The 72,089-nt window shown below is 34.1% G+C and overlaps 1 protein-coding gene across 1 annotated transcript; it reads right to left on the bottom strand.

Moving 5' to 3' along the window:
- Nucleotides 1–63,091: 63,091 nt before the first annotated feature.
- LOC127138070 (uncharacterized) lies at nucleotides 63,092–64,195 on the bottom strand. The gene has a single exon (XM_051064475.1). The coding sequence runs from the start codon at nucleotides 64,193–64,195 to the stop codon at nucleotides 63,092–63,094; it is 1,104 nt and encodes a 367-aa protein (XP_050920432.1).
- Nucleotides 64,196–72,089: the final 7,894 nt, after the last annotated feature.

Here is a 72,089-nt window from a genome sequence, read left to right as displayed (position 1 = left end):
TACTGCTCCTATTCTGATATTACCGAGTTTGTCGGAATCATTTGAGGTTTACTGTGACGCTTCATTGTTGGGTTTGGGTGGTGTGTTGATGCAGAATAAGCAGGTTATAGCTTATGCTTCGAGACAGCTGAGGGTTCATGAGAGGAACTATCCGACACACGATTTAGAGTTGGCAGCTGTGGTATTTGTTCTGAAGTTGTGGAGGCATTATTTGTATGGGTCAAGATTTGAGGTTTTCAGTGACCATAAAAGTTTAAAGTATTTGTTTGATCAGAAAGAGCTGAATATGAGACAGAGGAGATGGTTAGAATTTCTGAAGGATTATGACTTTGGTTTGAATTACCATCCGGGTAAAGCAAACGTAGTGGCTGATGCATTGAGTCGGAAATCATTGCATATGTCTATGTTAATGGTTAAGGAATTGGATTTAATTGAGCAGTTTAGAGACTTGAGTTTGGTGTGTGAGAGTACTCACAATAATGTTAAATTGGGAATGTTGAAGTTAACGAGTGGTATTCTGGATGAGATCAGAGAGGGTCAGAAATCCGATGTGCTTTTGGTTGATAAGTTGACTTTAGTGAATCAAGGTCAAGGTGGTGAATTCAGAATTGATGAGAATGGTGTTTTGAAATTTGGTAATCGGGTGTGTATTCCGGACGTTACCGAACTTAAGAAGAGTATTCTTGAAGAAGGACATCGTAGTGGCCTGAGTATTCATCCTGGAGCTACGAAGATGTATCATGATTTGAAGAAGTTATTTTGGTGGCCGGGAATGAAGAAAGAAATTGCGAGTTTTGTTTATTCCTGTTTGACTTGTCAGAAGTCAAAGATTGAGCATCAGAAGCCGTCTGGGCTAATGCAACCGTTGGCTATTCCAGAGTGGAAGTGGGATAGTATCAGTATGGATTTTGTTTCTGGTTTACCGAGGACAAGTAAGAATTTTGAAGCTATTTGGGTGATTGTAGATAGATTGACGAAGTCGGCTCATTTCATTCCGATCAGAATGGATTATCCGTTAGAGAGATTAGCCGAGTTGTATATTGAGAAGATTGTAAGTTTGCATGGTATTCCGTCTAGTATTGTTTCGGACAGAGATCCTAGATTTACATCGAAGTTTTGGGAAGGTTTGCAGAGGGCTTTGGGAACTAAGCTGAGATTGAGTTCTGCATATCATCTGCAGACTGATGGTCAGACTGAGAGGACGATTCAGTCATTAGAGGATCTTTTGAGAGCTTGTGTTTTGGAAAAGGGAGGTGCTTGGGATTGTTATTTACCTTTGATTGAGTTTACCTACAACAATAGTTTTCATTCGAGCATTGGTATGGCACCGTTTGAAGCTTTGTATGGTAGGAGATGTCGGACACCTTTATGTTGGTATGAGTCCGGTGAGCGTGCTGTGGTTGGACCGGAGATTGTTCAACAGACTACATAAAAGATTAAGATGATTCAGGAGAAGATGAGAATTGCTCAGAGTCGTCAGAAGAGTTATCATGATAAGAGGAGGAAGTCACTTGAGTTTGAAGAGGGAGATCATGTGTTTCTTCGTGTTACTCCGATAACTGGTGTTGGTCGAGCTTTGAAGTCAAAGAAGTTGACACCTCGATTTATTGGTCCTTATCAGATTTTGGAGAGGATAGGAGAGGTAGCCTATCGTATCGCTTTACCGTCGTCGCTTGCGAATTTGCATGAGGTTTTTCATGTGTCTCAGCTGAGGAGGTACATTCATGATCCGTCGCATGTAGTCCAAATAGATGATGTACAGGTGAGAGATAACCTGATTGTTGAAACATCGCCTATGAGGATCGAGGATCGAGAATTGAAGCAGTTGCGGGGTAAAGAGATTGCCTTGGTGAAGGTAGCTTGGGGAGGACCAGCAGGTGGCAATGTGACTTGGGAACTGGAGAGTAAGATGAAGGAGTCTTACCCAGAGTTGTTCGCTTGAGGTATGTTTTCGAGGACGAAAACTCTTTTAGTGGGGGAGAGTTGTAACACCCCGATAATAATATGGTAATTATTTAAATTAAGTTAATAATATATTTATTAATTTAATTAGATAATTGGATTATTATTATTATTATTTTGGAATTATTAAATTATTATTTTATTGGAATAATAAAATAAAGTGGAAAATATATAAGTGTGAAATAAAGAAAAAGAGCCCATTTTTGGTAAAGAAAAGGTTTTCACGTGAAACAGAGAAGCGATTGAGAAAGAGGAGAAAGGGCAAAGAGGCAGAGCAAGAGGAAGAAGATTGGAGAAGAGAGGAGCTTGGAGCTTAGAGATTGCCGGATTAACTCAGGTAAGGGGGGTTTATCGTCGTTTAATGGGTATTATGGGTTAGCATGTAATGGGTAGTGATAAACCGTGAATTGACCCTAATTGGGATTGTCGAATGCTGAAAATTGTGATGGATATGTTGTGTAAAAAACTGAAATTGAACCTGTAATTGAGTGTGTTGTAATTTCCCTAACGCATAGCTTTTTACGGAATTGGAATCGGGGGTCCGGAAGTCCTCTAACGGCGGAAAATGCGGAGAATTCTGCATTCTGCTTTGTGTTAGCGCAGGAACTACTGTTTTGTCTGCGTTAACCGGTTAACCCAGGGTGTTAACCGGTTAACACTGTTACGAATTGAGAATTAGTGCTGTTTTGCCTGCGTTAACCGGTTAACCCAGGGCGTTAACCGGTTAACACTGTTAAGTTTTGGGCAGTAAGCGTGTTTTGCCTGCGTTAACCGGTTAACCCAGGGCGTTAACCGGTTAACGCTGTTGCAGAGTGGAAAATTTGTTAGTTTAAATGTTGTGTGCCTAATTGGTGGTTGCCTATATCAGTGTGTGATATAGTAGGGATTATTTCCCGCTGTTTTGAGCAGTATAGGTATTAGTAGAGTGTGCTAATACTGTGTTTAATTATTTGACATGATATGATGTGTTGATACATGTGTTGATGATGTATGAGGATATGCATAATGCTGTGAATATATATATTATGCATGTATTTGTGAATGGACTGTTGTATGGCTTAGGGTGTGAGCATATGTCCTTGTGAATTGTTGTTGATGTTGCATTGCTAGATGATTAGCATGCATATTGTGGCCTTTAGGGTGGTAGCTAATTCCCATGGTGAGGAATTAGTGAGTTAGTCATTTTGGACTGTTGTTGATGTTTGCATGCTAGGTGATTAGCGTGCATAGCATGGCCCATTTGGGGTGGTAGCTAATTCCCATGGTGAGGAATTAGTGAGTGAGTCACTAGGTCTCAAATGAGTGGGACTAGTGGGCTTGGTAGCCGTGCCTGGATTTGGACGGTGAGGTGAACTATATGTTCACAAAGAGTCGGTACCGCATGCATGGAGTCTCATTGCATAATTGATATATGGCGTATAATATGAATGGATGTATTCCAGTATTATATGTGTGTTGTGTGTTGTGTTGATGTTGAGTATGATTGAGTTGACATTGCTGTTACTGAATGTGTAATCTGATTTGGGTGATGAAATGTGTTATTTACTTAGCATTACATGATGTTTTATAATGCTTATTATATCGATTGAGGAACTCACCCTTACAACTATTTTTCAGGTAACGGGCAATGAGTTGAGTAGAAGCTAATGCTTGGAGTCTAGTGTAGTCTCCTTAGTGGGTCGTGCTCTGATAGATGTAACATCGGGATGGGATGTTTCTTTCTTGTTTCCATTGATGATGGTTGAATAAGCTTACATGTATTGTGTTACATGTTTTGTATTGATGTTGGATTTTATCCCGCTGCGAATTATGCAAATGTTTTATTTGATTAAATAAATGAGCATGACGGTTATTTTGTTTCATGGTGTGAATGATTGTGTGACACCCTTAACTGCATAATTACTCTGATATATGTTTAGTATTTTAATTGAATAATTGGGGTATTTTAGAAGGGTGTTACAACAGCAATCAATTCTCCATATGCAATAATGGTCCACCTCTTAGCATCTACTCACTTTATATGCCGCGATGGGTTGTCCACACGTGTACCTCTGACCGGGTTTTCATATAGTAGGGGGAGGGGAACCGACCTTTTGTCGGGCATGAACCTAATGATGTCCAATACACTTAGAGGGAAGCTCTATTAAGTTTGCAACAAATTCAGAGCTACATACTCAGGATCCTTCAATTACAACCTCAATAGGTAAAAACCCATTTCATTAAAAGAAATAGTATATACTCATGTATGCTTCCATTCCCACTTGTAGTACTTAAAAAAATATTATTACATGGCTACTTCCACAGAGAAACGGTATTTCCATCTTTGACTACTTGATCCAGTCGAATTTGGTCTCGGAGATAGTCAAAGGACATTGAAAATACTTCACTTGCTGCAAAGCATTCTCAAAAAGATTGTGAAGTTGCCTCAAGAGTAACATTCATCTAGTTAGCCAATTGTTGAGTCAACGAAACATCCTGAGGGTGCAAAGACTATAATTCCCTTTGAGCAGATGTTAGGATGCCCCGAATAGAAGTAACAACTTGGTTCTTCTTTTCCACAACCTTCATTATATAAATCACCTGGTCGAAGAGAAAACCAGCGAGAAGTCTTATTCCAAGGGAGGAGTTCGACGAACTTCAGCAAAACGAGAAGTAGACCCTGGCAACAGTTGACGAGTAGTCAGACCCAAGAAACTCGGGAAAGTCGACAGGCTCTCCAAAATAGGGTTGCTCCCAGTCGACTTTACTCCTAGCCTTATAAGCCAAAAGAGCCAGGAGGTTCTAGAACTTACCAAAAATGGTCATTATCTCCTCCCAAGAACTGCCTCCTATCAGCAACAAGATGTCAACAGGGCGTTACAAGAGTTTCTTTTCAACCCCATCCATGGGGTGCCTCCTCTAAAATATCCTAAATTTTAGATAAATTTCATCAATCAACCCTTCCGGTACCGAGCCTTATCAGAAAGATCCCCTTCCATATATGCACAAAGATGGTTCCCCAACAAAAATGAGCCCTCAATCCATTACTTAGAGAAAATTTTCCTTCTACTCTGTCTCTAATGGAGAAGACTGTATCATTCATTTTGGGGCCTATGAAAGCGACCAGAAAGAATCAATCTTTGAAATACAATAGCACTAGGAGAGGCCCAAATTCCTAAATAGTCTACTCAAATAGACTAAACACCTACAACGAGTCTGAGTTGTAGAGCCACGACATAATTTAAAAAGATGGAAGAAAATGATCATAGAAGGATTTTCATTCAGATATTCACACCAATATTGGTAAAACGTCACGTATGTCAAGCTTGAAGGATGAAGTTGTGAAGGAGAAATCACCAAATGTTTCAAAACTTCTATATCAAAAGCATAGAAGGGAAGACAAAGACCCGGGAGGATAACGTTCATTCATAAAAGGGGTTAGCGCAATCACCATGTTTGGTGCATATCCTTTCACCCTTATAAGGACTCAAAATTCACCAATAAGAACATGGATCAACTTTAGTAAAGGATTCATCAAGATCGCACACCTTCACAAAAGAAAAAATAGTGGAAGAAAGTAAGACCGACTCTTCAAAACTACTATTTAACATGCAAGAGACTTCCTCAGACGTGTCAAATCACTCACACGTAACACTCAATTTTTTCAATTTCCAAGAGTTGTAATAGTGGTACTATCAAAAGGAAATTTAAAGTGTGGAGCATTAAATGCTCGAATTCTCAAGAAACTAAAACATTTCTCTTTCTCACGTTCAAATATGATCAACAAAGTGGTCAACATCCAAAATTGACATAATAAGCCATCGCCTTGCTACACATAAATAAGAGATTGCGGGGAAACTGTTATGAGTCGGTCATATCTACCCTGACACTATTTTAGATCGGTCATATCGACCCCTACCGACCACCAGGAGTGGAATACATTCTCTCAAGAATCTTTCAACACAAGATATTTACCATCCTGATGATTACAAAAGATCTCAACTGCAAGTACATCTAACGACTCTACGCAATTTACTCCTAACAAATAGTGAGTTCATTATCCACCCCCATCTCTCTCTATGTCTCTCTTTATATAAAGAAGGCTAAAAAATAAGGTAACAAGTTTTAAATTCAAATTCACTTCACTCCTAATATTTCTTAAGTTTCTTTGTATTGAACCTTTGTTTGATGAATTAGATAATTGTATTTGAGTTTAATGTTTTCCCCTCTCTTGGGAGAATTGATTTAGATGAAAATAAGACTTAAAAAAATATTTATAATTCAATTGATAAAAGTATGAGACTATAACGGTTGCTCGATCCTCGAATGAATAGTCTTGACCATTATCTTAGGTAACTATTAATTTAGCTCATCATTTTGGCATTTTATCATAACTAATCAATTGTGTTATGCGAACCCCCGTTATAATTGCAACTCTCACATAAAAATCACAAGTAGAATCACCTTGTCTTTGTACAAAGTTAAACATTATTCATGGATATGATAAATTACTTACCACCATGTGATCTTTGTTTGCCACAACTAGGGCAATACAGATTTACGTCCGACCAAAAAGCGTTGTTGGTGGAGATTGATGATCACATCAACAAGAAAATAAAAGGAGATGTTATTCCTTGATATTTAAAGCATTTAAATTCTACTCTTATTTTATTTTATGTTTTATTTCAGTTTTAAAATTTACTTACCTTGTACTAATGAAGATCTACATGTGGGAAAAGCATTACTTAACGCCTCTGTCTATGGTGGGGAAGCTAAATTATGGAGAACAAAAGTCCACAAGAATGACACTCACATTAGCCGATAGATTTCAAGTTCATACTTATGGCATCTTTTAAGATGTATTGGTAAAAATGGATAAATTCTTATCCCAATCGACTTTGTAGTTTTAGATATGGCAGAAGATTTAGAAACACGCCTTTTATTAGGGAGACTATTCCTAGCTTTGGGAAGAGCTCTCATTGATGTATAAATGGGGGGATTAATGACGAGGTTTAATGATGAACGAGTACTATTGAGTATTTTTGACGCAATGTGTTAATTAAATAAAAAATCTCAATGTGATGAAATTAAAGAAATAATTGATAACATCACTCTGAATGAAACAACATATACACCATTAGAAAGAGTTATGGTAAACTCTATCATAGAAGACGAAGGTTTAGATATTGACGAAGATTAAGAACATGTGAAACTTCTACAGGATGCTCAACTCAAATAAGTTAAAATGAAGACTGGAGAATTAAATGAATCTGACCTTATTGAGGATACTTAAAAAAGTTAGCACCAAAACTCAAGAAATGACCAAATAATCTAAAATATGTTTTATGGTGGAAAATCCACTAAATCGACCATTATAAGAAACACAATAACAAAAAGTGAAGAGAAATACTTATGAACATTTTAAAGGAGAATAAAGACTCTCTCGAGTGGAATATTTCTAATCCAAAAGGATTAAGTCTTGTTTAATGTAGGCACAAATAAGATGGAAGAAGAATAAAAATCAATCATACAACCTAAGAGATGATTGAACTTAAAATTGAAAGAGGTTGTGAAGAAAGAGGTTTTGAAACTATTAGAAGATGAAATGATTTATCTTATCTATGATAGTGTGTGGGTAAGTCCAATTCTATTAGTCACTAAAAAAGGTAGAATGTCAGCCATTAAGAATTAGAAGAACAAGCTAATTTTAACTTAAATAATTCTTGGATGGAAGATATGCATTGATTATAGAAGGTTAAAATTAGCATCGAGTAAGGACTATTTCCCAATACCATCATGAACCAAATGTTTAAAATATTATCAAGTAAGTCTTTTTAGTGTTTCTTGATGGTTATTTTGGCTATAACCAAATTGTTGTATGTCGCGGCGATCAAGAAAAAAGCCATGACATGCCCATTTAGAGTTTATACTTAACCAGAAATGTCGCTTGGCTTGTATAATCCACCAATCACTTTTCAAACGTGTATATTTTCCATATTTTCAAGCATAATTGAAAATTCTACAGAGGTGTTTAAGGTTTTTTTTTGTTTTGTTTTCCGAGAGACTTTCGACTTTTGTTTAAAAAATTTATATGTTGTTTTGAAAATAAGTATTGAAACTAATTTAACTTTAAATTGGAAAAATGTATTTTATGGTAGGCTGAAATCTATAGATGATTCATAAATGATATTTCAAAAATTTCAAATCATTGTGCAATCTTCTAGTATAATATAATGAGTTTAAATTTGATAAAGATTGCACTAAAATTTATACTTATAAAGAATAAATTAATGACAACTCCTATAATCATGGCTTCATCTTGGAAATTACCTTTTGAAATGATTTTTTTTTACGTTATTGACTATGTTGTAGGTGTAATGCTTGGTTAGAGACATTCTAAATTCTTTTATCATTTATATTATGCTATAAAAATTCTAAATAAGAATCAAATCAATTATACAATAACGGAAAAGGAGCTCCTCGAAATAATATTTGCATTAGAAGAATTTGGCTTATATCTAATTTATTATAAAATTATTGTACTTACAGATCATGCAACATTAAAACATTTATCGAGTAAAGGAGAATCAAAATTTGAATATTAAGACGGGTCTTGTTGTTACAAGATTTTGATTAATAAATCTAAAATAAGAAAGGAGTTGAAAATATAGTAGCAATCATCTATCAAATTGAAAAATTACGAAGTCACGATAAAATAAAACAACATACCAGATGAATTTCTTAATGAGAAGTTGTTTGTTATTTCTGAAAGACCATGGTTTGATGACATGATTAAATTTAAAGCTCAAAATTTAGAATCGAAAAATATAACATGGGAACAAAGAAATAAATATCTTTCATGAGACTAACCATTATGTGTGGGATGATTCATATTTATTCGGAATATATTTGGACGGACTTTTTAAGAGATGTGTGCATAAATAAGCAAAATACATTTTATGTCACTATCATAGTTCATCTTACATAGGCCGCCGCAATGGAGACAACATGCGTAATGGTCTTAAAAAGTGGTTTTTTTATCTTAAAAAAGAGAAAATTCCCTTACATGGCTTGATATAAGTTAAATCTTTTTATTATTGGGAAATCAATTTTATGAGATCTTTGTATTGATTATACTACTAAATAGTTTGAAGAAATACCTTGTGTTCTAATGCGTCCCCACTATTGTTATCTTTTTGAAAGAAAAAAATTCCTAAATTTGAGGTACCTCGCGTGTTAGTCACCGATGGCGAAAAACACTTTTGCAATAACTATTTGGAGAATGTAATAATAAAATATAGCATTATGCACAAAGTGTTCGAACCATACCATCCACAAACAAGTGGACAAGCTGAGATATCAACCAAGAAAGAGTGGATATAGAAACAGTCAACTTATCCAAGAAAGAATGGGCAAAGACTCTAAATGGTGCATTGTGGTTGCATTAGTTTGGGAGTGGATATAGAAACATTAAGATGATGTATTTAGGTATTTAACTTTATGTAATAAGGCACAAAGATTAATCAAACGGTGGAAGCGGATATTAGTTTTTTGGAAGTGAGTTTTTCAATGCTTACAACCACCACAACAAGATAATCAGAGCATCACCAACATGGTTCAAGCATTAACATTGAAAATTGTTGATGGTTTGAGAAACAATAAGAAATAAAAACATACAAGCAAGTTTTGATGGCACAAGGATCACTGAGTATTTTCTTGGATACCAAATTTTAACACAAATTCGGTTAAAAACACCAATTTCCAACGTTGGATAAGAGTTCAACGTCTTCACATTGGGATACCTCTTGCCATAGATGAAGCAACTAGTAGCAAGAAATTTGGATATTATGCCAAAATCTTAATGGATCCGAATATGTTATAATTTTCTTAATTGCTTTTGGTTGAACGAAAAAATTATCTCCTTTTGCTCGTTTTATCTATGGGACACTCAAGGGATGATTGTAGTGCACAAAATAACACAAAGCCACCAGAGAAATAAAAGGTGCAAAAAAACATCTTTCGTCCCTTCAAATCCTGCTCTGTGTGAAAAAAAATTAAAGATGATGTGATTCCAAGTGTGCACCAAGTTGTGGAGAAAGACCTCATGGTAAAAGATGTCATGCACAAGTTAGTATTTGCGCTTACTTAAGTTGAGGTTGAATCAACAAACAAATAAGCTCTCTAGTTCATTTATTAAGTAAAAAAAATGCAACAAGAGGATCAAGAGGTGGAATTCGATATGGCAGGCCACTAAATGTTTTTCCAATTACTCCTGAGTTTCATCTACATAAACATTTTAAAATTGCCACTCATGTTTAAAAAAATCAAGGGATTTACATGATTTCCACCCTAAAACTTAAAAAGACAATCAAAATGCCTTTGACATGAGATATTTTTAGTGAAAAGAGAAAGAGAAAGAATGAAAGTAAAGATTGATATTATTGAATACTATTTTGTTATAAAACTGAATTACAAAGTATTTATTTATATACAATTAAGTGACTTGATTATTAAGTAACAAATATAACAAACCCTAAACCCTAATTAACTTTGGACTTAGGCGACACAACTTCGATTATATCACAATATTCTCCATATAATCCAAGTTGTCGAACATACGCTAATCAAAATCGATTTAAACTATTCCTAATTTCTTTCTCAAATTCAGGAACCTATCGATCTTCAATCCTTTGGTGAAAATGTTAGACAACTGTGTTTCACTTAAGTAAAGTCTTACTTCAAGTTCACCTCGATTTACCTTCTCCCTTAAGAAGTAAAATCTAGCTTCGATGTGCTAACTCTTTCCATACAAAACTGGATTCTTCGCAAGATTTATGGTTGACTTGTTGTCGATATGCAGCACAAAAGGTTTCTTCACTTCGACCTCAATCTCTTCCAGCACACATCTGATCCATATTGCTTGACACGCATCATGGGAACCTGCTATATATCCAGCCTCACACGATGATAATGCCATCACGAGTTGCTTTCTCAGTCATGGGGGTAAGGATAATGGCAACGCAACCATTGTTCAAGATGATTTCGACTTATTTTATGTTCTTGTGGTTTCAAGCGGCGACTCAAGTAAAGAATGGATTATGGATTCAGGTTGAACTTGGCACATGACTCCAAACAAAGACTTGTTCGAGAAACTATGTGATCAAGATGGTGGATCTGTATTGCTTGGAAACAATAAACCTTGCAAGATTGCAAGTGTTGGATCTTTGATATTCAAGCTCGATATTGAGTCAATAAGGTTGTTGACTAAAGTCGGTATGTACCTGATTTGAAGAGAAATTTGATTTCTCTTGGTGAATTCGACAAGAAAGGATATATTTTTCAAGGAGAGAAAAGTATTCTAAAAGCCATGAAGGGGTCGAAGGAAGTCTTAAGAGGCGTGAAGAAACAAGACTTGTATACCCTTGAGGCTGAAGTTATTAGTAATTGTTCAGATGTTTCATCCATGAAACCTTTGTTGAAGACAAAATTTGGCACATGAGATTGGGCCATGTCAATGAAAGGGGTCTGGTCGAATTGGGGAAACAAAATCTACTTGGTGGAGACAAAGTCTAAAAGTTGAAGATTTGTGAACCCTGTGTACTTGGAAAATATTACAGAGTGAAGTTCAATAAAGGAAAACAAAGAACACATGTACCCCTTGATTATATCCATGCTGATCTTTGGGGGTTTGCAAAGTGCCCATCACATTCAGGAGCAAGGTATTTTTTTATCCATAGTTGATGATTATTCCAGAAAGTTATGGGTATTCATCAAGAAGACTAAGGATGAAACTTTTGAGAACTTCAAAAGTTGGAAGACTCTGGTCGAAAATCAGACTTGCAGAAAGGCCAAAAGATAGAGAACCGACAATGGCCTTGAATTTTGCAATGAGGCGTTCTATAGTTTTTGTGCAATGTTTGGTATTGCAAGGCACAAAATTACTCCAAGTACTCCCCAACAAAATGGTTTGGCTGAAAGATTCAATTGAACCATTTGGAAAAGAGTTAAATGCATGTTGACTAGTGTTGGGTTAAAGAAGGTGTTTTGGGCAGAGGTTGTTTCGACAGTAACATATCTAATAAACATATGTCATTCGACTGTGTTAGATATGAAGACACCTGAAGAAGTTTGGTCGGGACATCCACCAGATCTCGACAAACTTAGAGTATTTGACTTCATATCATATGCTCACATTAGGCAAGATAAGGTCGAACCTAGAGCTCTGAGATGCATGTTCATGGGATATCGAAGGAGTCAAAGCTTATAGCCTATGGTAGCTAGAGCTAGGTCACAGGGAGGTGTATCGCCAATTGAGATGTAGTTTTCAATGAAGCTGAGATAGCTTTCAAGAAAACTGATGACGTTAGTCGAAGTGCACAAATATCTGAAGAGAGCTGGAATAGGAAGAGATTTTTGTTGAGGTGGAGCATGTTGATGTTGAATTGTGTATCCTAGATCAAGTCAAAGAAGAAGCACAAGATGATAAAGATACTGAGGAAGTTGAGGAAACTATCGATGACTACCTGTTGGCAAAAGATAGGCTGAGAAGAGTCATCAATCCACCTCAAAGACTTGGATATGCATATCTCATAGCGTATGCCTTAATCTCTGCAAGTGAAGTTCTAGATGAAAAATGTAGAGACTATAAGGAAGTTATGAGGAGTCAAAATAAGACTGAATGGATGAAGGTCATGGATGATGAAATAAAGTCTTTTCATGATAACCACACTTGGGGACTGATTAAGAAACCTGTTGGAGCCTAGTTAGTCAGCTGTAAGTGGATTTTGAATGTTAAGGAAGGAATCAAATGAGTGACATCGAAGAGATACAAGGCAAGATTGGTCGTAAGGGGTTTCACTCAGAAAGAAGGTGTCGACTTCAATGATGTGTTATCTCCTGTTGTGAAGCACATGTACATTCGAATGTTAGTTACCATGGTGGCACAATTCGACCTAGAACTAGAACAAATGGATGTGAACACTACTTTCTTGTATGGAGATCTAGATGAAACAATCCTGATGAGGCAACCTGAAGGGTATGCAGAAAAAGGAAAAGGAAGATTATGTGTGTAAGCTGAATAGATCTTTATATGGACGGAATCAAACTCCTCAATAGTGGAATAGAAGATTCTACAAGTTCATGGCATGCATATGTTTCTTTAGAAGTTTGCTCGACCACTGTGTTTACTTCAGATTTCGACATGGAAATTCATTTGTTATATTATTGCTTTATATGGATGATATTCTCATAGCAAGCAGCAATGTCGAGGATGTAATGAAGGTGAAGGGTGAACTCAATAAGGAGTTCGATATGAAGGATTTGGGAGCTGCATCCAGGATTATTGGGATTGACATCCGAAGAGACAGAAAATAGTCGAAATTATGCTTATATCAATAGACATACCTACAGAAGATTCTCAGCAAATTTGGTATGTCAAATTAAAAACCTGTTGTGACTCCGACAAATCCTCATTTCAAGCTGAGTACAGATTAGTGTACCAGTACTGAGGTCGAAAGAGCTTATATGAATTGTATCTCATATGCTAACATAGTAGGTCCTTTGATGTATGTTATGGTATGTACTAGACACGACATAGGATATGCAGTAAGTCTTGTAAACAGGTACATGGTGAATCCTGGAAAGGCTCACTAGCAAGCATTGAAGTGGATTCTAAGGTACATAAATGGGTCTCTGAGCAGAGTCCTGATTTATGTTGGAGCATGTGGTGAAAATAGTAAAGCAGAAATAAAAGGGTATGTCGACTCTGATTATACAGGTTGTATGGATTCCATAAAATCTATTTTTAAATATGTGTTCACTATGTTTGGCACAACAATCAGTTGGAAAGCAACACTTCAAAAGGTTATTTCCTTATCAATCACTGAAGTGGAATATTTCTCCATCATTGAAGCTGTGAAAGAAGCATTGTGGCATGAAGGTTCTGTTAAGGAGCTGAAACTTCAAGGTCGAGTTATCACTATTAAATGTGATATTCAAAGTGCTATACATTTATTAAAGAATTCAGCCTATCATGAGCGAACCAATCACATCGATGTGAGGTTGCATTTCGTCAGAGGGACAATCGAGCGTGGAGAAGTCCAAGTTCTGAAGGTTTCGACACAATGTTGCTGATATGATCACCAAGACATTACCAAGTTGCAAGTTTTTCCATTGTATGCAATTGATAAAGTTGCATGAAGAAAGCTAGTTTGTTCTCTTGATGTTATAGAGTTTGTCCCAAGGTGAAGATTTGTGAAATATTGAATCGAACTCTAGTATGGTCGAATGGTAGCTTCCTGGTTCGATAATTAGACAGGACCTTAGCATGTCGTCGAAGTCTGTTCACATGTTGTAGTTGAAATATGTTATGATTGTTAGTGAGTCGAATTGAGCATATTTGTTATGTCAAATTGTTTAAGTTAAATTGTTCTTTAAGTTAGCTTGTGTAATGGGCATGTGTGTAAAAGCTCATTAGTTTAATGTGTTAGTTTCTTATAAATAACACATTAGTCTCTCATCATTATTTCACGCAAATCCTAATTAGGGTGAGAGAGATTATTTATTAACGTGTAACACTTTTAATCTTTTTCTAAAGAATAAATAAATAATAATAATTTATAACTAATTTCATTGTGTTCTTCTTATTTTTCTCTTTTTTATCTTTATATATTTTTTACGGATCAAAAAATTGATTAGTACTTTATTATTCCATCATTGTTTTTCACAATAAATATCGTGGGTCTTTGGGCCAGTTTGTTTTAGCTTTAAAAAAATGGATTTTTTCTTTGTATTTTTAAAAATGGATTCTACAAAAATGTTTTTTAAAATATTATAAGTTTTTCTAAATTTATTTTTTATAAATTAAAAGATTGAATTGTTCATTCTATAACATAAATATACAGTATTGAAGATCAAAACATAGTTAAAATCATAATTTTTTCAAAAAGTTGTATCTTAAAAATGATTTTTATGAAAAGCTATTTAAAATAGCTTCAAAATTAAATGATTTTTTGAAAATTTGATATCCAAAAAAAGTTTCGATAAAATGATGAAATACCTAAACTAACATTTTAAGAATAACTATTCAAACCAAATTTTCATTTAAAATTTTTATAAAAAATTTCTTTATAAAATTTTTTTACATTAAAATATATAAACTATAAAAATTATTTTTAAAAAAAGACAAAACAAACTGGCCTTTATCCTATCCAACATTACTATATATGTTAGTTTATATTAAAAGATATAAGTTGAGATTAAATGATAATATATGTGCTTAATTCTTTGCATTCTATTTTAAAATTCATTCTCCGTATCATAAAAATAAAGTTGGATAAGTCTTGGATTTTGTCCCAGCATAAGCAAAATATCACATATTGTGTAGCATGATTGGTCTTTGAATTCCTTAGTGGGTCCATTCCATCACTAAATCCATCGTCCAACTTAACACCAGATGAGATGAATGTGAACATCATGCAGTACATTTTAATATGTTTTTAATATAATTTTTTTAACACATATGTTTTAGTCAAACTTTTTTTAAAATAAAAATTGAGAAAAATTTAATTTAAATGCAAAAGAAAAGATTACAAGTTTTGAATTCCAATCGAATAAAAATAAAGAGTTTTGCTGTCGAATATAATTCTCTTCGACTTATAAAAAAATTAATCAATAATTCTGCCTTAAAGATGTCTAGTTTATTTTTAATAAAAAACAGGAAGAAAAAGAAAAGTAATCTTATCAATATATGATGATGATAAGGAACGTTCATGACTATAAAATATCATGATTAATAAATTATAAAATGAGGCAACGTGCTAGGCGTGAAGGGAATTTAAGAGAAATAGGATTAGCATGATGACAGACACAATGATAGAACCAAACCTTTTTTCACGAGTTTGTAATCTATCTTCATCAATCATTTATAGATTAATAATTCATCCAAATAAATTATAAATTTAATTACAACCAATTAGAAATTAAAAACGATATAATATATCACATCCTATATTTGTGTGGGTCCTTCTAAGTCGAGGGTTCTTTCTATCTTTATACATACAAACAAAAACCATGGTGGGCCATGGTAACTAATAAGCCACAAGCTAAACCCACATCACCAGCTACCAAAACAGAAGAAAACAAAACAAAACAATAATAGAATATTAATAATATTACTATAAAGTAATCAAAATGTGGGACCCACTACAGCTTATATGAAGGGATTAGATATGGTGTTGACGGGGATCTATTTTTTTTATTTTTTTTTGTCGATTACCGTCTCTAATAGCAGTGGGTTCCACATTTTGATAATTTTATAGTAACTTATTTCTGCAATATTATTAATATTCTATTATTGTTTGATAATATTATATTATAATTCTCCATAATATTAAAAAAAATTATTAGAGAATAATAAGTTTAAATATTTCATACTTTTAAAAAAAAAGGAGAATATTTGAATTAACGAAACATAAAATTGATAATAACGCATTGTACCGTCTATTATAAAAACAGTAAGAATCATGACTCTCTTATTAACTAAATCGGTGAAATTTTATTTTGTAGACAAATTTTGCTAATTTTTCTTTTCACTTGTACAAAGAAGAAAAAGTGTGACATTGGAAAGTCCTTTTGAGATGAAATAGAGTGGGAAATTGTAGGCACGAGATAAACGAGAGGGAACCAGCCAACTAAAACCATTTTTACAAAATAGTTTAATCAAAGTTTTCAGACCTCCGTAATCATTTTTAATTATATATAATTTGTGCTTCGGTTTTATTTTAGTCACTCATTAAAAAAATTATCAGATATAATTATTTTAATTAAAGTTAAATTTTAGTTATCCAAATAATTATATAATAAAACAATATGTTTATGATGTAATATATAATATATTAAATACTAAATGATAATAATGGATTATGTTTAAAATATATGAAATGGTAAAAAAAATCAATTAAATTAATAAGATAAAAATTATATATATATATATATATATATATATATATATATATATATATATATATATATATATATATATATATATATATATATATATATATATATATATAGAGAGAGAGAGAGAGAGAGAGAGAGAGAGAGAGAGAGAGAGAGAGAGAGAGAGAGAGAGAGAGAGAGAGAGAGAGAGAGAGAGAGAGAGAGAGAGAGAGAGAGAGAGAGAGAGAGAGAGAGAGAGAGAATCAATTTATTTTAAAAGTAAATTTTTTATATTAATATAATAATTGATTCTAATAAGATAAATTATATATATATATATATATATATATATATATATATATATATATATATATATATTTTACTCTAAATCATAGCTTTTAAATTCCTAAAAAATATTACTATTAAGTTGATTCTCACTTTTTATATATATATATATATATATATAATATATATATATATATATATATATAAAAGTTACTCTTCGTTTGATGTTATCATTTAATTTTTGTAGATTCTTACCTCAATGATGTCAATGGATTATCTAAGTGGTCATACATGTAGTTTATTCTCCTAACATCGCTGAGATGTTCTTTTTTAGTGTTATATGGTTCATACAAATTCTCTTATTCTACAAAAATATTGGGACAAACACTACTACAAAAAACTCATTTCATCTTGGTTGAAAAATAAATTTTATCTTATTTTTGCATGTGAAGTAATGAAGAGCGTCATGAAAATTTTGTTGAGGGAATTTATCACTATGGAGTATTAAACATTGTAGGACTTCTTCTTTTGGAGCAACATCTTTGTGAGGGACACATCACATATTTATCCAAAATCTTAAGGTGATAGGTGTGTGGGTTCTCTCACTTATAAATGCTCAAGTCTCCATATTTTCAACCAATGTGAAATCTCTTATTACTTCCATAAACTCTTGTACCGCACGAAACGTTTTTTATTCACCACACTAGCACCGTTGACACTTTTTAACGGAGTGTTTCTTATTCACCACACAGGTGCTGTTTGACTTTCGATACAAGTAAATCGGTTTCTTTCTCGAACTAGGCTCTGATACCATTTGTTGGGGGAGTTTATCACTAGGGAGCATTTAATATTATGAGACTTCTTCTTTTGGAGCAACACCTTTGCGAGAGACACACCACATATTCACCCAAAATCTTAAGGTGATGGGTGGATGGATTCTCTCACTTATAAATGCTCAAGTCTCCATATTTCCAACCAATATGAGACTATTACTCACACTTGATACATTCTCAACAAATTTTTTACTTTACCTCTCGGTTGTTGCTTTTCCGAGGAGTAAAATGTAATGGTCATTGCTTCGATCCCTAACAACGACATTCTTTTTATTTTCAAAACTATAAAATGTGTGCCACATATCTCTGGACTTCTATTAATATCTGAGGGAAAAGAAAGTATTTATGTTAGTTTGAAATTAAAAATGAGGAGTAAAACCCAATCTTTTTTCATTTATATTTTTTTTAAAATCTCAATTTGACTACCCTGTAATTTTTTTACAAAAAATTAGAATCAGAATATAACATTTTGTGATAGAATCAGAAAATTTATTTTATAACCGAATATAACTGAATATACACACATTGTTTACAAAACCAAATATACACATCCAAAATGGCACACCAAGAGAACCTATACATATTTAAAAATAAAATATAAAACCAAATACATGTCTAACAAAAAACTTATACACAATATTTACAACAACCAAGAAAAAATAGTGTTATTGAGATTCATAAACAGATAGGAAACACCAACTTAATATGATCGAATGTCATCTATGTCTTCTTTTAGGAATGGTTTTCGATCGCTAAACACCAATAATTTATACAAAATTTCAAATAATGATAAGCTAAAACAACAACATTAAATTAACAAATATAAATAACTTTTGTGTTTCATACCTTAACCCATGAATTACTAATTCTCCGGGAGACAATATCAAACATATATTTCATAACATAGTATTCACACAAATGGTTGTCGGGTTGTTTTTACGACTACAAATAATTTTCATATAGTTACAAATACATACAAAACACAAGTAATACATTAGAAAAAATAAAAGAATACTAAATAGCACAAGTAATACTTACTTTTTGGGGGAAAAACCTTGACTCTTTACCTTTTATATTATGTTTCATAAAGTTGTATCCCTTCATAACTCTACATGTCGGTAAAAATTAAACACGTATAAAAACTATTCAAAACTAAAGATAAAAGTTGAGTATAGAAATTAATGTCACTTACCTACTCAAAACATCATGCATGGATTCATTAAGATAATAATGTAACGAGGATAACATAATTACAATATTTTACTTCAGACATATAATAACTAATGGCAAATATGAACTGCATAAACATTCATAATAATTAATAATGTATATAAAATTTACTTATAAAAGAAAACACAAATTAATATATACTTACGCATGGTAAAACGGTCTCATGTAACCTTTTTTTTTCTCATCAATCAACTTATTTTGTATGTACGTCTGAATAGCATCTAGTCCTTGTTGTTGAAATTGAATAGTGTATGGGTCTAAGAAACAATAATGTTTTAATTCCCTTTTAACATACATCTGATATGCATGGACCTAAAAGTTAATGCAAAAGTCAAATTTTGATGTTAAAGTAGGAGAACAATGAATATAAATTGAAATCACCATAAAAATTGTACTTACGTGTCCCAAAATTGTAGTACTGTTATGTCCAACCAATCATCTCTTTTCAAAATTTTCATAACACAACTCTTATAAAGTATATAAGTTTATTAGGTTTCATGCTTTAGTGTAAACTCGTAGATGTCTGGAATCTCCTCTATCATCCTTGATAGTCTTTGCATGTTATCTGGTTGAGGTAGTGTGGTGTCAATATTATGATGTGGGAAAAAAACAACCATCTTGTGCTTGCACCATCCATTACAACTTTCTCATCTCCTTTCTCAAGTATGTCTAACTGATGTGAATTTGGATGGATGAGTACAATCATTGATTTCAATTGATGCATTATAAAAACACACAATACATAAATTTAAACACAAACACTAACAAAAACATACAACATAATTTTTTTAACTTATACTTATCTCAATCACATTGCGGGTAGACTTCTTTCGTATTTCCTCGGTCAACTTCTCTCGCTCCTCCTCAGTCAACATCTCTCACTTCCCCTGGAACCTCTCTTACACTTCCTGCAACAACGATATCACTCTGCTAGATGCACTCTCTCACATTCCTTTTGAGTGACTTTCTCATGTGCCTCCTAAGTCCACTTCTCTAGCGCCTCCTGAGTCCACTTATCTCGCTCTAGTTCTAATATTTCTTGTAATTTCTCTCATATCATTTTATCAACCATGTCTTCAATTTATTTCTTATAGTTTACTTCATTAATGGTTTGCGATGGTCCAAAATATAACATCAAGCTGAAGCCTCTTCCAATACCACAGGCACACCCATTATGATCCTCTGTTCCAATCGCTTCTACCAATATGTCATGACGTTCATGTGGAACAAAGATATCATCTATGGATTTTTCAAGCAGTAAATCCAACAACACATATAAAAGTTCATCTTTACCAAATTTAATTAAATTATCACTTACAATCTTTTCATACACTTTGAGTGTAGCTTCTTATGTGAACTCGCATTCTGGTCTTTGACGTGTCGTCTTCCATTTATCATGCCATAATGGTGGAGATGAGTTGCGATAAGGTTCTAGATGGATCTCCCAGCTCTAGTTCTTTTTGTTCTCTTTTTTCATTAATCATTTTCAATTTTAGTTTATCATACCCTCCACGAGACAATCTATGTGGATAGATATTTTTGGCTCTATTATTCATTCTTTTTTGGCTCTTAGCCAAGAAACCAGAAGTGGTGCGAGACTTGATAAACTCCATCCAAGCGTTCTTATCAATATATGAATACTTCACGTATGAAGGCTCTAAGTTGTCATTTGGATTTGTAATATAATCATGTGTGAGTTGTGTCTTAAATCCCATCCAATGTTCACCAGAATATCCAATCCATTTATTTTTCAACATATTATCCTCTAGAACAATAAACACTTCTTATGTATATATAATAGAGTTGATATTAGTATTAAACTAAAAAAGTAAATGTTCATCTATACTTGTAAAATAAATCATAAAATTTATAATAAATATTATAATATTAGTCCATAATTTATCTTTCAATTCAATGTCAACTTCATGTCAATTATCTATCAAAATAATGACTTTGCTTCTACTTGTACTGACACACACTACTACAAATAATATATTTCATGACAACGATTTCACCTCACGTATTGAAAAATCAAGGTATAATTCATGGGCGCACCCTTTATATATATATATATATATATATATATATATATATATATATATATATATATATATATATATATATATATATATATATATATATATATAATATATATATATATATATATATATATATATATATATATATATATATATATATATATATATATATACACACACACACACACACACAATTAATTTCGTCGGTTAAGTTAAAAATTGAGGGTTAAACTTATTCAGTGTACATGTTTCGAATCCCATCAGCCTCATTTTATGTGTTTATCTCAATAAAGTGGCGTCTTCTTGAATATTTTATTTTTAATCTAAAAGTACGTCACATTTCATATATATATATATATATATATATATATATATATATATATATATATATATATATATATATATATATATATATATAGAGAGAGAGAGAGAGAGAGAGAGAGAGAGAGCTTGTACCATTTAGTTTCACTTGTATAAACAACACAAACAGAACCCTAACGAAGAGCCCTTTACAAAAGAGCCCTAAACAACGAGAGTCATAAACACATATCATCTTTGATTTCATGTGTTTGGTGCTCTTCTTTCTTATTCAGAGATTCAAATCATTTTATTTTACTTCTTTTTAATAGATCTGATCTGTCAAACATCACTACTAATATTGTTGTCATATTGTTGTTGTTGTGGTGGTGGTACTGGTGTTGTTGGGATCCAAAATCCTAGAGGTTTTCTTGTTGTTTTTGTTGTTAATGATGTTGTTTTTGACAGTGTTGTTATTTTTGTTGAGACCTTAAATCCTAGAGGTTGTTTATTGACATTGTTGTTCTTGGTATTGTTGTTGATGTTGTTAATTGTTTTTTTGAGTTGTTGTTTAATGTAAGTTGTTGTTTTTTAGTTGAGTTTATTAAATTTATATGTTATATTTTAGTTGTTGTTATTGTGTTTGGGTAGAGATTGATATTAATATTGAGATTATGTTTTTTATGACTCTTTGTGCAACTCTCATCTTGTTCAGTCGAGTTGAGTTTATTATATCTAATATCGATTATTTGTTTCACTAATCTCTCTTTGAAAATATAACCTAGTAAATTGATTTTGGAAATAATCATATGAAAAGTTATGTTCTATCTGAAACTTATCTTACACTGATTAATATTTTCTAGCATTTTGCAACTCATCGTTCATCTTATGTTGTTTTATCGTTAAAATTTATCCAATACTTTTAATTTTCATTCAACTTTCATATTTGTTCATTTTTCAAAGCATCAAATTTTATGCTTTCAATACTGAATTAGTAGAAAAGAAAATGTTGAATAAAGAACTTGAAATATTTGAGAGATTTTAACCATAAAACATCGTGAGATGAATGATGAGTTGTAGCGTGCTTTAAAATCATTAAACAATGTAAGGTGTTCTTCAAATATAACATAATTGTTCATATAATTATTTTCCTAACCACTTTTGAAAAGTTATATGTTTAATATGGGATTTAGTGAAATAAGCAATCCACATTAGATTTAATTAACTCAAAATTGTTTTACCCCTCAGTTTTATAAGATAACTGAGGTGAAATGTGGTATATCCATCGGTGAAATGACAACACCGAGACGACATTTGTTTTCGCCATTTTAGAATTTCAAAAAGGTCTCCATGGGGATCGAACCCATGACCTTTACACATACTCGTTGGTTTTTAAGAACCGAGAGGCAAAATGTGAACTTTTTATGACCCCTTCGTTACCTCACTTATTTAACCGATGTTAAACAAATTTTGCGTCTGAGGTCAAATGAATTTTTTGTAGTAGTGACGTAACCCCTAAAACTATCAACATGTTCGCCATAAGCCTTATTAGTTCTTGGACAAAATTAACCGAGAAGCGAATACCATTTTTGTGGGCTTTTGTCACCTTAGTCAACATCGTGACACCTCTAGTTTCTCTTTTACTTTTAGTATTAAAAGAGTTTGTAGCATAGGTTGTATGAGAGGTGTTGGTCGAATCACCCATCTTTGTGTAAACTAAGAATTATATTACTCAAATCAACAAATCTATGCTAAGACGCCTAATGCATATAACTATATTATACTCATTACTCATTTCCTAAGAACATACATTAAACATAGTCTCAAACTAACACTATTCAAGAAAAATAACATTTCTCTTAGTATGTAACATCATTTATTCAAATTATCATTATTTAAGAAAAATAACATTTTTATCAATATTTCAGTGGCCAGTGACACAGTGTTCACAAACTAAACTATTCAAGAAAAATAACATTTATATCCACATCTTAATGGTCAATGATATTAACTCAAACTAACACTAGATAAAGTGAGTTACGTACCAAAAACGTGATGAAGGAGCTTCAACGACTTAGGTTGGAAGAGTTGATGTTCGAGTTAAATTTGGAAAAGATGATGGAATCTGAGCTTTGGTGAAGATGAAAATATCCTAGTTTTTTTAAGAGAATGACGATGAAATGATGAGTGTTAATAGGTAAATGAAAAGTTAGAGTATAGTACTGTGAAATATTCATGCAAAAGAACTTGCATGTCGGGTTTTGGGGAAAACCGAGGGAATGGTGCCAATGGAGAAATGGTAAGTTTGGTCCCTAAGCCAATTTAAAAATAAAAATAAAAACATAAAATGAAATAACTTGGATTCAAAGCGAGGTCCCTAGTAGATATATTCCATTGATTTTGGTAAAAACCGAAGGAATAGGTTGTATATATTTTTTAAAAAAAGTTAATCATGGCACTCCCAAGACATATACCTAGGTTATTGGTTTATCGAGGTAAAAGCTTTATTATTTAATGTATTATTTATAGTTGTCATACCCCAAAATTTGACCATCAATAGTTCAAGACATTTTTCAGGGGCATTCCGACTCATTTTATGGCACTGATCTTAAAGGGACAAAGGCCCAACTCACGAATGGCCCAATCCAGAAAATGGCCCAAACTGGCATGTTCGCTACACGCTCGCCTAGCGAACGTTCGCTACACGCTCGCCTAGCGAAGCAAACGTTCGCTACCAGCTCGCCTAGCGAAGCTGACAGACAACAAAAAATTTCGGGCTTCGTTCTGAGCCCATTAGGTCATGAAAAAGGGCATTATAAATACCAGCACTTCAGTAATGAGACGGGGGAAGACGGACGGAAAAGGACGAAAAAACAGAGGGAGACAGACGAAAACCCTGGCACAAAAACCCTGGAGGCTACTTTAGAAACCCTGAAGGCCGCTCCTCCGCTCCGAAGCTACCACCGCCCAACTCAATCCGGCTCGCCAATTCAAGGTTGCAATTCGATTGCAAACAGGTTTGCATTACTATTATCGCTTTATTTTCTTAATTTGCATGTGATACCGCTTTATGTTCTTAACTTGCATGTGATATTATAATTGAATTCATAAACATATTTGAGGTTTTGCATGTGAATTTAAGTGTGCCTGAATATTGCGAATGCTGAACCGTATAATTATGTGTTGGATGCCATAAGCCATGCCGCAGGTTGAAGTCATACTGTTCTGAAATTCATAACCCACAGCCGCTCGCTAGCACATCGCTAAGCGAGCATGTAGCGAGTATTCGCTAGGCCCTCGCTAGGCGAGGCAGAGGCGAACGGGACAGTCGCTAATATTTTGTTTGTTATGTCCTATGCGTATCTGATCTATTCTATGTTAATTATGCACTGTTTTGCCTGACATCCTATTACTGTTGTGATTTCTTTTGCGGTGTAATCCTCGATTGCACCCTGATTTGGTATGCTAACCCGTTTGTTGAATTTTGCAAAGGTTCATATGTCCCAGAAAAAAAGACCGTCGTTAGGTCTTCCACTTTATTTGTGGGATACCCTTATGAAGATCCACCCTAAATTGCTTAATTAATTTTAATGTGTTAATTTTAATAATTAATTTTAATAATTAATTTTAATGTATTAATTTTGATGTATTATTTTTAATGTATTGATTTTAATGTGGAGATTCATCATAATCACCTAATTGACTTTAAAATATTGCCTTTAAATAAGTGATCTTGGACCTCTCTTTGCTGCCCTACGGTATTACGGTATAACGGTCATGTCCCGCGAATGTAGGGATACACTTAGCAAAGACCCTTCGATTAAATCATCATAAAATAAATCATAGTCCCTCGGATGTTGCCTTCGAATATATGATTTCGTCCCTCGATGACCCTTCGGTGTAGCCTACGGTTAAATGATGATCGTCCCTTCGAATGCTAAGGTATCCTTACAACTGTTGCCTTCAATGACCGATCGATGACCCTACGATGACCCTTAAACATCCAAAGGATAAAATTACTTACTTCTCAATAGTAAGGACAGTTTTACCCTCATAAGGATAGGAAATGCCCATAACGACCTCAGGAAGGTATAACTCTCAATTACTGGATCATAACCTAAAACATTTTCCACCCCTCACACTTTACACTTTACAAATCCTAGAAAATCACCACTTGGTATACATTCATACTAGAATCATTACCGAGTTACATTTTTCTAAACCATTTTCAAAATCAAATGAGATAAATACTTTGTATACATTCATACGAGAATCATTACAAAGTTAAACTCTCTTTCAAACATTTTTTAAGCAATTCACCGACACTTTTCAGACAAAAATATAAGTGATCCAGTAATTAAGAGCCCATGGATAACCATGGATACAAAGGGTGCTAACACCTTCCCTTTGTATAATGTACCTCCCGAACCCAAAATCTATTGAGGTCTTTCCTGTTCTTTTCCACCTTTCCTTATTGGATAAAAGAAAAGTCGGTGGCGACTCTTGCTATCCGCGACATTGCGATAAAAAGCAAAACACCCCAAGTCAGTTCACCGTATGACGGAACTGGCGACTCTGCTGGGGAAACTTAAAAAGAGAGGTTACCTTAAAAAACAAGATCACTTATTTGAATTGTTTGATTTACTTTTAAGGGATTGCTTGGGTATCCTATGCTTGAGTGAAAGATCCTACACCCGGATCTAGTGTACCTTAGGTAAGTAGCAATAGATCATCGCGACTATCCGGCGTATACTGGAATGGTTAAAATGATGGCTACGGTTAATGTGACACTTTGGTTGTCCTGATGTTCCTCATGTTACTTGAGGAAAAATTTGGCTTCCGCGTGGTGTCATCAAAGCATTAACCAGACCTTTAGAACCCTAATTGACTCATCCTAGCCATTAGAAAGTAGTGAGATAACTGACTTCGGTTCCGACTGGGGTTGGTTGAGACTCGATACTACACTCTTTGAGATTGGACTTTAGGGAAGCTTCGGTCAACCACTTGGTGTTGCACTGAAGTGGACTTGAAGGAAGGTCAATGATTGGAGATCCTTTTAGAACCCGGTTACTATTCTAGGACAGGTTGAACCAACTAAACTTCAGTGGGGAGGGTACTTACCTATGGAACTCATGCAAGCCTTAAAACCTAGGAATGATGGTTGTGTGACTTGCTTGTGCTTGTTATTTATTTAACCTCATAACATCATAACATCATGACATCATAACATTGTACTAACCATTTCAAGGACTTAGGGATTTAACTTTGCTCTGTTTTGTATGAAAAAAAAACAAAAAAAACAAAAAAAAAAACAAAAAAAAAAACAAAAAAAAAAAAGTTTCCCTTTTCGGTAGTTTATGCAAAGTTAAATTCCAAAAGGCCTTGAAAACATTTCATGCATTGCATAGCATAACATAGCATAACAGGTACTCTAAAGGGATCAGTGTTCTCACGGTTTTCCTCCACACAGAAAAATGGACCTCGAACAAACTGTCAAGGATCTCCATGCTCAGAATGCTCAACTCCAGGAGATGATCTTGAACTTATCCAGGGGGCAAGAGGAACTGAAAGCTCTCTTGCTCGAGAAAAAGAAAGACAAGAAAGCTGTGAGTTACATTAACCCGGGAAGAAGGCTTAAAGGACAGGCTGCGGGAATCAAAATCAGAATTCCGAAGGATCAAGAAGAGGAAACAGAGACAGATTCAGAAGATGAGAATGCTGATCCTTTCAACCCTGAGGATGACGATGAAGATTACGAGAATGAACAGTACTCTCCAAAAGATGGCAAGTACAAGTTGCTGGAAGAACGCATGCTAGCTATGGAAGGTCAGAAGGCGCCCGGTCTGGATTTTGAAAGTTTGGGTCTAGTCTCCGATGTGATCATTCCTCGCAAACTCAAGGTCCCCGCTTTCACTCAGTATGATGGGGCATCTTGTCCTCAGATGCATCTGAGAGCTTACGTGAGAAAGATTCAGCCGTATACCACTAATAAGAAGCTCTGGATCCATTTCTTCCAAGAGAGTCTGTCTGGCACACAATTGGAGTGGTATTATCAGCTCGAGAGCTCTGACATCCACACATGGACTGATTTAGCAACTGCTTTCTATAAACAGTACCAGTATAATTCTGAACTAGCGCCTACTCGGCTACAGTTGCAGAATATGACTATGGGATCTAAAGAAAGTTTCAAAGAATATGCTCAAAAGTGGAGAGATTTGGCTGGCAGAGTCAAACCCCCTATGACTGATCGAGAATTAGTGGACATGTTCATGAGCACACTGACTGGCCCATTCTATAGCCATCTATTGAGGAGTTCCTCATTGGGTTTCACTGAACTTATATTAATAGGTGAACATGTTGAAAGTGGCATTCGAAGTGGGAAGATACAGGCGACTATCTTTGATCCTCCGGAGACTCCTAATGGCATCACTGCCCCTCTGCCTAATCATGACGAGACTGTCAATGCTGTGGAAGATACTGATAACGATTATGACTTGGATAGCTGGATTTTCCCAACAATTGGTGACGGACCCAATAATTGGAAGGCTGAAGACACTATCCCGATTTCCTTTAGTCAGGAGTAATTGTTATTGCTATTTTAGTGTTTCAAAGCATTGTGTCTAGGCCCGGGGCATAATAGCTAATTTTTCAAGGGTTTTGTCATTTTCATAAGCATATTCATATTCAATAAATCAATGGACTTTTTGCATTCAAATATTGCGCTCTTTATCTTTCCTGTCATTTTTCAAACAAGCTATGTTTTCTTGCACACACTCACGTAACAAATCGCAGATCCATATCCACTCTGGATCCTGTTGATAGTAATTCCGCTACTGTTCATTATGACTTTGAAAATCCGATCTACCAAGCCGAGGATGGAAGTGAGGAAGATTGTGAAGTCCCTGGAGAACTTGCCCGACTACTGCAAGAAGAAAAGACTATACAGCCGCATGAGGAATCAATTGAAATTGTAAATTTGGGTACTGAAATAAACAAGAAAGAAGTCAGAGGTTTCTGGGGGCACTCGAATTACATTGCCTGATCCATTCCACACTTGACTGCTACCTGCAAACCCATCTTCAAATTACTAAAAAAAGAAAAAATCAAGAGATGGTATGGAATGATGAATGATAAAATCAAGAAGTATCTCCAAGAACCTCCAATTCTGATGCTGCCAGTTGAAGGAAGACCTCTAATCATGTATTTGGCCGTGTTAGAAAATTCAATAAGGTGTGCTGGGGCAACATTACGAGTCTGGTCGAAAAGAGCATGTCATACACTGCCTTAGCAAAAGGTACCGACTGTGAAACAAGATACTCACAGCTCGAGAAAGCTTGCTGCGCTTTGGCCTAGGCTGCTCGCCGACTAAGACAGTATATGTTGAATCATACCACTTTATTGATTTCTAAGATGGATTCTATCAAATATCTACTTGAGAAACCTGCTGTCTCCTGAGAGAGTTATCACTGATAATGGTGCTAAACTGAACTCTACACGCAGTTCAAAATAAAGCACCATAACTCTTCTTCGTACCGGCCAAAGACGAACGGCGCCGTGGAGGCTGCTAACAATATCAAGAATATAACAGTAACATACAAAGACCGGCAGGAGATGTTACCTTTTGCTCTTCATGGTTACCGCACTTCGACAGGGGCAACCCCTTTCTCTTTAGTCTATGGAATGGAAGCCGTTTTACCAGTGGAAGTTCAGATTCCCTCTCTAAGAATTGTGAAAGATGCAGGCTTAGATGAGGATGAGTGGATTCAAACTCGACTCGATCAGATAAATCTGATTGATGAAAAGAGACTTGCGGCTGTTTGTCATGGGCAGATATGTCAGAAGCGCATGACCCAGGCATTTAACAAAAAGGTCAAGAGACGAGTGTACCAAATCGACAACTTAGTTATCAAGCGTATCATTCTACCACAAGGTGATCCCAGGGGAAAATGGACTCCCACATACGAAGGGCCATTTGTAGGTATTCTCTGGTGGAGCCATGATACTTGCTACAATGGATGGCGAAGAGTTCCCGCATCCTGTGAACGCTGACATAGTTAAAAAATACTACGCGTAAAAGAGACCCGTTAGGTCGACGTACCTAGGCAAAAGTAAGGGCATCCCGGCGAACCAAAAGGGTTCGGGCAAAAACTAGGGATAAACATATAAAGACGTACACCCGGCAAGTCGAAAACCTGAAAAGGCGGCTTGAGCAAAAAAGGGTATCCCGGTGGACTGAAAACCTGAAAAGGCGGTCCAGGCAAAAATTAGGGATTAAAGCGTATGACTATGCCTCATTCTCTGTCTGCTTCAACCAAGTTCAAGGGACTGAACAAGCCAATCACTTCTATCCGACAGCAGGAGATGAGATGCTTGAAGACATAATGACGGTAGTGGATTTAAAATCAACAGGACTTTTCCTGCATAGCTTTTTCTTTGTTTTCTCGGCAATTTCCTCTTACTAGGATTTCTGTCTCCTTGTACACGATTTGCCTGCTCATGGGCCCTCTTTCAAAATCAATACAATTTCATTCCCAAAAAGTTGCTTTTGTCTTACTTTCTCTATTTTGTTTGCGTAAACGTCCATTGATTTAATGTGAATTGATATATGCATTTGAATATGATCTATGTTTATCAAAAATACATGCCTAAAATGGAAATAGCAATTACTACGAGACTTCAGGACCAAGGAGAAGGTCTAACCATGCTTCCCAATGAATCTGTTGCTAATTCGATTCCCCGGGCAAAGCCAGCTATTCCCCAGAAGAAGTCGATATCATCAGACAGATTGATCATCTCTTCCATCCCCAGCCAGGCTCTGTTGAGTGGTTCCATCGTCAGACCGAAATCAAGTATCCCCCAGCTAAGAAAGGGTCATCAATACAAATATCACCGACCAGAAGACCGAGATTTATTCCCCCAGTAGAGTCCCCTGGAAGAACGTTTCAGACGCATAGTGCATTCATTACATCATTTCACATCACATACCTACATACAATTTTCATTCCGCATCATATACATTACATCATTTCATAACATATACAGGCATACAAAGCTCGCATTCATTCCAGACGCATAATTCACTCATTACATCACTTCACAGCACATGCATGCATACAACATTTGCATCTCATGCATCATGACATGGCATGAAGCTAACTTTATTTTTCAGGTTAATTATCCTCTTGATACAACCAACACAAAGGTCCATTCAGACGGACATCTTTATCAATTACATTCAAGATTCAACTATATCCCTCAGATACTGCCTAGCATATGGTACATTCCGAGGTGTAGTCTAGCGTACGACTACTTTCTTCTTCAGATACATCTTCCAGATCTGCTCCATGTCAACATCCATTCTGACATCCTCCTAACGATGGCATCTATAAGCCCATCCCAAATATTCATTGCAAATACAACATATACAAATACTAGCAGATATAGCCTAGCGTACGGTTCGTTCTGATTCGGCTCATCATATAACTCCTTCCACTCAGATACGATCTAACGGACGATCCATTCTGATCTTCAACTACTCCCAACACGGTCTAATGTATGACCCAGTTGGACCTTCAACAACTCAGATACGATCTAGCGTACGATCCATTCTGACCTTCTTCAACTCGAATACAGTCTAATGTACGACCAAGTTAGACCAGATGCTGCTCAAATACAGTCTAATGTACGACCAAGTTAGACCCTCATCCCTTGCTCAGGTGCTACCTTCGGACAGGTACATTCCTGAATAGTAGTCTGGTATACGGCTACTCCCCTTGCTCAGGTGCTACCTTTGGACAGGTACATTCCTGAATGGTAGTCTGGTATACGGTTACTCCCCTTGCTCAGGTGCTACCTTCGGACAGGTACATTCCTGAATGGTAGTCTGGTATACGGCTACTCCCCTTGCTCAGGTGCTACCTTCGGACAGGTACATTCCTGAATGGTAGTCTGGTATACGGCTACTCCCCTTGCTCAGGTGCTACCTTCGGACAGGTACATTCCTGAATGGTAGTCTGGTATACGGCTACTCCCCTTGCTCAGGTGCTACCTTCGGACAGGTACATTCCTGAATGGTAGTCTGGTATACGGCTACTCCCCTTGCTCAGGTGCTACCTTCGGACAGGTACATTCCTGAATGGTAGTCTGGTATACGGCTACTCCCCTTGCTCAGGTGCTACCTTCGGACAGGTACATTTCTGAATGGTAGTCTAGTATACGGCTACTCCCTTACTCAGATGCTACCTTCGGACAGGTACATTTCTGAATGGTAGTCTAGTATACGGCTACTCCCATACTCAGATGCTACCTTCGGACAGGTACATTTCTGAATGGTAGTCTAGTATACGACTACTCCCTTTTCAGCAGATTCAGCCTAATGGACGACTCATTCTGCTCAGATATGGTTTAATGTACGACCAAGTTAAACCTTCATCTTCTCAGATGCTACCTTCGGACAGGTACATTTCTGAATGGTAGTCTAGTGTACGACTACTCCCTTTTCAGCAGATTCAGCCTAATGGACGGCTCATTCTGCTCAGATATGGTTTAATGTACGACCAAGTTAAACCTTCATCTTCTCAGATGCTACCTTCGGACAGGTACATTTCTGAATGGTAGTCTAGTGTACGACTACTCCCTTTTCAGCAGATTCAGCCTAATGGACGACTCATTCTGCAACTCAGAGACGATCTAGCGTACGATCCATTCTGATCTTTCATCCCCATCAAAGTCATCCGCCTAACGAACAGCTCACTCTGGTACTCAGATATGATCTAGCGTGTGATCCATTCTGATCCCTTATCCCCAGCAGTATATAGCATACTCTGACTCCCCAGCGAAGTCAACAGCATGATGGATGATTCACTATACGGTCTAGCGTATGACCCGGTATGACATCCATGTCTTCAGACATCGTCTAACGTACGACGCAATCGGAAGCTCGTCATCAAACTTCCTGGATGGCATCTCTAAGCCCATCTCCATCAAGACTAGCTCCTAATTGACAAGTGCAAATTTTCGGGGCATTCTAGTGTTCAATAATCTTTCACCTCCAGACCACGAACGGCACATACCATTCTACTCTCTCGGTTCAAGAATATTGAACAGGGGCAGCTGTCATACCCCAAAATTTGCCCATCAATAGTTCAAGACATTTTTCAGGGGCATTCCGACTCATTTTATGGCACTGATCTTAAAGGGACAAAGGCCCAGCTCACGAATGGCCCAATCCAGAAAATGGCCCAAACTGGCCTGTTCGCTACACGCTCGCCTAGCGAACGTTACGTTCGCTACACGCTCGCCTAGCGAAGCAAACGTTCGCTACCAGCTCGCCTAGCGAAGCTGACAGACAACAAAAAATTTCGGGCTTCGTTCTGAGCCCATTAGGTCATGAAAAAGGGCATTATAAATACCAGCACTTCAGTAATGAGACGGGGGAAGACGGACGGAAAAGGACGAAAAAACAGAGGGAGACAGACGAAAACCCTGGCACAAAAACCCTGGAGGCTACTTTAGAAACCCTGAAGGCCGCTCCTCCGCTCCGAAGCTACCACCGCCCAACTCAATCCGGCTCGCCAATTCAAGGTTGCAATTCGATTGCAAACAGGTTTGCATTACTATTATCGCTTTATTTTCTTAATTTGCATGTGATACCGCTTTATGTTCTTAACTTGCATGTGATATTATAATTGAATTCATAAACATATTTGAGGTTTTGCATGTGAATTTAAGTGTGTCTGAATATTGCGAATGCTGAACCGTATAATTATGTGTTGGATGCCATAAGCCATGCCGCAGGTTGAAGTCATACTGTTCTGAAATTCATAACCCACAGCCGCTCGCTAGCACATCGCTAAGCGAGCATGTAGCGAGTATTCGCTAGGCCCTCGCTAGGCGAGGCAGAGGCGAACGGGACAGTCGCTAATATTTTGTTTGTTATGTCCTATGCGTATCTGATCTATTCTATGTTAATTATGCACTGTTTTGCCTGACATCCTATTACTGTTGTGATTTCTTTTGCGGTGTAATCCTCGATTGCACCCTGATTTGGTATGCTAACCCGTTTGTTGAATTTTGCAAAGGTTCATATGTCCCAGAAAAAAAGACCGCCGTTAGGTCTTCCACTTTATTTGTGGGATACCCTTATGAAGATCCACCCTAAATTGCTTAATTAATTTTAATGTGTTAATTTTAATAATTAATTTTAATAATTAATTTTAATGTATTAATTTTAATGTATTATTTTTAATGTATTGATTTTAATGTGGAGATTCATCATAATCACCTAATTGACTTTAAAATATTGCCTTTAAATAAGTGATCTTGGACCTCTCTTTGCTGCCCTACGGTATTACGGTATAACGGTCATGTCCCGCGAATGTAGGGATACACTTAGCAAAGACCCTTCGATTAAATCATCATAAAATAAATCATAGTCCCTCGAATGTTGCCTTCGAATATATGATTTCGTCCCTCGATGACCCTTCGGTGTAGCCTACGGTTAAATGATGATCGTCCCTTCGAATGCTAAGGTATCCTTACAACTGTTGCCTTCAATGACCGATCGATGACCCTACGATGACCCTTAAACATCCAAAGGATAAAATTACTTACTTCTCAATAGTAAGGACAGTTTTACCCTCATAAGGATAGGAAATGCCCATAACGACCTCAGGAAGGTATAACTCTCAATTACTGGATCATAACCTAAAACATTTTCCACCCCTCACACTTTACACTTTACAAATCCTAGAAAATCACCACTTGGTATACATTCATACTAGAATCATTACCGAGTTACATTTTTCTAAACCATTTTCAAAATCAAATGAGATAAATACTTTGTATACATTCATACGAGAATCATTACAAAGTTAAACTCTCTTTCAAACATTTTTTAAGCAATTCACCGACACTTTTCAGACAAAAATATAAGTGATCCAGTAATTAAGAGCCCATGGATAACCATGGATACAAAGGGTGCTAACACCTTTCCTTTGTATAATGTACCTCCCGAACCCAAAATCTATTGAGGTCTTTCCTGTTCTTTTCCACCTTTCCTTATTGGATAAAAGAAAAGTCGGTGGCGACTCTTGCTATCCGCGACATTGCGATAAAAAGCAAAACACCCCAAGTCAGTTCACCGTATGACAATAGTAATAAGAATCAGTTAAGAGATTCAAAATGTTAAAAAAAAGGTGCAAATTCAATGCACTTCTTTGTTTACTACCATTCTAAGTAATGAACATTAAAGTGTTATTGTATTTTCTTCAAGGTTAAATAAAAATATAAGGAATGTGATTAATCATCAAAAAATGAAGTGCTTACAAGCTCTCTAATTCGTACACCGTCTTTTTGTGTTGTTTGTCTGTATAAACTTTATGTATTTGTAAATTGAAATTCGGGTTTCAAGCTAATGCTTATGTTGCTATTGAGTTACTCCATATGTATGTTTTATGTAAAGAAATATAAATATATATCTAATTTGTAAATTAAAACATCAAATGTGAAATGACCTAGTGGTACACAATCTTGTCTAGTAGCTAAGATGACCTAGGTTTGAATCTAGGTTGAAGGAAAATTTTGGAATATTTCTTGAAATTTTGATGACCTGATGATGAACATATGCCACGTCGGATGTCACACAAGAAAAAATAGACGTTGTTTGTGAGAATTGGATGGAAAAGACTTAAATGACGTTGTTTGAAGATATAAAAAGACTACATTTATCTTTTTAAAAGTTAAGGGGGGATAATGGACCCCGAGGTAAAGATAAGGGACCAAAAAGGGTATTTAGCCTTTTATATAATAGCACATGAGTGTAGTTATAAAAGAACACAAAGAGGATAGTAACCCTGTAAAGTAGATTGGACCCATAACATAGGGGAACCCACTGAGATTAGTATCTCATCCTATTTATATTGTTGAATTTTCAAGTATCTTAAGACAAAAGATGGGTAAGGGAAAAACTGCTTGATGAATTTGAAGATGTTGATTTTTCTTTTGGTATTTGTTGTATTGCTCTTAGTATTTTGTTAGGCATTCATGTATATCATGTGTCATTTGTTTTATTTTTATGTGTATTTAGACATGATTGTACGATACCGTTTATGCACTTTTGTGTGTATAAGTATTGTTTATACATTTTCCATATGGTTGGAATTCTCAACCATGGGGAAATGTGACTTAAAAATTAATAAAATAAACTAAACTATTGGTGTTGAGATTCGAAGTGTGTCCTTGAGGAATTTTCCCCCACAGTTGGAAACTTTGACTGTGGGGAAAAGTGACTTAAAGTTTAAAATAAAAGGAATGAGTCTAATGAAATAGGTTTTACCTCTATGAATTAGTTGGTCGATGTAATAATTTGTTATGAAATGTATATTTTTTTAGTCGTGATCTTAATGTCACTACTTCTCCATATCCAACTCTTCCTTCTCTCCATATTTATATTTAAGATAGTCGAATTTAAAATGAGATACAAAGTAAATTTGGAATTGTAAAAGGTAAAAAATGTTTTCATATGAAAACAAAGGAGACGGAAACCCCAGTAGTAGTAATTCGTAGATTGGGTCGTAACAAAATGCTAAAATTTTGGCATCAATTATGGGATGCGCCACCATATTCATTGAGAGTTTGTCTTAGAAATGTAACAATCGATTGCTTAGATTTCACCGTTTGGGGTTCAATTGATTTTGTATCTATCTATCCCTACTCATCGATGATGAGCATTATGGAAACGGAAGCGGCGAAGATCTGATTCTGATCAAGAGTTCCAATCAGAGTTGCACGTATAACATCTCTAGTTGGGCTAGCGCTGGGTCAATATCGACTAAACATTATGGTGTTCTGCAAGACCTCAACGCACAAACTCACAAATTCAAGCCATATACACAATTGCGGTTACCATAACAAAATTTAACACATTTGAGTTCACAACGAAGTCTTCATTCGTCTTGTGGTACCTAAAGAAAGTCGGCAAAATCAAATTGGGCATTACCCTCCCTGCGTATGTGACCTCAATCACTTTGTTTCTTCTGGACGTGCACGGGATTGTTAATTTCAATATTTTATAGTAAACAAAAACAAAGCTCTATAGAAAAGTTTCAACTATGCTTCGTCTTAAATTATAAGACGTTTTGGACATTTCACACAAATTAAGAAAAATAATTAATGTTGTATAGGAGAGAGAAACTATGTATGATTTTACAATATTGTCCTTCATTTATTACATATGAAAGAGAAATTTAAAGAATTGGAAGAAGAAATAATAAATTATAAAGGGTATATTGGAAAAATGTAATTAATGCTGCATTGAAATTGTAAAATGTCTTATGATTTAGGACCATTTTTTTTTACAAAATGACTTATAATTTAATACAGAAGGAGTAATAATTAGTAATTAGAAAATAAAATATAGAAACGTTAAAATATAAAGCATGAACTTTATTTTTAAATTGATAATTTCTCTCTGGAGTTATACGATTTTGAGTGCTCTCCTTCAGGGGTCCTCATTATCATCCTTGTTGTCATGTTCTTCATCTTTGTCACTTTCGATAAAAGTCTCACATGGATTGATCCTTAGGATAAATCAGTTTTATCGAGCCCACGGTGGGAGTCAATTGTATTCATTAAAAAGTATAATAGTTTAGAAAGAGATAGAGAGTGTGTGTGTTTTCACATAGGTAGGGAGTAACATTATGTGGTTCTCAATAGAATTTGTGAATTCCCTCTCAATTCTGAGGTAGGGGTATTTATAAAAATACCCTTTGGGTCTAAGATAGAAAGTCAACAAGTAGTTTCTCTCATATCATGATAAGAATCATTGGAATAATTGAAGACTGATTCTCCCTCAAATTGTGGACACCTCACAATTCACGTTTGACAAATAAAATGAATCATGAATATCAGATTGGGAGTCCAAATCCAACTTCAGACAGTTTAGTCCAATCGAATAGATAAACCCAATTAAACAATCAGGCCCAATCGAATCGTTTAATCCAAGTACTTGACTCATTTTTACCATAAATTGTCTTTAATGGTTCAATAAAATTATCTCAATATAATAAAAACAAATTATATATATATATATATATATATATATATATATATATATATATATATATATATATATATATATATATATATATATATATATATATATATATATATATATATATATATATATATTCTTTTAATTTTAACACAACTACTTTAAAAATAAAGAAACGGAAAAAGTGTGATTCAAACATAAAAAGAAAAGAAATGTATCATAGTTACTCTTGAAAATACATCAATGTTTAACATCTTAAATAAATTTGTTATTATTTATTATTTATTTTTTTACGGTAACATCCTACTTGTTCATTTTTAAAAGATAAATTTTAATTATTAGATCACTTAATAAAAAATTAATTTTTATATAACTACACATAAATAACACACACTTTAATAAAAATAAAAATAAAAAGAAGTGTTATTATGTCAATATGTGATGATGAGAAGGATAATTCATGATTAAAAAATATAATGATTATTAATAAATAATACTAAGACGAAGCAACATACAAGTACTGCGTTTGGGGAAATTTTATATTTTATTATTTCTTCAAGAGATATAATTAGTACTAGTATGATGACATAGTGATAGCAATTATTAGCACGAAACTTCTTTTTCCGATTGCTATTGTTAAATGAATGATACTTCCTCCAGCATGTGTAAACATTAAATGCTTCAATCTCTTAAAATAATACAGTTGCATGCAATAAAATATACTTTCTTTAGTTTTTTTTAAGTATTATTTTTTTACTTTTAAACGTATCAATAAAGTTAACATTATTTTATTCTTAAATAATCATTATTTTTTTTATTCTTAATTTTTTATTAATTTATTTGATTTTTTTATCTTTATAATAATTTATTAGAGATATTTTTGACAAAAGAACAATCAATAATATTTTAAATTTTAAAATGACACTTATAAAGGAACAATTTTTTTTCTAATATATGACACTTAGAAAAAATTGAGAGAGTAACGGACTATAATGGTGTAGATCAAAATAATCTACGATGATAGAATAAAATAATTTATTAATCTCATAATATTATTAATCTAATCATAATCAATTAGAAAAAATAATTTTTTTAATATAATCATCATTTATTTAATTAAAATCTTTTATTACTATTGACGTCAAGTTCACCCAAATTATAGTAACAAAGTAAATTTTAATCATTTAAGTAATTTAGATGATTGTGTTATTTTGTTAAGTAATTTTATTATACAAATACATCTTTTATTAATCATTTAATGTAATAAATACAAACAAAAGGCACCTTCGAAACATCATTGTGGAGCATGGTGGCGACTTATTAAGGCACGTGCCAAGTCGACCAAAACAGAAGAAAACAAAACAATAATAAAATTCTAGAAATAGCCCATCCATATGTGTCCCGTTCGAATGTCCTTTTCATATGGATCATAGTGAGAAACTCTAGCCACGAGGGGGCATTAAGTTGAATTAATAAATTTCATATATATATTTTAAATATTTTAAATAATAAATAAAAATAAAAATATTTAAATATTAATTATATATTTAATATTCTAAATTATAAAAACTAAATAATAAAACATACCGCAGATTCAGAAATGAATTCGAGATAGATATTAGTATTCTTATTTTATAATAAAAAATTCAAATTCAAATTCAAACTTAATTAAAAAAGAATTTCTCCATCAAATTTAAAGTAAATTCAAATGGATATCTATGAGTATGTATTACATGCGCGTTTCTCATTCATAGACTTCTTCATTCACTTATTTAAGTTATATTCTTTAAAAAAATTGTGACTATTTAATCTTTTTTCTTTAATTATTTTATATATTGAATTAATCTAACTTCTAAAATAGTACACTGTAAATAAATTTCTTAACAATTTCAATTAAGAAGACTTAGAGATGCAACACATGACACTGAAATAGAATAGGTTATATTAAAATATGCATTTATTTAAAAATTATGTCTTGAAACAATATAATATCATATATTAAGGTTTAAATATATAAATCATCTTGACAGAGTTCTTTTTTTTTTAATCTTTGTACCATTTTCTTAATGAGTACTTACAATTTTAAAAATCTTTATTTTAGTTCTGCCTATGAAACATGTTAAACAAAATATAGGTTAATGGTCGGCCACATGGCCCAATAAATGCTTGTCACGTGGCTCTGAACTGCCTAGTCATTTTACAAGCTTGTTATGTCCTTATTTATTTATGTAATTAATTAGATATTATTAATATAATAATAATAATAATAATATAACTAATAATATTAAATACACTATTTTTTAACAAGTTTAAATTGTTTAATGTTTCTCTGATTAAAGTTAATGTATTAAAGATTCTCTATTTAAGACTTATGATTTGTGAATATATTAAAACTTTAAATTGTTTAATGTTTCACTGATTAAGGTTATTAGTTAAGGCAAAGTTTAATCAAGTTTATATATTGAAAAAACAGGACATCAATTTGGTTTTGTTTTAAGTTTAACTAATGTATTTTTCTATTTATTTGTAGGTTAAAAAAGTTTGTAAATTATTTGTTTGGCACGAGGATCTTCATCCTTATAAAATGATTAATGTGACATCTAATTGTGGATACAATATAGACGGAGAATTCTCTATGAGAGAGTTTGAATAGACTTTTTTTATCAATTTTTTTTAAATTAGAGATTTTAAAAAGTTTGACCGTAAACTTTATAAAAAATGTGCTTTGATTGATTTCACAGTTTACATTATATTAGAAAATATAATGAAGATGAGAGATGAAGAAAATTAATTGAATTCAATTTAAATGAGATGTTAAAATTGAATTTTATTAGTTGATACGAATATCTAATATTACATATTTTTACATGAATAATTAGTAGAAAGATCATTTGACAGATTTAATCTATCATCTATCTACACTTATTACATAAAATTATTATAAATGATAACCTAGCCGCATGAAAAACTAGAAAGTAATTAAACTTTAAGATCACACAAATCTACATAAGGATTTAAATAGATGGATAGAGATAAGTGCATTATATTTTATACTAGTTCAATGCATTCGTCTTTATTAGCACTTGATACAATCTCCAATGATAGTTAATTGGATTTGTTATTCTTCAACTATTTGACAATTTTACAACTTGTCTTTCAATAAAATCATATAGTCTCATATAATGCTAAAAACTAAAATCAATTGATAAACAACTTCAATCAGGATCTTCTTCTTCTGACGTGTACAACTCACAAGGCTGGATTTCATAAGATCTTCACTCGACTTTGAATTATTTAACTTTCCCATATCCAAAGTTTACTCCAAGATTTTATCTTCAACAATCTTCACTCAACCCTATCGAAAGTCTCTTGTCTAAGCCTTTGATATAACAGAAGGGACTAAAAATTCCAAACTTCGTCTGTAGCGACCTTCACTTTGTCCTACTAAAGTCTTCCATGGAAAAGATAACCATTATTTTCCTTTGTTGGATTGTCAATCCCGAGTACATTGTCACAATTTGATTATGTGATCTGAAACTCAAAATTCACAAAGCTTTAGCGCCTAGTAACACTCCTCTCACTAGATCTCACACTCCTTGATTCTGGTCACACAACTAGAGAAGAACTCCAACTTATGAAGCTTGACCATGTTTCGAATCATACTGTTATGAAATTCGAATCAAGCTCTTACCTAATTCGAATCAGGGGATCTTGTGATTTAAGTCATTATTCTAGAAGAAAAATTCTAATTTACCCATTCATGCCACGACTCGAGTCACACATTATCCTTATTTGAATCATATTTCTAAAATTGAAATTTTTAGGAAAAATAAAATGTTCATGATTGAATCGAGAATTTTCTGACCTAAACTAGGCTTTCATGACTTTTTTTATTCAAGTTTTTGACTTATTGACTTGAAACATTTTGCATGGACTTTAGGTAAAGAGTTTAATTTATGCATGAAAAATGTGATTAAATAAAAAACACTTAATTCTAATATATGCGTAATGATTTAACTGAGATGAGACTCAATTACTCAAATGATAAAGTAAACGATAACTAATATGAAAAATAGTAAAACCCTAGGAGAGTATGGCAATTCCAGGCTTCCTCACTTTAATGCTTGACAACATGCAAACTTTTGCATTGGAATTGAGTCGAAAAGAGAACTAAGTAATGCGTGATCAATGCTTTCCTCTGTGATCCCCCTAAAATAGTGCACCACCAAATTATAATTGCATAAAACTATAAAAAAAATCAATATATTAGACTCATTACCACTTCTCCTATTTGACACGATCAAAAAGACATGGATAGTAAGGAGTCTAAAATTAAATAACCAACAATTACGTATCAAAATTCAGAGAACTAAATCTAAAATAGCTGAAGAAAGATATACACAAAAGTAAAAGAGCATATCACAAATAAAACAAGCTACTAGATATGTCAAAGGCAACAAATATGCACAACAACGACATGGATATATAGCAGCAAAACATAATGATTAAGACACAAAACTATGAAATAGTATACATAAATAAATGCATATAGTATAAACAAATATGCAACATAGAGAATAATATATAAACTACAAGATGAAGAAATAAACAGTATCACATATACATAACTAGATCATATACATAATTAAAATAACTAAGAGATAAAGTTTGAAGAGCTCATACCATTAGAGTTGATATTTAAAGTAACTTGCTATATAAAAAAATTGTGCACGATAAAATATATCAAAGGAAATAAGAATAGAAATTGGGCTTATTCATAGCAAGATAGATCAGTGATCTCCAATTTCCCACGGATTTTGTGAAAGGACTATGCGGATAATGATTTTATAAAACATTAGCAAGTTGATTTTTAATGTCCACATATTTAAAAATTATATTACACTTTTAAACATGATCCCTAAGGAAGTGGTGCCTAATCTATATATCATCAGTGTGTGAATGTAGATTTAGATTCTTAGTTAGGCTTATAACGCTAGTGTTATCGCACTTGATTGAAATACAACTGAGTTTTAAATCATAATCTAGTAGCTATTGTTTTAGCCATAAGACTTGTACACAATATTTTCCACTGGCAACATATTCGGCTTCGACGATAGAAAGAGCAATGCTATGTTGTTTCTTTTTGTGCCAAGAAACCAAATAGTTTCCAAATATGTGACAAGTACCACTAGTATTCTTCCTATCTTATTTTCACCCCACAAAATCAGAATAAGAGAAGCCTAATAAGTTACATTCTCTACCTTTGGGAAACCAAAAACTATGATGAGAGGTTTTGTTTAGATACCTCAAAATTATTTTAACGATCTTAAAGTGAGACTCTCAAGGTAATGCTTGAAATGTTGCACATATACACACATTAAATATAATATTAGGACTATTTGTTGTTAAATAAAGTAGAGATCCTGTTATACCTCTATATTTGGTGATCTTTATCTCTAATCCTTGTTCATCTTTATCAATTATCAATTTGGAAGCTATTGATATGTATATGGTTTTGGAATTCTTCATGTCATACTTTTTTAGTAACTCCAAGCAATATTTTGTTTGACTAATGAAAGTTCCACTTTCCATTTGCTTTATTTGTAACCCTAAGAAGTAGTTAATCTCCCTCGTTAGGGATATCTCAAATTCTCCCTGCATGACACTATATAACTCTCTACAGAAAGCTTAATTAGTAGAACCAAATATGATATCATCCATATATATCTAAACTATAAGGATATGTAATCCCTTACATTTTATAAACATAGTAGTGTCCACAGTACCACGATTAAATCCTTTCTTAGGTAAAACCCATTAAGGTGCTCGTAAAAAGCTCTAGAAGCTTGTTTGAGACCATAGAGAGCTTGTTTCAGGTTAAAAACATAGTTAAGATTTTCATGATCCTAAAAATCGGGTGGCTGAGAGATGTAGATTCTTCATTTATAAAGTAATTAAGAAAAGAAAATTTAACGTCCATTTGATACAACTTGAAAATCCAGGAAGTATGAAAATGCCAAAAGGATTCTAATCGCTTCAAGTATGGCTACGAGAGTTATGCCTCTTCATAGTCAATCCCTTAAGCTTGACTGTGTCATTTTTCCACCAGCCTTGCTTTATTTCTTTTAAGTATTCTATTTTCATCAGGTTTGTTTCAAAAATCCACTAGGTGCCTATGACAGTTTTATTATAAGAATGCAGGACAAGATCTCATGTGTCATTTCTTTTTAACTGATTGAGCTCTTCTTGTATAGCAAGGAACCAAACCTCATCAGTCAAAGCAAAAGTGGCATCTTTTGGTTCAATCTCTGATATGAATTCAGAATAGTTAAAAAAACTATTAACTTGGGAATGCGTACTTACATCATTTTTAATGTCTCCTAGAATGTTATCCAACATATGGTCTTTCACAATATCCAATCTTGAGGAAACTTTGTTGAAGTCTCTTATTTATCATCATCTTGTTAGGTTCCTCTTTATCATTTTTAATGTCTTCACTTTTAATAGGATCAACTTTTGGATCATTGTCTTTGACTAAATCTTCCATCAACACACCTGAAACATAAACTTAGAAGAATACCTTTCCTCATATCTTGGGATCCAATTTCATCAAATTCTACATGCACAAACTCTTCAACAATAAATGCTCTATTATTGAACACCCTATAGGTTTTACTAGACAAGTAGTACCCTATAAATATTCCCTCGTCGCCTTTAATATTGAATTTTCCTAGTTTGTCTTTACCATTGTTTTAAATAAAGCATTTGCACATGAAAAAAGGAAAATAGAAAACATTCAGTTTTCTATACTTAAGTAACTCATATGGGGTGTTCTCTAGGATAGGTATAATGACTACCCTGTTTAGACGTGACATGCGATGTTAATGAAGTTGTGGGTTATACCATTTTTTTCACAACTTTTTTCAAAATGATGGTTAACAAATTCACCGCCGTGATCACTTATTCAAGAAATTATTTTCAAATCAAATTTGTTTTGGACAAGTTTGGAAAAACTAACAAAGGTAATAAAAGTTTCTTTCTCATTTAGAAAAATCGTAGTAATTACCTCATAGACTTTTAGTCTTTGAAGGGCTAAAGATATGTAGATATAAAAACTAAAGAGGTTTGCTTGTAGAAACAAAATATCCAATTTAAAATATACTCCGATTTTCTTTCTCATTTGGCAAACATCACATAACTTTTCTTTAGAAAACTTAATTTTGGGTAAACCAATCACGAGTTGCTTGGAAACTATCTTATTAATCAGCTCAAAGTGAACATGGCCTAAAAGCCTATGCCACAACCAGAAGTATTCACATTTGGTGTCCTATCTTGCCATAATCAAGATTGACAACATCTTTGAACCTTGCCTTGAAGTCGAGTTGCTCTCGTTCCTAAACTCCAAAGACTCGAAAAATGAATAAACTGTGCTACTTGTCTCAATATCTATTTTGTTCGGTCTTGCAACTAATTTTTTAGAGGGGTCCCAAAAGTAATATACTTATATGCCCTCCAATATTAGTATCTCATGTCTTTGAAGGGACTTTACGTCCGTGTCTCATTCCATATTAAACTTGGATTAGGAAGATTTCCCCTCAACTACAAATCAATAATAATATAATAAACAATAAAAGAGGACTGCATCTCTACTGAGTGCAGACCTATATGTAGATGATTGTATCAAAGTACTAAGAAAGGTGGCAATAACGAGAAATGTTTCTTGTAGTGGCTGAACCTAACGAGTTTAACCTTGTTAACTTATAAAGAGTCGAGTTTAAATTTAAAATAATGTTTATGTCGAACTCAAACCGAGATTTGAGCTGAATAAATTTTTAACGAGTCGAGTCAAACTGAGACGAATTCGATCGACTCGACTCATTTCTAACTTAGCTGTCACATTTATAAATTTTATTTTATTTTATTTTAATTTCTCATTCCATTTTAAATATTTTAAATATTATATATATATATTTATTATACGAATGTGTGTGTGTCAGAATCAAATGACATATATATATTTATTATACGAATGTATGTGTGTGTTTTCGTATAATAAATTATATATATATATATATATATATATATATATATATATATATATATATATATATATATATATATATATATATATATATATATATCAACTAAAAAATTATTTTATATGTTAACGAGATGGATAAAAATTAACGTTTTACAAAATTTTACAAAAACCATTAATTTTGGTAGTTCGCTTTAACATATTAAATAAATTTATATTGATGTTAAATTTTATAGAGATGCTCTATATGATAATACTTTTTAATTTAATTTAATGATGGATTTTGTTATATATATATATATATATATATATATATATATATATATATATATATATATATATATATATATATATATATATATATATATATATATATATATATATATATATATATATATATATATATATATGGTAAAGAGTTATCCAAAATATATAAAAAAAAAGTGTTATTATGTACAAATCTCAATATGTGATGACAAGGAACATTCATGGTCATGATTATAGACGAGGCAAACCTGCTGCGTGGAGAATTTTATATTATTTCTTCAGAGATAAGATGTTATGAAATACGGATAGCATCAAACTTTTTTTATTGATGAAAATATGACATATATGATAAAAGGAATCAATTTTACCGTTTAAGAGTGGTATGGATTGGCTCAAAATAAAAATTAAAAAAATTAAAAATTTAATAATTTTAGAGGTGTACAAGACTCAAATCTTCACCATTAAAATCCAAAAAGGTTTTCTATTAATTGAATGATTCCCTCTAGCATGTGTGAACAATAAATGCTTCAATTTTTAATGTAATTGATTATTCTGTTCTGGCCGGCACTAGGTGGGAAATAGTTACATGCAACAAAATATAACGTCTAAGATTATAATGATGTGAAATTAATTTTTTAATCAACTGCAACTTAATAAATTTTTGGATAAGACTAACGTGTGTCTTAGGGGTACATGATAAGAAATTCATCTATAAAAAATTTATATTAGAATAAATAATAAAAAAATTAATTTTATATTTTATTAAAATCAATACATAATTTTCAATTCAACATTATTTTTTTTATTCTTAACTTGTGTCTTTCAAAACACAAATTAACATTATCCTAAATTTTTATAAACCTACCAGAACATGTTGATAATTTCATTTTTATTTTGTTTCTTTTTTAGTTTTTCGTCCAATAAGCTTTACAATTTATTTTAATATAACCCTCTAGTTTTTGAGAAAATTACTTTTAGAATTTAAAAGAAACTTATTTTTCTGATTATTGAACGCGTTTAATAATGTCGTTAGAATTTTTTAAATAAATTAAAATGCTGAAAATATTTTAATATATCTTTTTATAGTTAAATTAGATGATTGTCTTATTTTGTTAGTTAGTTTAGTCTACAAATACGTCTTTTATTTATTATTTAATATAGAAAAATACAAACAAAAAGCATTTAAGCCAAATTAATATGATGACATATTTGTGATAGCACCAAATTGTTTTTGTTTCGAAATCTATTATTAAATGAATGATAGTCTCTCCAGCGTGTGTAAACATTAATTAGAAACAAACAATCAAACATCGTGGACCATAGTGATGACTTATTAGGTCACGTGCTAAGTAGACCAAAATAGAAGAAAACAAAACAAGATTCTAGAAATAGCCTATCAAAATGGATGACATTTAATCTTGGTGCATTATACGGGTTGAATTGGATTATGTTTGATGTAATCTGTTACTCAATCTATTTAAAATTCAATAAGTTGGGTTTGTCGTTTAATCCATAATTTTATTATCAAAACTGACCTCAATTGATTTGTTCATTAATGAATTGAGTTGAATTGGGTTCGTGGATTGTGTTTCAAATAAAAAATATATTTTGTATGATTTCTTTGTCGATTTTAAAAAAATGGTAACACAATTCAATACAATCGTATTCATTTATAACACTCAAATTCAATAAAATACATAATGTAATATCTAATAAAATTCATAAACTCGACATAACACTTTATAATAGTATAAAGTTCAACAAACCGCGTTATTTTTATAAAATACATAAGTTAGAAATTATACAAAAGAAAATAAGAAAAATATTTAATCTTAGAATTATATAAACTCATTGATCTAGTAGTATTATTGGTGGATAATAATTTTTTTTTGAAACATTATGGTTATTAGTGAGATATTAATTTTATATTTTTATTTAAAATAATAAGAAATTACTAATGTCACATCAATGGGTTGGGTCAACCGGTTTGCGGATTGCGAAACTCAAACCCGATACCCGAACCAAAACTATACGGGTTGTTATGGATTGAGTTGGATAGACCCGTAAATGAATAGATTCAGGTAATTTATGGGTTGGGTTGGTTTGAGTCACAGGTTCGTGGGTCAACCTGCACCCGTGAACACCCATATGCATTTCACACGTGGAACTTAGTTATTGATTTAATAATATTTATATTTAACCTTTCAAGTTTATTATCAAAAACTAGTAGGTAATATGTGCGTTCGCATGAACATGTTTGTTTGAGCGGATTAGTTTATGGACGCATAATTGTTAATCAAATAGAAAAAAGATAGAGTTAAATTGTAAATACAAAATTGATAAAATTAAATTTTGGTATAGATAAGTATAAGAAATGGTTGTGGATTGAAAAAAAAATAGATATATTAACAAATAATGTGACGATAATGAAAAATCGTAAACAAAAAGTACTAAAGAAAAGTTAAATAAAAATCAATTAGAAGGTTATATTTGATGAAATTGAAATAATAAAGAAATTATTTGAGTTAAAATAAAATTGAAATAGTTAGAAACCATGTTATAGACTATATAATAGAAGTGGTGATATTAATTTAAAAATGAACAAGAGAATTATAATATATGCTGAAAATTAATAAATCAAATTAAACATAAATATAAAATAAAAGGCAAAATTGAAATAATTGGAAATTAAAAATCTCAATAAGAACAGTTGGTATTTAGTATAGATTGGGTATTGACGGCGTGAAAACTTCATATAATCCAAAAAAATTGGACGTGCACAAAATATGTTTGATTTATTGTAGTACCACATCGGGCCCAATAAAGGATTTTATAAAAACCATTAGGGTTACTGAGAGACTAAAATGACCAAAGTAGAAGTCTGTAAATGAAACCAGATAGGTGTGCAGCATACCAAACATGGTTTTTCCAAATCCCATCTATGTCTCAAGCTGGTAAAATTATAGAAGAAGACACATAGTGTAATGTTTATGGATTGGTCTCTTATAAAACTGATATAACAATTATAATCGATTTGTTCATATTGGTACAGATCATCATTTGAATCTGAAAGAGGCGAAAAATATATTTCAGAGACGCTTAAAGCACTTTACGACGAAAATAATGATGGGAATAAGGAGAAAAGGGTGGGCGGAAGAAAGAAGAAGACCCAAACAGAGAAACGTGCACCAGCAAAGTATGTGAATGATGCAAGAAGTTAGAGATCAAATGGAGTCTGAGAATTTTCGAGAGTTGGAGAAGGTCAAGTAAAACCGATATGGAGGTAATTCATTTGGTATGACCATTGCATGCGAAAGGTTATTTTGTTTTTTTATCCCGTTTGTTGTTTTTGTTTTAATCAATTGGCGTAAATTGATATCTATCTCAAGGAAGCATAGATTTGATACATAAAATGGAATAAGAATTGTTAAAAAGTGATATATGGTTTTGCATGTATCTATTGTGATTTCGATGTTAAGTCTTGGTTTGATATCTGATTATATATACAAAGAATCCAAAATATATAATGTAAAATCTAACTGTAGCCATGTGTTGTGTTGTTTGAAACTAAGTGGAAGAAACGAAATTGGGAAGGTTGAAATGTAAATGTTTGGAATGACAAAGATATGTAGTACCATTATGTGTTGTCCGTAAGGGTAAATTTTGTTGTATTGAAGAAGGTGATAATGGATTTATGTATTTCATTGTAATGAATACAGGAGAAGTTTGGAGCTTCAGAAAAACAGTCAGGGAACCCAACTGTACCTGAGATAGCCATACCATCAAAATACAATTGATCCATATATCTTTTGCTCCAAACAAATGACGAAGGAAGCACAACTCTTTTTCCACTTTTGGCATTTGTGTTTTGACTGGGGTTGATCTCATTTTCTTTAAGTTTGTGATATTTCCCAACCCTCAATTTAGGTTGATTTTTCCTTAGCCAATTAAGTTTCTCGGTTTCCATCATTGTGTATCCATCAACCAAAAATTGGTTAAATAGTCTTCGTGATGAAAGAATTGTTTTAGCTTCACTTTTTCTTTGTTGCAATCTAAATGAAAGTTGTAACACCCTTCTAAAATACCCCAAATATTTAATTAAAATAATAAAAATATCAATCAGAGTAATTATGCCCTGAAGGGTGTCACACAATCATTTCACACCAATCATCAATATATCCTGTCATGCTCATTTATTCAATCAAAATAGGACACTTTTGCATAATTCGCAGCGGATACAAAATAACAACATTCAAATCATGTACTACATTACATGTAAAGTTATTCAACAACCAAAAGAAAACATAGTAAAACATCCCATCCCGATGTTACATCTACCAGAGCATGACCCACTAAGGACTACACTAGACTCCCAGGACTAGCTTCTATTCAATCACTGCTCGTTACCTGAAAACATAGTTGTAAGGGTGAGTCCTTCAATCGATATGATAAGCATTATAAAATATCATGTAATGCTAAGTAATATAACACATACCATTACCCTAATCAGATTACACATATTAAGCAACGGCAATATCAACTCATAATCATCACCATCATCATACTCAAACTCAAAACAACCATAAAACACACGTATAATATTGGAATACATCCATTCATATTATACGCCATACATACATATATTATGCAATGAGACTCCATGCATGCGGTACCGACTATTCGTGAACATATAGTTCAACCTCACCGACCAAATCCAGGTACGGCTACCAAGCTCACTAGTCCCACTCATTTGAGACCTAGTGACTCACATCACTAATTCCTCACCATGGGAATTAGCTACCACCCCAAGGGCTATGCTATGCACGCTAAATCACCTAGCATGCAAACATCAACAACAATTCACAATAACTCATCACTAATTCCTCACCATGGGAATTAGCTACCACCATAAAGGCCACAACATGCATGCTAATCACCTAGCAATGCTACATCATCAACAACAATTCAAGAATAGATATATGCTCACACTCTAAGCCATAAAACAGTCTATTCACCAATGCACACATAACTGATACATTCACAGCATCACGCATACTATCACACATCAGCAGTATTTTATCACATAAGCATATCATATCATGCCAAATAACAACCACAGTATTAGCACACTCTACTAATACCTATACTACTCAAAACAACGGGAAATGATCCCTAATATATCATACATCATCTGCATTACGTTACTCAGCTGAACAGTTAAAAACTGTACAACAACAGCTCAGGAAAATCACAATCCTGCCCATACGCGTATTGCCTAACCCCATACGCGTATGGCCCATCTCCTGACAAAATCCCATACGCGTAACACCATCTCATACGCGTATGCTACGCGTACCACTTCCCCATACGTGTACCAACAGAGACCAATCTACGTTCAAAACATCATCTTCCTCATCCATACGCGTATTGCCTAGTGCCATACGCGTACCAGACCATCTCATACGCGTATTGCCTAGTGCCATACGCGTATGACCAGAAACCAGATCTCCAGATCTGCTATGGCATTCTCTGCTACGAGATCTATCCAATTCAACCTTCCACAGTCCAATTTACACATTATTCGTTCATATCCCCTAACACAATTCATAACCTATTCGATCTCACAATTTCTACCACTATTGCATCTAATTCCTACGAATTTCCTTCAATTTTAATCCAGATTCGTTCATCCCAAACATTCACAATTTTCAGCACAATTATTCCAATCAGAGGTAAATCAATGGTTTATCACTACCCATTACATATTATCCCATAATACCCATTAAACGATGATAAACCCCCCTTACCTGAGTTAATCCGACAATCTTGCAGCTTCAAGCTCTTCCTCTCTTCAACCCTTGTTCTATGGTTCTCTTTGCCCTTTTCCACTTTCTGTCTCTTTTCCCTTTTCACGTGAAAATAACTCTTTTTACCAAATGGAACCTTTTTACTGATTTCTACTTTTATTCCAATAATAACAATAAAAATAATCCAATAATAATAATCCCAATAATATTCCAATAATTATTATTCCAATAATAATAATAATTCCAATTATTTAATTAAATTAATAAATATATTATTAACTCAATTTAAATAATTATCTTATTTTATCGGGGTGTTACAACTCTCCCCCACTAAAAGAGTTTTCGTCCTCGAAAACATACCTCAAGCGAATAACTCTGGACAAGACTCCTTCATCTGACTCTCCAGTTCCCAAGTCACATTGCCACCTGCTGGTCCTCCCCAAGCTACCTTTACCAAAGCAATCTCTTTACCCCGCAACTGCTTCAACTCTCGATCCTCAATCCTCATAGGTGATGTTTCAACAGTCAGGTTATCTCTCACCTGGACATCATCTACTTGGACCACATGCGACGGATCATGAATGTACCTCCTCAACTGAGACACATGAAAAACCTCATGCAAATTCGCAAGTGACGGCGGTAAAGCGATACGATAGGCTACCTCCCCTATCCTCTCCAAAATCTGATAAGGACCAATAAATCGAGGTGTCAACTTCTTCGACTTCAAAGCTCGACCAACCCCAGTTATCGGAGTAACACGAAGAAACACATGATCTCCCTCTTGAAACTCAAGTGACTTCCTTCTCTTGTCATGATAACTCTTCTGACGACTCTGAGCAATCCTCATCTTCTCCTGAATCATCTTAATCTTTTCCGTAGTTTGTTGAACAATCTCCGGTCCAATCACAGCACTCTCACCGGACTCATACCAACATAAAGGTGTCCGACATCTCCTACCATACAAAGCTTCAAACGGTGTCATACCAATGCTCGAATGAAAACTATTGTTGTAGGTAAACTCAATCAAAGGTAAGTAACAATCCCAAGCACCTCCCTTTTCCAAAACACAAGCTCTCAAAAGATCCTCTAGTGACTGAATCGTCCTCTCAGTCTGACCATCAGTCTGCGGATGATATGCAGAACTCAATCTCAACTTGGTTCCCAAAGCCCTCTGCAAACCTTCCCAGAACTTCGATGTAAATCTAGGATCTCTGTCCGAAACAATACTCGACGGAATACCATGCAAACTTACAATCTTCTCAATATACAACTCGGCTAATCTCTCTAACGGATAATCCATTCTGATCGGAATGAAATGAGCCGATTTCGTCAATCTATCAACAATCACCCAAATGGCTTCAAAATTCTTAGTTGTCCTCGGTAAACCAGAAACAAAATCCATACTGATACTATCCCACTTCCACTCTGGAATAGCCAACGGTTGCATTAGTCCAGACGGCTTCTGATGCTCAATCTTTGACTTCTGACAAGTCAAACAGGAATGAACAAAACTCGCAATTTCTCTTTTCATTCCCGGCCACCAAAATAGCTTTTTCAAATCATGATACATCTTCATAGCTCCAGGATGAATACTCAGGCCACTACGATGTCCTTCTTCAAGAATACTCTTCTTAAGTTCGGTAACATCCGGGATACACACCCGATTACCAAATTTCAAAACACCATTCTCATCAACTCTGAATTCACCACCTTGACCTTGATTCACTAGAGTCAACTTATCAACCAAAAGCACATCGGATTTCTGACCCTCTCTAATCTCATCCAGAATACCACTCGTTAACTTCAACATTCCCAATTTAACACTATTGTGAGTACTCTCACACACCAAACTCAAGTCTCTAAACTGCTCAATTAAATCCAATTCCTTAACCATTAACATAGACATATGTAATGATTTCCGACTCAGTGCATCAGCCACTACGTTTGCTTTACCCGGATGGTAATTCAAACCAAAGTCATAATCCTTCAGAAACTCTAACCATCTCCTCTGTCTCATATTCAGCTCTTTCTGATCAAACAAATACTTTAAACTTTTATGGTCACTGAAAACCTCAAATCTTGACCCATATAAGTAATGCCTCCATAACTTCAGAACAAATACCACAGCTGCCAACTCTAAATCGTGTGTCGGGTAGCTCCTCTCATGAACCCTCAGCTGTCTCGAAGCATAGGCTATAACCTGCTTATTCTGCATCAACACACCACCTAAACCCAACAATGAAGCATCACAGAAAACCTCAAATAGTTCTGACGGACTTGGTAATATCAAAATAGGAGCAGTAGTTAACCTTCTCTTTAACTCTTGGAAACCTTCTTCACATTTCGAGTCCCAAACAAACGCTTGCCCCTTTCTAGTCAACATCGTTAACGGTAACGCCAACTTAGAAAATCCCTCGATGAATTTCCTATAATAACCAGCCAATCCAAGGAAACTTCGAATCTCAGCAACCGACTTCGGAGCTTCCCACTTAGATACCGCTTCTATCTTAGAAGGATCAACAGCAACACCACCTCTTGAAATCACATGACCAAGAAAACTAACCTCTTCTAACCAAAATTCACACTTAGACAGTTTAGCAAATAACTTCTTTTCTCGTAGAACTCCTAAAACCACTCTCAAATGCTCAGCATGCTCTTCTTCAGATTTCGAATACACCAAAATGTCATCAATAAACACCACAACAAACTTGTCTAGGTACGGATGGAAAATCCTATTCATATACTCCATAAATACTCCAGGCGCATTAGTCACACCAAAAGGCATTACAGAATACTCATAATGTCCATACCTTGTTCTGAAAGCAGTCTTCTGAATATCCTCAGTTTTCACACGTATCTGATGATACCCAGATCTCAAATCTATTTTGCTGAACACACTCGCGCCAACCAACTGATCCATCAAATCATCAATCCTCGGTAAAGGATACCGATTCTTGATCGTTACTTTATTCAGTTGCCTGTAGTCCACACACAACCTCATAGTACCTTCTTTCTTCTTAACTAATAACACTGGCGCACCCCACGGTGACACACTCGGACGAATAAATTTCTTATCCAACAGATCCTCCAACTGACTCTTCAACTCAGTTAACTCAACAGCAGACATACGGTACGGAGCCATCGATATCGGCCTAGTACCAGGTACTAAATCAATCGAGAACTCAACTTCACGCTCTGGCGGTAATTCATTCACTTCTTCAGGAAACACATCAGGAAAATCACACACCACAGCTAGATCGCAAATCACCAGTTTATCTTTAGCCTCCAAAGTCGCTAACAGCATAAATAACTCTGCCCCATCTGCTACTGCCTCATTCACCTGCCTCGCTGATAGAAACAAACTCTTTCCTTCCTCAATCTCAGGAAAGATCACAGCCTTATCAAAACAATTGATATAGACTCGGTTAAACACCAACCAGTTCATACCCAGAATAACATCAATCTGCACTAATGGAAGACACACTAGGTCCATCCCAAAGTCTCTACCAAAAATACTCAAGGGACAATTTAAACAGACTGAAGTAGTAGTCACTGAACCCTTCGCAGGCGTATCAATCACCATACTTCCAAGCATCTCAGATATCTCTAACTTAAGTTTCACAGCACAATCCAAAGATATAAAGGAATGAGTCGCACCTGTGTCAATAATAGCTACAAGAGGAAAGCCATTAATATAACACGTACCTCGGATCAACCGATCATCTGCAGCAGTCTCAGAACCCGATAAAGCAAAGACCTTGCCTCCCGACTGATTCTCTTTCTTCGGCTTAGGACACTGCGGACTGATATGACCCACCTCTCCACAGTTAAAACAAGTCATAGTCTTCAACCGACACTCTGCAGCCAAGTGACCACCCTTGCCACACTTGAAACACTTCTTCTCAGCACTGGTACACTCATGGAAACAATGTCCAGCCTGACCACATCTGTAACACTTAGCAGGGGCACTGGAGTCTCCCCCACTAGGCCTCTTCATCCCACTCTGCCTCTGAAAACCTTTGCCAACTGCATACGGTTTCCCACGATCATTCTGATTCTTGCCTTTCCTATCAACCCTTTGCTGATAGCTCTCTGCTCTAGCCTTGGAATCCTGTTCAAAAATCCTGCAACAGTCAACCAAATCGGAAAACACTCTAATCCGCTGATATCCAATAGCCTGCTTGATCTCGGGACGTAACCCGTTCTCAAACTTCACACATTTTGAAAATTCCCCAGTAGCCTCGTTATAGGGAGTGTAGTACTTCGACAGCTCTGTGAACTTAGCAGCATACTCAGTAACAGACCGATTGCCCTGCTTCAATTCCAAGAACTCTATCTCTTTCTTTCCTCTAACATCCTCTGGAAAGTACTTCCTCAGGAATCTCTCTCTGAACACCGCCCAAGTGATCTCAGTATTCCCAGCAACTTCCAACTCAGTGCGGGCAGCAACCCACCAATCATCTGCTTCCTCTGACAGCATATGCGTACCGAACCTGACCTTCTGGTTATCGGCACACTCAGTCACTCGGAAGATCCTCTCGATCTCCTTCAACCACTTCTGAGCACCATCTGGATCGTATGCTCCCTTGAACATTGGAGGATTGTTCTTCTGGAACTCACTCAGTTGACGAGCAGCTCCCATTCCCACAACATTCGGATTCCCTCCAAGTACTCCAGCTAGCATACCCAGAGCCTCAGCAATCGCAACATCGTCTCTACCTCTTCCAGCCATCTCTATTCTGAAAACCCAACAAGCTAAAACAATAAGTACTGATAGGGTTACACAACACCTATCCCGTACAGGGAAAACAGAATAATTACGACTCGACTCGACCGACTATGCTCTGATACCACTAATGTAACACCCTTCTAAAATACCCCAAATATTTAATTAAAATAATAAAAATATCAATCAGAGTAATTATGCCCTGAAGGGTGTCACACAATCATTTCACACCAATCATCAATATATCCTGTCATGCTCATTTATTCAATCAAAATAGGACACTTTTGCATAATTCGCAGCGGATACAAAATAACAACATTCAAATCATGTACTACATTACATGTAAAGTTGTTCAACAACCAAAAGAAAACATAGTAAAACATCCCATCCCGATGTTACATCTACCAGAGCATGACCCACTAAGGACTACACTAGACTCCCAGGACTAGCTTCTATTCAATCACTGCTCGTTACCTGAAAACATAGTTGTAAGGGTGAGTCCTTCAATCGATATGATAAGCATTATAAAATATCATGTAATGCTAAGTAATATAACACATACCATTACCCTAATCAGATTACACATATTAAGCAACGACAATATCAACTCATAATCATCACCATCATCATACTCAAACTCAAAACAACCATAAAACACACGTATAATATTGGAATACATCCATTCATATTATACGCCATACATACATATATTATGCAATGAGACTCCATGCATGCGGTACCGACTACTCGTGAACATATAGTTCAACCTCACCGACCAAATCCAGGTACGGCTACCAAGCTCACTAGTCCCACTCATTTGAGACCTAGTGACTCACATCACTAATTCCTCACCATGGGAATTAGCTACCACCCCAAGGGCTATGCTATGCACGCTAAATCACCTAGCATGCAAACATCAACAACAATTCACAATAACTCATCACTAATTCCTCACCATGGGAATTAGCTACCACCATAAAGGCCACAACATGCATGCTAATCACCTAGCAATGCTACATCATCAACAACAATTCAAGAATAGATATATGCTCACACTTTAAGCCATAAAACAGTCTATTCACCAATGCACACATAACTGATACATTCACAGCATCACGCATACTATCACACATCAGCAGTATTTTATCATATAAGCATATCATATCATGCCAAATAACAACCACAGTATTAGCACACTCTACTAATACCTATACTACTCAAAACAATGGGAAATTATCCCTAATATATCATACATCATCTGCATTACGTTACTCAGCTGAACAGTTAAAAACTGTACAACAACAGCTCAGGAAAATCACAATCCTGCCCATACGCGTATTGCCTAACCCCATACGCGTATGGCCCATCTCCTGACAAAATCCCATACGCGTAACACCATCTCATACGCGTATGCTACGCGTACCACTTCCCCATACGCGTACCAACAGAGACCAATCTACGTTCAAAACATCATCTTCCTCATCCATACGCGTATTGCCTAGTGCCATACGCGTACCAGACCATCTCATACGCGTATTGCCTAGTGCCATACGCGTATGACCAGAAACCAGATCTCCAGATCTGCTATGGCATTCTCTGCTACGAGATCTATCCAATTCAACCTTCCACAGTCCAATTTACACATTATTCGTTCATATCCCCTAACACAATTCATAACCTATTCGATCTCACAATTTCTACCACTATTGCATCTAATTCCTACGAATTTCCTTCAATTTTAATCCAGATTCGTTCATCCCAAACATTCACAATTTTCAGCACAATTATTCCAATCAGAGGTAAATCAATGGTTTATCACTACCCATTACATATTATCCCATAATACCCATTAAACGATGATAAACCCCCTTACCTGAGTTAATCCGGCAATCTTGCAGCTTCAAGCTCTTCCTCTCTTCAACCCTTGTCCTATGGTTCTCTTTGCCCTTTTCCACTTTCTGTCTCTTTTCCCTTTTCACGTGAAAATAACTCTTTTTACCAAATGGAACCTTTTTACTGATTTCTACTTTTATTCCAATAATAACAATAAAAATAATCCAATAATAATAATCCCAATAATATTCCAATAATTATTATTCCAATAATAATAATAATTCCAATTATTTAATTAAATTAATAAATATATTATTAACTCAATTTAAATAATTATCTTATTTTATCGGGGTGTTACAAAAGTCATTCCATTATTGTTTGACGGTTTCTTTTAGTCATGACAATTTAACCTTGGTATGCATGGAGAACATTAGCTCTGTATCCATCCTCACCATATGGAAATAGTAATGGATATTGAAAAACAAGGTAGCAAGGATGAAACTCATCAATTATTTGTAAATTACCACCAGGTTCTTGAATGATGATATCTCGTTTGGTACATGAATCTATATCACCAACAATAAAGGTTGCAACTTCAGATATTGTGGGTTTATTGTAAATGCGATCATCCATTTGACGATAAGAAATTATTCTCAATTTCAAATCCTTAACATTATGATGCTTTAGCATATCACGTGCCATCCAAAAAGCCTTTGCATGAACATTGTGTCGATCCAACATTAAACTCAAATTTGTTACAATTGCCATGTCAATATGTTTGTTGTCCCTATTTAAGAACCAAAAAATAAATTTAGTATGCTACATAATGAAAAATGTATATGCCGTTGTAGAAAGTCTGTAGTTATAGTATGTATCGGAAACATTTTATCCGAATTTGAATTTCATTGTTAGTGTCGAATATATACAATTGTGCATATTTTGGTGGTTGACCTATCTCTGGCAGGTCTGTCCATGAAGCCTTAGTGTTAGGGGACCACCACCTTTTGTAAACTTGGTGTCAAATTTCATACCAAGTGAAGCGAATGCGAACATAGCATTATAAGTCCTTGTGTTGGCTTAATAATTCTTGGCATGAGCTGATGCATGGTCGAAAAGTAGGTTTTGAAGAATGACAGGTGGGTCATCAATCAATGGTAGTTTAACCTTTCCTCCATGACAACAACTTTTAAATTTAGGCGACGTCGTATTCCTTGATTTACTCATACGTTCACTGTACCACATGCAAGCAAGACAATATTGGCATTCTCAAACAGGATCTCCAATTTCAAAGAATTCTATGTTACCATGAAATGTTAAAAAAATATTGGGTATACATGGCATTGAAACGTTCTCATTCTATCTATTATACAATGCGATGAATAAAATGGTATTGAAATTTGGAATGATGGCAAACCTTAAAGGTGGTCATCAGCCAAATAATCATCCTCAATATCCATATCACTATCAGAATTTCCATTTGAAGAAATGTTTGATCCCATATTCGGGTCATGTTCTTGCACATAGGAATTGGTTGAATTGTTACTATTATGTTGTGGAATTGTGTGATTGAGTAAGGAGCTGGAAGTATGTGGTGTTTCCTGTGTAGTTGTTGATGTATGTAATTGGGTTGTTTCAGGTGGTGTAGCATGGGAATTAGATCTTTCAACAGTGGTTGCTTCAAACTGCTTAAATAGATTAACTCCAAAAGGTTTAACAAATGAGTTGGTTTTAGACCTACAATGTTGTTTTGAATGTTGAGTGTTTATAAAACTAGAAGTTAATTCATGAAGTGGCATTGAATTTGATATGCTTACCGGTTGATCTATATGTGGATTTAAAATTTCATTGGGAGAGATATTTTCTTTTTCTGAAGAACTTGAATAAAGTTTTTTATTCACTAATGTCCATTTCCTTTTTTTTCCTAGCAGCAACTGCAAAATTGTTGGTCGTATCCATGGTTTCTTAGTGAACTAAAATAAAAATGAACATGAAAAAAGTGGTATAAGCATGGGTGTTTTTCTTGATGTATAGGAAAAAAACTAATGGAAGGATAATGGTTAGAAAAAATGGCGCAAAAACTTCCCTCCCAATCTGAAATCATCAAGCTAATAGAAAATTTGATGGAAAAAATATTGTATACGGTTAACTTTGTATTTTAATGTGATATACATGTTTTGATTAAGAAATGAATATATATTATAAAAAATAGAATGTCAATGTATGGACCATTAAGTGTGTGTTTGTGTCATGGTTGGCAAATTGTTAAGTAGTTAAAAACATCAATTATTATGTTTGCATGTGGTTTGTTATTAAAAATAGTAAGAAGAATACATAGTTTATCATTAGTAGTTGTCATTAGGATTTGTCATGTAAACAATTACTTAAAATTTGAAGTCGAAGTTATAAAAAAAATGGGTAACTTGGAATATGGTTCAATGATGCATAGGCAAGGATTGTACATCAAATGCATTAAAAAACGATGTATTATTTTAAAAAGTTACTCAAAAATAGATTATGATGCAAATTTGGTCATGCTTGCGTGTAGATATAAAAGATATTAGTAGTATCACGTAGAGTAGTAACACTTTACTTGCGTGTATAGATAGACCTGCTACTGATCAGGAAGAGATGTCTACATCTACACAAAAAGCTTGGGAGTTATGATTTTAATATTATGATTGCCTCAAAAGTTATTTTTTCCTGGGAGTATTTGCCCACAATGCCCCTTTGCTGAAATTTTATTCCCACAACGCCCAATTCTGGAAAAAAAAATCCCAGTGCCCCACTTTTCTTTTGGATCTCGCCCATTCATTGGACGAGAGGATGATGCGCTCCATTTTACTGCATGAACTCGTCCAATCAAAGAGCAAGTGGACACGTCATAAAATCACAAAGCTTGTTCTCGGCCAATGGATGGCCGAGTGTATGTTGATGTCATTTTGTTTGTTTTTTTAAAAGATAATGAGTTAATATTTTTTAAAAAGATAATGAAGTAATATTTTTTTGAATGATATGTTTCCCTCCAATATTTCAATGACTGAGCAATTGCTTTGTGTTTGTATTGTCTCGGCCAATGATTGGCTGAGTATTCAAGTATTAATTTTCTACAAATAGCAGGACTTGTAGAAAATTAACTCAGAGCACAAAATCCTTTATTTTGGTAAAAATGTCTGTTTGGGGTCTTGTATTTTATGGACATGGTGAAAAAATCAGTGTTTGCCTCGATCCGCAATGGAATTTCAAAACACTGATTTCAGCCATCCACATTGGCTTCCGACAGTTGGGCGGGTGTCGTATGAAGGTGAGGAAAGTAGAGTATCGTTGCCTATACATAACGTTGACTGATGCAAGCCCCGATGGTACGTACATGCATTACCTGGATCGTATAGAAAATGATGAAGATGTTCAGTGTATGTTTTCGGCACATAGTGGTGAAGTTAATAGAGGAGTTAAAGGTCCACTTGTGTTGGTTGTTGTTGTTGATTAATTTTTTAATTACCTCTAAGAATTTTAGTTGATGTGATCGTACTTTGTAATTGTTTGTTTCCAAAAGTCATTAGAAATACACAATGGTTTATATATAATACGTGCATAGTAGTTAATAATTAAAAAAACAACATAATCATCTAGACGGATAATTAAAAAAACAACATAATCATCTGGACGGTCCTGCAACATTAGGACATTTCCTACGCATGTGTCCTATTTCACGGCAAGTTCCACACCTTCTCTTTTCCTTCTCAACGTCGTCCATCTCGGTTCTAATCCTGGTGCTGTTTGGGCGCCCTTTCTTCCTCCTTCTCATAGAGTCGTCGTGGCAAAGAGTAAATCCTTCATATTATGGCCAATTCTCCTCATGGGGAAGTCCTAGGAAACTCTCCTTATAGACCTTGAAGACGTTAAGAGTTTTGAAGACGTCTGGAATGTGAATGGAGTAGTCCTGACGTATGCTTGAACATGCTGCGATTACATGGGAGCAAGGTAAGTGAAATGCCTGAAATTTCCCACAATCGTAGTGTTGTTTCCTCAGATCAACGCTGAATGTTCCGGTTGGTCGACCGTCATTATGATTAATCTTCTCTTGGACCATGAAATAGAATCTCTCGCGATCAAACTGCATGACGTTATGCGTGTTAGCTTTCATGACTTCCTCAGCCATCCCCTTGTTGCAGTTATGAGTGAAAACCTGCCTAGAGGCTAACATTTTTGTCCATTGATGGCCTCTTTTAGCAAATAGTGATCCTAATCGATAGTACGTAGATTTGACCAATGTAGTGATTGGAAGGTTTCGGGTTACTTTGAGCACCGCGTTCATTGCTTCTGCAAGATTAATTGTCATGTGACCCCAGCGTTGCCCTCCGTCAAATGCCCTTGCCCACTTCTCCCAAGGGATGTTGTCTATCCATGATAAAGCGTCATTATTTGTTCTTCGTATTTCCCCCCGATAGTAGTTAAATTTCGCCTCTGTCAATGCATAACCCATGTTAACAACTATTTTGCGCAGATCCTTATCTTTAATCTCGCGCGTGAAGTTTTACGCGATGTGTCTAATGCAATAGACGTGTGATGACGGAGGATACTGCCATCCATTTTCCAGATTGTTATATGCACTCTTTATCGATTCATGTATGTCTGATATTAGACACAAATTTTCTTGGGGAGTAACGTGTAGTCTTAAATTCTTAAGAAAGAAACTCCAAGCATCCTTTGTCTCACTTTCAACCAATGCGAACACTATCGGAAAAATGTTCTCGTTCTCATCCTGTGCCACAGCCATCAACAGAGTCCCTCTGTACTTTCCATACAATCATGTTCCATCAACCTGCACGATAGGTTTACAATACGCGAAACCACGTATACATGGTCGAAACGCCCAAAAAAGACGATGAAATATCCTTTGGTCACCCAAGTGTGAACCATCATTTGAAATCACAAGTAAGGATTGTAATTCTACAATGGTACCTGGTAGATATGTTTTCATTACCAGTATCCACTGCGGCAGATTGTTGTAAGATGTCTCCCAATTTCCATACAGCGACTCAATTGCCTTACACTTTGCAATCCATGCCTTTTTGTTGGATATGATATACCTGTATTTTTCAGCAACATGAGCGATGATCACCTTCACCTTAAGAGAAGCGTCCCGATTTATAAGCTCCATTATGCTCTTACTAATCATTTCTGAACTGAGTTTTGTATGGTCTTGTGACATAGAAGTGGTTGGGCACGTATGAGGCCCACCAGACTTACCAACTCTCCACCTTGAGTTGCCCTTACGCAAAGAAAACATGCATTTGAAATTGCATGTTGAATTTCTACATTTGATGACATAACGTACATTGTTAGATTTAGTCTGAGAAAAATCTAGACTACGTTTTATATGCCATTGTTGCAACGCCAGAACACATTCTTCCTTATTTTCATACTCGATGCCCTCATCTATTTCGTGAGCATTGTGAGTTGGTATGGAACTTCCGAAAACGGAGATTGGTTCAGCATCATCCAAACTTATATTTTGCATGTGCACAGGTGGGTTGTACAAACTAATTGGTTGAGATCTTAGTGCAACGGTCGGTGTGTCAAAGATGTCTTCATTGCCATCGTCATCGCTAACACCAAATAGATCTTCAAATCGAACCTCTTCTTGATCATCCTCACTATTCTCGCCTACCTCTTCATTTGGTATGAAAGGTTCATTATTTTGAGTCGGTTCTTCGTCAATGGCTTGACTCATTCCGTACTGGTGTGACTGTATAGATTGCGTTGGATAACTGGGATTTTCATTTTGAGTCGGTTGTTCTTCAATATTTTCGACTAGAGGAACATATATCTCAATGGTGGGTAATTGAGAAAATGTTATATGACATTGAAACATCGATCGGGCATCTTCGTCAGTCTCAATGGGTGTCATTATGTAAAAGACGATATTATCGTCTCCATTAATTAATGGATGGCGATAAATGATGTCTTCAACACAACTTTGTAACTTTTTTTCAATACGATCTTTTAGATGATGGAAGTCGGAGTTGATGTGGATTTTGAACAAATGCAAATTCGTATTGCAAAATGAGAATCCCTCATTTGCATCTGTGAAAAGGGACCCGTTGGAATGGATAAACACAATTAAATTTCTTTGAGCCATGAATGTAGGAGATATGAATCTAGAAGATTTGGTTTGATGAAAATAAGTAAAGATATTAATGTAGTAGATTTGGTTTGATGAGAATGAATGAAGATATGAATGCAATTTATAGTCAACAAAACAAATTCCTAGTAAACCAAACCCTAAAGAAATGTCACATGCAGCTCGTCCTTTAATTGGAAGAGAGAGAAAACGTGAAAACCTTAGATGACTAAGCTCGCCCATTCATTGGCCGAGTCATAACCCTAGAAGAATAAGCTCGCCCATTCATTGGACAAGGCAACACGTTACATGGCTAAGCTCGTCATTCCATTGGACGAGGCAACACGTTACAAGGCTTAGCTCGGCCATCAAAGGGGCGAGTCTGCACGCATGCAATTTTGCAGTGAAATTTCCAATTAGCAAGGGAATCGTTCTTGCAGGGATTCCTTGCAAATTCAACACAATTTTTTTTTGCATGCATTCCCTAACTAGTCCAATCAACCTATACAATTTTTACCTATATATTTAATATTTTTTCACCACTATAAATTAACCTTTCCTCTATAATTCTTTCTCATCATCTTCCTTCAATTTCTTTTCACAAATATTTACTCTCTTCAAATATTCACTCTCTTCTATTCCAAAATGTCTTTGTTGTGGATGGGCAAATCACACCGTGGGACGGCGGCGAACATTGTCGAATATGTAAGTCTCTTTCAAATCTATTTCACAAATTCAATATGTAAATATCACATCAAATATTTATTACCATTTTTATTTGAATTTCAGGAGGACAATAGGTTGCGGGTCCATTCACATACATACATTCAACCAAGTGCGGTTATAATACCGTATTTGGAACTAGCCGGTTTTGCAAATGTAGCCAAGATAGCAAGTTTAAAAGTAGATTCTAAATTAATTGTTGCATTGTAAGAGAGATGGAGACCCGAGACACATACATTTCATTTACCAACGGGTGAATGTATTATTACACTAGAGGATGTGAGTATGTTACTCGGTCTCCGAATTAATGGTAAAGCTGTTAATGGCCCAACACACGTAACCAATGATGTTTACATGGAGAATTTGGGCGTCGAACCAGCAGCTTCAGATAAAAATGGGGCTTCTGTCAAAATTGTTTGGTTAGAAGTCCTATTAACACAACTGAAAAATAACCCTAACCCGACGAAGGCGGAAAATATTCTTCATTCAAAAATTTATATTTTACTATTAATTGCTACTTTTTTAATCCCAGATAAGAGTCACAATTTATTGCATTCTTCTTGGTTACCTTTAGTAGGAGACCTAGAAAAATGTAACACATACAGTTGGGGTTCTGCTTGTCTGGCGACACTATATAGACGTATGTGCAAGGCAGCATATAAAGGAGTCAAGAGCATAAGAGGTTGTGTTGTATTACTAAGTGTATGGGCATTCACACGCATACCCTTGTTAGCCCCAGTTAGTGACGAGGTTCCATCACATCCTTATGCATTAAGGTACTGATTTTCATTTAAATGCAATTTATATTTCTCAAAGTTAATTATACGTCGCTTTAAGGTATTTTTTTTAATATGCAAGATGGTGCAAACGAGGTATGCTTTACGGAAATAATCCTCGTCATCATCTACGGGGTACCGTGTTGCAATTGAACACATGGAAGAAAACGATGTAAGAATGATTAATTATAATATTCAACTTATCTAAATTTATTTTATACATTCTAATAGTTATATTTCTTTTAACAGTTTATATGGAGGGCGTACATACAATATCCAGTGCCTGATTATAGTGACAACCGAGTTTGGAGTGCAACGACATATATAGTATGTTTCTTTACCGTTGAGATGCATCAGACGGATCGGGTCAAACTACAATTTGGATTTGAACAACAAATACCGTCTCAGCCAAGATGTCTAAGTGAACACCATAATATGACTATGGTCCAAGCTTGGGACAAACATTGGTAAGATTTAAACAAAGAAGAGGTAAAAGAATGGAAAAGGAGAAGGCATTTGATGTTACAAGGTAACTCGATAATTGGTGAGTCTAAGCCGAGTAGAGAATACATGAATTGGTTTTTATCAATTCCTTTTACGCACGTTGCTCCAACATAATTTTTGACTGATCGCCGTCAACGTGTAGCTTCTTCAACCCAACAAACAACATCACCCTCACATCAAGACATTCCCCCCACATACACATCCACATTTGGGTCCCAACCATCATCATCAGCTCAACAAACTTACCAACACACCCAGACCACCCAACAACACACCATTTATTCCACCTCAACCCAACACCATAACCCCCAAACTCCATTCCCTCAAATAAACTACTTTTACAACCAACAATATCAACAACAAACCAACCTACACCCACCCATACAATACACTCCAATTCCTCAACCCAACTTTGAATACTCAAACCCTCATTCTCAATCCCAAACATTTAACACCATATTCGCACAACCCACTCCTACATACAACCCTGATGATGTCTACTATCCTCCTATCCAACACACTCAACCCAGCACCTACACACAACTCACACATTCACTATCCAACTTTGACCTCACTGATGACCATCTAATAATTATGCCTTCTTTTCACATTCAAGAACTTGACGGTATGGATATGCCTCCAAACACATCACAACAACATCAAAGTCAACAACAAGATCAACAACAAGATCTACATGAAGATTTGTCGTCCGACTCATCTTCGTCTCCCGCAAGACAAAGACAAGAAGACTTGGGCAAGGGAAAACGCAAAAAAGTTGACACAAGATGTGGAACAGGCGGTCACTATAAATAAAATGTATTTCTTCCATTATATCAATAAAATAATTATTAATCATTACAATTCATTATATGCCTCATTATAATATTTATAGTTGCTTAATAAGTATTTTTTTTAAAAATCATTTCTATTATTAATATTAAAAAAAAAACATTTTTATTATTAATATTTTAAAAAAATTATTAGAAAACTATTATTAGTATTTTACAAAAATATTATTATTATTTTAAAAAAATCATTTTTATCATTTAAATATAGAATTAATTAGAAAACTATTTAATAATAATTTTAATAAGGTTATTTAATTATATAATTGTATTTAAAATAAATAATAAATAAATAAAATTTCTACTTCATAAGCTCGGCCAACCAATGGTCGAGTCTACTCAACAACTGCAGCGCATCATCCTCTCGTCCAATGAATGGGCGAGACCCAAAAGAAAAGTGGGGTATTCTGGGATTTTTTTTTTAGAATGGGGCATTGTAGGAATAAAATTTCAGCAAAGGGGCACTGTGGGCAAATACTACCAGGAAAAAATAACTTTTGAGGCAATCATAATATTAAAATCATAACTCCCAAGCTTTCTGTGTAGATGTAGACATCTCCTTTGCCTTATAGATGTAGATGTACTTTCTCAAAAGTTGTTTTTCACGATAATGCTGTGTAGGAAAGTTACATGAAGGACTTTGTAATTTTTGTTATCTTTTTAATATAATGTTGTGTGAAAATGCATTGGAAATAGAAAATTTGCATGATCCTACAATATGTGTAAGAAAATTTCACTTGACATTCAATTATTACAAATTAGAAACGTAGAAAAGTAATTACCATCCTATATATTATGATTTGCAAACATGGTAGGTTATTCTCATGTAGAAGATATATTATGATTTTCACTAAAAACAATGTAGCTAATGAGTGATATTGTTGGTATACATTTAGTTAGGTTTTTGAATATTTACAAAGTTGGCCTAAGATGAATGGTATAAAGATTAAAATATACTTAAAAGTATGAGTACGAGTAGAACTACATATGCAACATGTATTTAGATATTTGAAAAATTAATATTAAGATATTTGGGAGTGGATATTTGAAAGAGTGCGTTGAAACATATTTAAAAAATCTGATCACTACATAAATTAAAATAATACTCGACGTGATTAGGGAAATAGTAAAGAGATTCAATCTTTATACATACTACATCCAAAATGTATATTACAAAAGACACATTTGCCACAAAATATGAAATAACATACATAGACATTGAAAATAAATGCTACATTTAACATTACTTATTTCTTCTCCATCTTCACATGCTTGCGACATAGTCTGGTTGAAAGTTGTTCTCCTTCAGCGAGTTCTTTCAGATTCACAGAATCGCTTGTAGCATGGACTACAACCCTTTTCCCAAAATTGATTAGAGTAACTGGTGGTGTTGTTGTTGTCTTAACTTTTTTGGTTGAATGGAGTAACTGGTGTTGTCGTTGTTGCCTTAGCTTTTTCAAGGGTCTTGTAGTTCTAAACATAATTCAAGATATACATTAATAATCCACATAATATATCCATCACCTAATAATATATAGTCTACATGTCATAACAAACAATAAAATATAATCAACCATGATTGCAAATGGAACAGAAGGTAAAAGTTATGAATTCAATTTAGAGGTGATTTCCAAATTCTACAAAATAACACATTAAATTCATAAATGCTTATGTCTATAAACAGATAAATACAATAGTGCATATTAGGATTATGAAGTTGTTGTTATATTTATAATATTCCATTCCTAAGCTAATATTGCTTCATAATCACTTTCCCTTATCTAAAAACATAAAAATAACATGAGTTTAACATAATAGGGGATGGAAAATACGGAAATAAACAAAGAGTTTGAATCAAGTTTATGAAATACCTGGTTAACTTAATCATCATTAACTTCAATAGAAGCAGGCTGATGTAAAAAAACATTTTTTGCTTTATATTCGAAGTAGGTTGATCTACAATAGAAACAACATAAGAAAGTATTTGTGGAATACCTTACAAACTTCCCATTGCACAAGTAATTTATCAATTGTTTCTTTGTCTCGTTTGACCGCCATGGCACTTTCATTTTTCCACCTCGATTGTCATTTAACTTTGAATGCAAATTCATACCTAATTAAATTATCAAGGACCAATGGAAATTCAAGGAGATCTTGAATACCATCCTATTTGAAATGAAAATCATATAGAGATAAAAGGCATATGTAATTAATTGAAAATTAAAAAGATCGCAAACATATAAGCAACCCTGAAGCTTTGTTTGGCGGAGCTACGACGCAGATATTTCCACCAATTTGCTACACTTACGATCCCAAAACACAAAAATGGATGAACTTCCATTATCAACAACTTCAATCTCGATTTTGTACCTATAATGTTACAACCTATCATTTAATACTTGCATGAAATGACTTATGAAATTGATTAAATGAAAAGGTAATACCTATAAATTTTGGTCTCAGTTGAATGGCCATCAGAACATACATATGGGGGAGAGGCTCTCGTAGCTACTTTGGACACTTACAGCATGCCTGGTAGTACCAACCGTTTGTAGTTGCTTTCAGTTTCTTTGTGTTTGCTACGGTAACACCATGATAAATGAAGCATGTGATATAAATGAATTAATGGCAAAATATAATAACATCTATGGAAGTATTTTTTATTTAAAACAAAAATATTAAAAAACATATATCAGGAAGGTTTATTATATCTTGCAGACAGAGAGGCGTGACATTTGACATGAACTTATCATATGTAGCCATATGAGTTTTGTGGTCACATGTTAGATTGTGAACACATAAGTTGACTTGAACTTCCAATGTTGTTGTTCTTTGGCAACCTTTCAAACCAAACAATAGCATGCTCATGTTGATGTCCTTTGACAGCCTTTCAAACCAAACAATACCATAAAAGAGAACAATATTTTATAAAGTAGTTGTACATAGAAAATATTACCTATTTCAAAATTCAACTATATCCGACACGTCTTCGTTAATGAGCAGATTGGTTATGTTGTACGTGTTCGATACAAAAAGAGGATACTTCTCTATTTAAAAACAAACATTTATAAGTAAGTATGACATAATGTTATTTGATTTAATAAAATTAAGAAAATTAGAAGAGTATTAATACCTTCGGCTTTCACTTTCGTATATTGTAACAATATGATTGTTGGACCACCATCTTTGCTTATTTGAACATAGTTCATTAATTTCACAACATATGTCTCCTAAAGAATACAATTCAATGTGTCATTCCTTGATATCTTAAAAGATTATTTTAACAAATTATATAGTACAATAAGAATAATACTTAAAGCCTAAAAAAACTAACATAAAAATGTATAAAAATGGAGAACATTTATCCAAGATCTTTTTAAATTAGGTTCACTTGTTGCTTCTTGCTGCCAGCTCTCATCTGCTGTGTCATTTTTATGGCTCAATTTTGATTGTTGAAATTTTAATTTTTATCATATTCGATTAAATTGGTTTGACAAATAAATCATGTGGGTTCAGTCGGTTTAATAATGACTCATTTTTATAAAAATTCACAAACATTCATTTTTTTAATTTTAAAAATAAAAACTATCAAAATTTTAGAATCGCCCAAAAAATATTTTTTATTATTGAAAAAATTCATCTAGGTGATAACATTTGCAATATCATTTGCATTAATTTGCTCATTATCTTACTTTAAAGCACAAACTAAATAACCCTCAAATTTCATTTATTTGTCCTTGTATTCTTGTGAGTATATAATGTCACCATTAGATTATACAAATGATGATAATATGACAACAATATAAACTCCATTTTTGTTAGTGTGCTTTATAGTAATGAAAATAAATAAAATAAATATTAGTTGGGCTCAACCGAGTTTGGTTTTCAAGGGGTTTAAAATAATCATTTGAGTCCGACTTAATTAACTAAGAATGTCAATTTGCATCCGTTAACGAGAATCCCCATAAGAATTATCTATTCGGAGTTCCGAAGTTGAGGATTTTCCCCTATGGGGACGGAGATGGAGGGAAAAGTTCACCCGATGACACTTCGGGACGGGGATCAAGGATGTACCTTCCGACCCGCGGGTTCTCTACCCCTGATCATATTATTTAACTTTTATATATAATATATAATTATATAATTTTACATAATTTTTTATAAAAAATAATTATTATATTAAAAAATGAAGAGTTATCAGTGAATCATTTTATTTTTTATTCATTGAATAATGTATTGTTTCAGTACCCAAGTATCTTACTCCAAAAAAGTGTACTCATTATATATATATATATATATATATATATATATATATATAGTCTCCTTTTTTTTCTTTTTCAATTCTCTTTCTCTCATATATTCCTTATCTCTTTTGTTCTCACATCATCACAACAACCACTATTTTTTGTTCATTGTGTTTATGATAATTACTCTTCAACTCCACTATACTTCAATTAGTAACCTATTTTTGATTCAATTAGTAAATTAATGGTTATATAAATTAGTAATTACTCCCTCCGTTCCTTTTTAATTGTCATTTTTTGAATTTTTACATATACCAAGAAAGCTAATCATCATTATTACTTTTTAAACAATAATTCTTCTTTTACCTATAATACCCTTAATTATTTATTATATTCACTTTACTTTTTCTCTCTCTATATAATCATTATCTAGGGGTAATTTTGACAAAATTGCAATTAATATTACCTTGAACTTTGCAAATGACAATTAAAAAGAAACAAATTTTTTGCAAGAAAGTGACACTTATAAAGGAACGGAGGGAGTATGTTTTTGTAATTGTAACTACTTTTCCATTTTTTATTATTATTG

The sequence above is a fragment of the Lathyrus oleraceus genome, chromosome 4 (genome assembly GCF_024323335.1).
Source record: "Lathyrus oleraceus cultivar Zhongwan6 chromosome 4, CAAS_Psat_ZW6_1.0, whole genome shotgun sequence".
NCBI lineage: Eukaryota > Viridiplantae > Streptophyta > Magnoliopsida > Fabales > Fabaceae > Lathyrus > Lathyrus oleraceus.
This window is presented reverse-complemented; position numbering and strand designations above follow the sequence as displayed.

Coding starts and splice junctions, on each gene's coding strand:
- LOC127138070 (XM_051064475.1), bottom strand. CDS start 64,195: ATGACACCCATTGAGACTGACGAAGATGCCCGATCGATGTTTCAATGT.